Source organism: Malaya genurostris, chromosome 3 (assembly GCF_030247185.1).
Source record: "Malaya genurostris strain Urasoe2022 chromosome 3, Malgen_1.1, whole genome shotgun sequence".
NCBI classification, from domain to species: Eukaryota; Metazoa; Arthropoda; class Insecta; order Diptera; family Culicidae; genus Malaya; species Malaya genurostris.
The window spans coordinates 119,190,036-119,257,603 of record NC_080572.1 but is presented as its reverse complement, the minus strand read 5'-3'; the positions used below and the strand labels follow the sequence as shown (position 1 = coordinate 119,257,603).

Sequence of the window (67,568 nt, the reverse complement as noted above, 5' to 3'; positions counted from 1 at the left end):
AAAATCATTAAAATTTAAAGCTATGTTCGAAGTAAGCCATGTTTCGCATAAAGCAAATACATCACATTTTTGACTATGCAATAAAATTTTAAATGAATCAAGTTTTGGCATGATGCTTCGACAATTCCACTGCAGGACAGTGATTGTATCATTTGCGGCGGGTGATAAATTATCCATCAAAAGATACAAAACCTGAGACAATTGGCCATTGAGCTGATAACTGCTTCAAAAAATTTCTAGCTATTGGAAGGAATGCCATTATGAGGGTCTTTAAGGGTTCAGATATATTGAATGCTGAGAAAATCCATTCAACAATTTCCGAAAACTTCAGTAATCCTGTTGGTGGCTGTGAAATGGAGCCCACAGGATTATTACCTTTTTCTGTGCTAGATCCTGGATTGGTTTGTGAATTTGACAAACCAGGAGGCACAGTCTTTGGTTTTGACTTTTTTTGTTTAACACGGGGATCTTTTTTTGAAGATGAAACTTTAGGTGTCTTTTTTGGTAATTTGGAAGAAGACTTCTTTCTCTTAACTGACCCTTGGGTAGTGATAAACGAATTACCTTCACTATTTTCGTCAGAGTCAGAGTCCTCTGTTTCCTCTAGATTTGAAAACCCGTTTTCGGTTTCCAATGAGGGGACATCAATGACCGTTTTAAGCATTTCTGCATATGTGCGCTTAGACCGTGCTTTTAAAGAAAGCTTAATTTTGTCTTTGTGCACTTTAAATGCAGTGCATACTGAAATATCCTCATGAGGACTTTCCCCACAATAAATACATTTTTCAATTTCCTTGTTGGAATCATTATCTTTATGAGGTCCTTCACACTTAATACATTTTGGTTTATTGCTACAGTAAGTAGCTGTGTGTCCGAATTTTTTGCAGTTCGTACAATTCATTACATTTGGAACAAAAAGCCGAACAGGGAGGCGAATTTTATCGACATAGACATGGGACGGCAACGCAGATCCGGCAAATGTCACTCGAAACGAGTCTGATGGGCGATAAACTTTTTTTCCCTCTTCATAAACTACTGAGTACAGTTGTTTGCACTCCAGTATTTTCACACCCTCAAGCATAGAGTTCTTGAAACGACCAACACCATGCTTGAGTAAATCATCTACCGAAAGACTCGCTTCGGTAACAACACCGTCATTTTCGACATCTTTGGAGGGTATGTAAACTTTATACTCTTTAATGAAATGTTCCGAAGAGACAATATCATTCGCGTGTTTCAAATTATTTACCACAACACGAATTTTATCGTTATTTACTTTTATGATCTCTTTGATTGAAGAGTATCGTGATGTCAAACCTTTAGAAATTTGGTAAATGTTTAATGGCTTTGATATACGTCTAAAAAAGACTATCCAAGGCCCAGAAGAGCTCTCCTGATATTTTTTCGTTCGTGGGGGTATAGGATTCATGCTAGGATTTACGTCCATGGATTCATCCATCACATTAAAATTTTTAATCAAACTTTAAAATAAAAAATGAAACCAACACTACACAGTACTCAATCAAAAGGAAAAGAAAAAACTTCTACCTTGAAATTGTTGTCTATCTCCGTTGCACTGCCGTGTAGATCCTCGTTGCTCTAGATGTTCTTGTTGGATGCTGATTGTTGGATGTGATGCTACTGCTACCTGACATCCAGCACCACTCGATCTCCGATTTACTTTTGTCTTCGCCAGCTGCAACCAGCGCAGGTCACCGGTGTATACCTGCGTGTTGTATGGCAGTGGAAAGACCGAGTTGTCTTGTCTCCTTCTTCCTTGTGCTCCGCACCGATATGCTTCTGCACCGAAGTGCCTTCGCACCGGTGTGCTTTTGCACTCTCCTGCTTCTGTGTGCCTTTGCACTCTTCTTCTTCAATGTGCCTTTGCACTCTCCTGCTCAGCACTTGTGGCTGTATATTGTGGCCTGGGTAGAGCTTGGGAAACGCCCTTTGTTGTTTCCTTCACCAGCTTGGCCCAGCACTAGGGCTCTCTTATGCAGCACGATTTTACGTTTTAACGGCTGCTGCCAACAGGTCTCTACCTGTAGTTCAACCGTTGTCGTATTTAACGCGTGTAAACTAACCAGCGTTATTAAACTGTACGCTTCTATACACCACCTTCTCGGTTGAACGGCTATTACTGAAAGACTGACACAAGAGTAAATGTTCTAACCAATTTTGAGGAATTTGTCTCTTTTTACATGATCACTAAAAATAATGTTTAAATTGGTAAAATTAGAAACTCATGTAAAGCCACTTAACCAAAGCTTATGAAGATTATGATTGTTTTCCTCCATTGAACAATATCTGTATTCATTGTAATTTACTATTCACGCAGAGAAATGGGGAGCTTGTTTAAAATAACAAAACATTCAGTAGATTTTTGAATTGGTATTATTGGTATTATTTGGTTAATTTCAAGGTTATCTATGATTTGGTTAATTTCAAGCTAGAATATGATTGTTTCAAACCAATTTCTCTCTTCAACATCAACAATGATTTCTGTTTTATGTGAACCAAAATGTTGGTCTGGTCAAATAAAAAAATATATTTGTTCGGCTAATTATATTATTGAAAAAAATTGCCTATTTATTGCATATAAACAAAAGTTGATTTGATTTTGTTGGTAATATCTACGTTGATTCAATTCTGCGTTACCTCTATGGTAAGAAAAAGTTTGATTCATTTTATTTATGATCTTAGTTGTATAATAACACAACGAAGATTATTGTTAAATGAACCGTATTAGTTTTATTTCTTATACACCAGAGCAATTTGATATCTCTATCTTTACCGATCTGCCAGGGGATCGAATTTTTGGTTACTATAAAAATTCATATACCAAGACTTGATTGTGGTATGTAAATAATTGTAATTTTATAAATAAAAGTAATTGAAATTCCTAAGCAATGTTTAAATCGAAAAAAAATGTATCAAAAACAATCCTCCAAACTATTGCGAAAGAAATCTTTATACTCTTAAAAACACTGCAAAATATAAAATTTTAACAAACAAAAGCGTATGTAGAAATACTAATTATTAAAGATTTATATCTCATTTAATTCAACTGCCAAGTATATAAATCCAAAGCACTATAAATATTACCGTTATCTAAAGTTAGTTCATTCCAAACTGATTTTTCACGTTGAACTTACTATGAAATTTTTTGTCAAAAAATTGACGGAACACACAAGTAAAATATGTTATTTTTATCTAAATATTTATTAAAACGATATAATCCACTGAGAGCAATCAAATGTCTAGTCAATAGTCTAGTTTAGTGTGAACTTTTTCGTCTGTTTAGAGGTTCATGTTGGACTGTTAAGTGCACCAGCAGTTCAATAACTGAACAACTTGATTGGAAACAATCCAAAACTGTATTGAAATCCTCTCAATCCAAAACTGGCTTGAAATCCTACCGAGTACCAATCTTTTTAGAGCTGAATAGAAGGTATTGGTACTGATTACATCGCAATCTCGAGTGATCTGTAAAATATAGTGGTGGATCGACTAATGAGATGAATACATTGAAACTATTATTCACAATAAAATTTTGTCATTAGCTAAATCGGAATATCAAAAGTTTTTACATCTTTCCAATGTATTTTTTCCAACAGCTCTTCAGGATATAGGTTTGATCAATTTAGCATCTAGCGTATTTATTATTTCAGCAGTTTATTATTTAGGCAAAGCAAAGTCAAGTAAAGCAAAGTCTTGACATTACATTCCTTTTGTGGAATTTGGCCTTTCTGTTTCAACAGACTTCGCAGTCGATTTTTAGTGTACAGAAATCATTGCATGGCTAGTACTATGGATCCTACTGACACTAAAAATCCTTCCAGGTCGGGGCTCGAACATACGACAACTGGCTTATAAGACCAGAGTCCTATGCATTGAACCGCCAACTTGGGAGAATTATTATTATATAGGGTGATTTTTTGAGAGCTTGAGAACTTTTTTAAACAATAAAACGCATAAAATTTGCAAAATCTCATCGGTTCTTTATTTTAAACGTTAGATTGGTACATGACATTTACTTTTTGAAGATAATTTCATTTAAATGTTGACCGCGGCTGCGTCTGTATTACTACTAATCTGTCCATTCGGAAAATCCGCTTTTTTATCGACAAATTTTGTTCAGCGATGAGGCTCATTTCTGGTTGAATGGCTACGTAAATAAGCAAAATTGCCGCATTTGGAGTGAAGAGCAACCAGAAGCCGTTCAAGAACTGCCCATGCATCCCGAAAAATGCACTGTTTGGTGTGGTTTGTACGCTGGTGGAATCATTGGACCGTATTTTTTCAAAGATGCTGTTGGACGCAACGTTACAGTGAATGGCGATCGCTATCGTTCGATGCTAACAAACTTTTTGTTGCCAAAAATGGAAGAACTGAACTTGGTAGACATGTGGTTTCAACAAGATGGCGCTACATGCCACACAGCTCGCGATTCTATGGCCATTTTGAGGGAAAACTTCGGAGAACAATTCATCTCAAGAAATGGACCGGTAAGTTGGCCACCAAGATCATGCGATTTGACGCCTTTAGACTATTTTTTGTGGGGCTACGTCAAGTCTAAAGTCTACAGAAATAAGCCAGTAACTATTCCAGCTTTGGAAGACAACATTTCCGAAGAAATTCGGGCTATTCCGGCCGAAATGCTCGAAAAAGTTGCCCAAAATTGGACTTTCCGAATGGACCACCTAAGACGCAGCCGCGGTCAACATTTAAATGAAATTATCTTCAAAAAGTAAATGTCATGTACCAATCTAACGTTTAAAATAAAGAACCGATGAGATTTTGCAAATTTTATGCGTTTTATTGTTTAAAAAAGTTCTCAAGCTCTTAAAAAATCACCCTTTATTATATTATTTAGGCATTCTTCTTAAATCTCATTCATAACTAATTAAATCAACAAAAGATCATTGTAACTTTAGTAGTAATACTTAGTAATACTTAGTGTAATACTTTTCATTAGTAATACTTAGTGAAAATGTAGTGACGTGATAGTGAAACAGTAGACTAAAAGAGTAGTTGTGTATTTCAATAAAGAACATTCAACACACACTAAAAGAAGCATTTATTATTAAGCACGTCAGTTAAAAAGGCCTTAGCCTAACAGATATATGACGTTCAAATGTCATCTCTCAAAACTCAATGAGTTAAGAAATACAATTGGAATCATTGCATTCACAACCTAAATTTTATACATGTTTTAGCCAACTTGATAGTAATCAATTATTTTCGTAAAATGCCTTTCGGACAAATTTGGTTAACAACAATCCTGTTGATCAAATTAGAGTGCCTATAGTCAGATCAAATGAGACGCTATTATAACGGTAATTGTTAATCGTTTGAAATCTTCATGTCCAGAATACAATGCAAAAACCGAAACCAAATCGTAGAAATGATGAATAGTGTATAAGTGACAATTGTAAATATATTTTCTGTAATCTACATTTCTTCGAGGAATATATAAAATGTTGTAAGCAATTAATAAGTGTTAAAGCTGTATACGGCATTAAATATTAGTTTCTTCAATGTATTGAATAACCGATATTTCTATAAATTTTACTCGAAGGCAGATGATAAAGCGAGGCATAAATTACATAAATTAAACTGAACAGATGCGATTAAAAATGCACTCAGTCTATCGTGATTGTCAGGCATCCTTACAAATACAACTATTTGTATTTGACCCTAGTGTACGACTCAGACGTACCGTCTTATTCCGTCATCGTCACCGGAACTTCAGCCTCCGTCGAAATTAGTTTGATTCTCTCTTTACCGGAACGTTCACACGCTCCGTCCGCCAAGACGTTCCGTAACGGCGACGTTATGTGTGAATGTATCCATAAGAATATATGTAATTACTTTTGACGGTGACGAAAGTTAACGGACCGTCTGAATCGTATTTCAGAGTCTATGTTTTCTTGATTACTGATCGCTCAGAACCAGAGATGCCAGATATTTTCAGAGAAAATCTGTATTACCCTGTATAAAAAATCTGTATTTATCTATATTTACTAATGAAATGAAATTTTTACAATGAAATGATGTTGAACGCTATATCAACAGATGAGATTTTCAATGAGCATATCTTTGTAGTCCACAAAAATATGTAAAGACGAAATTTAATATGAATGTTTTTTCAACCACAATCAAATTTCAATTCCATATATATTTCTAGATTTACAAGTTGACTTCATATGCAACTTCAAGTCAGGTCATACAACTCTCAGGCCGCAGACAGAATAAACACGAAAAGCTGAATCGAGCTGGTGTTCGACATTAGCAGACCGAAAGAGGGGTATGCTTCCCTCTTTTGGTCTGCTAATTCAGCAAGCCAAAGGGGCCCTGTTAGAGTGAAAACGATAAATCTGCTCAGCTTTCCATCTGACAAGGTCCTTTTAATTTACTGTAAGTGCATTACTCGCTGTGGTCAGTACCAAGTTTGGCACAGCACACCAATTTTTACTCCAATTTGTGATTTGTCCGTTGATTAATAAACTTTCATTTCGTCATTGCAATCATAGCGCAGCTTTACACGAGACAATATTATTGTCAATACAAGGAGCTTTGACAATACTTTTGATCGTGTAATGGAAACTTTATTGAATTGACGAAAATATTGTCAAAAAATCAAACCTGCTCATCAATCCGACAATACTTATTCTCCAGAGAGAAACTGTTGAATATGCGCAATGACCTCTTCTCTCAGTATTTTAATATTCATTTGCAATATTTAAAGCGCCAAACGCTTCAATTTTTCGAAAAACTCGGACTCAAGTTATCAAGCCAATTGGATTGATGGTATTGACAATACTTTGGATTGACAATAATATTGTCACGTGTAAGGGCAGCTATATACTTAAAGATAGCTCAGACGAAAACAGTTTAATTTTTCTTTATAACTTCTTGTGAAATCTGTATAAGTCTGCATTAAATTTAGGGAATCTGTATAAATTCTGTAATATGTAGGGTAACAGAGGTATTTTGGCCCACTTTATAAAAATATCCACCAAATTTTGTAATATCTTTAAAAACCCTTTCCGCAATAGGTAATTTAATGTGATTAGCTTCAAATTGATGCAAAATGAGTTACTTAACATCGATAAAATCCGATGAAATCAATAAAGTTTGTTAGGTGGGCCAAAATATATGAAGTGGCCAAAATACCTCTGTTATTCTATTAGATCTGTATGAGGTTGTGAAAATCTGTATAAATGGCATCGCTGCTCAGAACATTGACAAAAAGTAATCGTCAGCATCCCTCGGTCATAGTGAAAAAACATCGCGTGATGTATAACCGTCTGTCAAAACTACTGTCACCCTAAATCCACGGTTGTCAGCTTGCACTGTCAAAATATAAATAGCAAAGTGTTGGTGTTTATTGAAATGGGGGGTCCTTGGGTGGTGGAACATTGCAATATTTTTTCTGCGTTGTAGATGATTAAACATCACAACTACACAGTGCTCACACACGTACACGATCGCAGGCTGGTAACAAAATTTGGTGCTCAACGAGAGGAAGAGTAAAATAGAAAGAAGGCTGCGAAAAGTTTTTTAGCCTTTGGATGTTCGTTTTGAACAAGTTTGGATTATAATTACGATCAGCGTTTGGACGTGAAAAACGGTGGTGACGTTCCAAAATGTCGTATTGGATATAAATTTTCAGTAGAGAAGCTTGCTGTAGCGAGATTTGCTGCTGTGGGTGTGAAAAAATATTGAATGAGCTTCGATAGAAAAAAAGAAGGCCAAATTTTCCTGTTGCAACAAAGTGAAGTCTTCATTCGACGTTGTTTTTTTTCTATCAATCTGGTGCTTAGTGACGAAATCAAGTGGGCTGTATTGAATTGTATCAGAAAAAACGACAGTGTGTGAATAACTTTTTCTTTATCGACTGGTTAAATCACGAATAGCAAGACATTCGAAGTAAATAATTCAAGCAAAACAAGCCAGAACAGAAGGTTGTCAGGAACGAGAAAAAAAATAAAGATGGATTCCGATGATGAAAGTTTCGACGAGCACGACTCCGGAAATGTTTCTAGTGGGGACGATGACTTCGCGATGGATGTGGATATCAACAACCCTCGCGACCGAGGCCAGCAGGAGGAAGACTACCCATACGAGGTATTAACCACGGAGGAAATCGTTCAGCATATGGTGGACTGCATAAAAGATGTTAACACTGTAGTGGAGGTGAGTCATTTAATTTACTGTAAAATTTTGTAGGTTGCTGATTCAGTCAATTTGCCAATGTTAAGTAATTACAGTTCTGACTGACAGCTCTCTTGGTAAAGTCGTTTCGCGTTTTTCCGATACGTTGAAATATTTTTTTACATAATAGACCCGATGAAAACAAAACTCTCGCCAACGATGCAAGCAAATGCGATCGAACATTAAGTTTACCGTGACTGACGTGCAATATCGGTACAATAACAAGATATAAATATGCTAAATTAATTACAAAGGACCGTTCTCTTTATTCCTCTGCTGCATACACCCACAGAAATGGTGTGGCCTTTGTTACAGTTCAGTAATACCTTTTTTCCGCATGTTGATCAACAATATTCAACAAAAATATATTTCTATATTGGGCTGTTCTCTGTGAGTGCGAATCACAAGTTTAATTTCAGATTATAGTTCATTCAAAACTGCCAGAAAACGACAAAGCAGAAATTCTAATGGCTGTTAATTGAAATGTTTTGTTTAGAATTCTTATAAATCGTTCAATTAGGTAAAGGCAAAAAAATAAATGGTAAAATAATTTTAGCTGTAGCATCACGATCGTGCAACGGAATTTAGATATTTTACCTTTTTGAAAAGATAAAGAATTGACATACGATTAGGATGCAGCACAGAAATTTATTTATTCTGAATTTTATTTTTCGATTGCCTTTGTTGATTGTTTCCACAGTTAATCAAACAAACTGAAATGGCACATTTGTCTGATTTTATTACTGTTTCCTAATTTATGTACTCAACTGAAAGACAGATACTACTAAGTCACTAAGGAGTGCAATCGGACACTGACACTGGGTGTTTTCGTGTTAAACGTTCTGATCCAGCTCTACTACTTTCTATTGTGCTTCCGTTTTAGCTGGGTTCCTTCTTTTCATTGACCTTTAGTTAAAATAGTGCACGTTCATGTTGCTGTAGTTGAAGAAACGGCCTTTAATCAATATTAAGCATATCCTATTACTGATTGTCGTTGTCTCTTCACTGTGAATCCTATTCCTGGATCACTGATGGTAACACAGATTTGCCGCTGTAAACCTTCAGCAGTTTTCTGTTTATAGCTTCCAATCGTAGACCTGTTTTCGTTGCCTACTTTTTTTCCGATTGCTTACAATCATACGAGGCATATTCGAAAAGTCATTTTCCGTACCATTGTTCCAGCGTACTTAAGTTCTCTGCCTAGAAATACATCGCCTGCAAGTTGAACTAGTTTTCAACGGTGTTCCTTTCTATTTTCAAAGCGTTGTTTCTAGATGAATCAGCTTTTAGTTGAAAATTACTTAAATATTGAGAACAAAGCGTTGTCCGCCGAGCCGTTTTTTAAAATGTAAGAAAAGGATTAGGTCACTGGTTCGGGATTAAACCACAGGTGGTTGAAATTCTTCCAAATCCTCAATCCTAATTTTTTTTCTTTAGTTTTTGCGGTTTATGTATTGTTATGAAAGAGAATTATTCCGGACAGGCTACTGTAATTGGTGTCCACGTTCTGAAAAAAAAACAACCAGTAGAATACCTTTTTCGTCATGATCACTTCTTCGTCCTTTTATTTAATCGCGACTCTATTGTCTAATCTTCCTTACATTCATTACAGTAGAGCCATAAACGGAAGTCGGATCAAAATCAAATTTCAGCAGTTATTTTTGGGGTCCTAGGTTCTGAGTAAATTGAGTGCGAATAAGTCCATTTTTGCATATATCACCCTGAATTTCTGATATCGGGAATGAAATTATCATTAGCATTAGATACCGCCCGTGTGTTGCTACTCCGTTATTGATCAGAACCAATTAAGCAATTTTATCGCGTTTTGTATTAATATGTGCTTCCTATTAAATACGAAATTTTTTTCGAAACTCGTAAAACTAAACGCCGGCAGTCGGGAGGTTTGCTATCAATTCATACATTTAATTTTTCGTGTTCTGTTTTTTCCTTTAATAGACTGCTGTAATACTGGCTAATATCACTTGATTATCAATCGATCTACAACGCCTTACGCGATACGAAGTACTGTTGATATCTACTCCCTAACTAAAATATTATTAAATGGATCTTCCTCGCAGTCTAAACTAGATTTACATAAAGACTGTTCCAGAAAGTATGGACGCAACAAAAAACCGCTGCCATTTCGCAATGGTTCAGAATCTGTCAATTTTTATGGCTGCGTCCTGTTGTTTACACTCTTCTCTAACCACTTGTGCAGTTGTTTATTCGTTTTCATTAATTTGTTTCGAAATGCGTGGACTTTCAGCAGAACAACGTCGAAAAGTTGTGTACAAATGGTGCACAGAACGCGGACTGTCACTGAGAAAGATAGCAAAAATCAAAGGAGTAAGTGGAAAAGCCGTGCGAAATACAATAAGGAAATTCGGTGAGGATAACACCTTTGAGGATAAACCGAAAACGGGTCGAAAAAAAGGTCCTGCTAACCCTCAGTTGGATAAACGTATACTGAAGGCTTTCGAGCAATAGAAGGAGATTTCAGTTCGGGATGTGGCCAAAAAAGTGGGCACTTCGAAGTCAAATGTTCTTCATGCTAAAGAACGTTTGAATCTTCGAACTTATAAGAAGCAGAAACAACCAAAACGTAGTCCAACACAAGAAGCATCGATCAGGCCGAGGATTCAAAAGCTGTACATACGATTCTTGCTGGAAATTTGAACTGCATAATCATGGACGACGAAACCTACGTGAAACTCGATTACAAATCCTTGCCGGGACCACAATATTATACGGTCCGAGAAGGGCAAGTGTTAAACCAGTCCGAGACATCGATTGAAGTCGAAAAATTTGGTGAGAAAAGCTATGGTGTGGCAAGCAATTTGTAGCTGCGGTAAGATTTCGAATCCCTTCATCACCACTGCTTCAATGAACAGCGAAATATACATCAAGGAATGTTCACAAAAACGACTTCTACCCATGATTCGAAGCCACAAGGATCCTGTTGTCTTCTGACCAGATCTTGCTCCAGATTCTTGCCACTACTCGAAATCAACGGTAGAATGGTATACTACCAAAAATGTCCCTTTCGTCCCAAAAGACATGAATCCACCAAATTGCCCACAACTTTGACCGATTGAGGAATTTCGGGCATTAACGAAGGCACATCTTAGGAAACATGTCTCGGCAGCCGAAACCATTCAACAGTTCGAAAAAGATTGGAAAAAAGTGTCAAAACTTGTCACCAAGAAGTCTGTACGGAATTTAATGAGAAACGTTCGCAAGAAGGTGCGCCAGCTAGTCTACAATGGCTAAGTAGCAAATGTTGAGAATAATATTCGGTTGTTGTAGTCTAATATTATCAGTATATCGAATAAAATTTGAATATCTAACACTTGTGAATTATTTACAGCGAAATCAAAGTGCGTCCATACTTTCTGGGACAGTCTCTACGTCCAAGTACGGTCGTAAAACAATATCTGCAAGGTTATAAACTTCACGGGCGTGTTTTAAAATTAAACGTTAAATCCGAAGAAGAATAGATCAAACATTTCTCGAATAATGGACGGAATTCAGCCTAGCCCGGTTTTTAGTAAGGAGAAATTTAAGAAGATTGTAAATAAAAACCTGTTTTAATCCTCATAGTGGTGTAATGATGCCTTTCTCATATCTCACATATTCTCATATATAAATGTGTGGTATTCTTCAAAATCATTTTTTTTTATTCAAAAGATATTTTATTCAGGCCTATTTGCGTACAAGCTTTACGTGGCCGATTTAGCTGAGTTTTTAAATAAAAGATTTTTTTTTGTATTGGATCTCGTTGTCACCCTTTTTCTAGGGGGAGAGGAGCTTCCATTTTCCTCCTGCGAGGATTGAGGGGCACTTCGTTCGTGGTTCGTCTCGTCATCCATTGCCGCATCGGTGGTATTGTTGTTGATTTCGTTGCTAGTTGCTGTAGATGCGCTTTGTTGTACATTGTTTGCAGTTGCTGGTTGGTTGGATGGTAAGCTGTTAACTGCAGCTGGTGTACTTTGTTCTATAGGGGATACGTTGGATGGTTTCGTTGAAGAAGATGCTTCACTGTTGTTGGTGACTGTCACAGGTGTACTGGGGTTGCTTGGGGTAGATGTGAAGGAAGCACCGTTGTCCTTTGGTATAGTTGTCTCCTTGTCCGGTTTATCGCATGGCTTGCCGTAGTGAACAGCTTTTTGGCAATATTGACATGTGGCCATCTGATTGTGATAGGTAACAAGTGATTTGCACGGTATTCTTGTATCCTGACCGAATGTCACATAAGAAGGTATAGGCCTCCTCAAGCGCATGCGTAACAAACGTACGCCATTTAGAATACCGGGGAAAAAATTGTTCCACTTTTCTTTTTCGATAGAGAGAATCTCTCCGTATTGGGACATGGTTTTGCGAATATAAGGATCGATGACACTTGAGGGAAGATCATGCACACGCACTTCTATAGCACTATCTTCCATACATACTGGAATGTTGTACTTGATGTTTTCATGCTCCACATAGTGCACATTATTATTGTCTTTAGCGAATTGAATTGCATCCAACTCTTTATAGAACTGGATATAAACAACATTATTGGTCTTATTGCATTGAAGTAAATGCACACGTTTAATGTCAAGATGCATTTGCTCCTTAAGCAAACCTTCAAGTTCTCGTATCGAAGGTCGAATTTTGCACTGTCTGAAGTCAACAATAATTGTATTCTTTCGTACCGACGGTAGCTTTTGTTCGTTTGGTTCACTCATTCTCGAGGTCTATTGTTCACTACACAATACTGTACTTGGTTTCTTCTGTCCCCAACGTAAGCGGTTTTGTTTGTCGACTGACTTGGATGAGATGTAAACCCGAACTGATCAAAATCATTTTCTTTGATTCCTAAAAAAACAAAAGGTTTGTCCATAAACTACAGAGTGAAACAGTACTCAGGTCGGTTAGACCATCTCTGAGGAAACGAAAAGAGGTACTTCCGAAACCGGAATCTGGGAACCGGTATAATCGAAGTTGGTTCGAGAAAAGTGACTGGGATCCATTTTTAAGTCTATGGCTACAATCTTCGGTCATTCATGAAAAAACCCCGGAACAAGGAAAGCCAAATTAATGTTTGGCCGTCTACTGACAATGACTATTGATTGGAATAGTTTTGAGGCAAGTTTAGAAATTATTTTACTTTTTATTTCCGGTGCTTCCGGAATCAGAAACCGAGAACAAGCATAGCCGGAATCGGGTGGTTTGGTTGTATATTGCCAATGGCTACTGATTGGAATAGTTTCGAGGGAAGCTAAGAAATTTTTTTACGTGTTTTGTTTCACCGCTTCAAGTGACGGTATCCAATTTTAAACACACTTCATCCTATAACTCCGGAACCAGAAGTCGGATCCGGATGAAATTTGGAAGTTTTGTATGAAACCATAAGACCTTTCATTTGAAAAAGTGCACTTATTTTCTTTTTTTTTTGCACATATCACCCTGTAATTCCGGAACCATAAGTCGGATTCAAAAATTCAGGAACTTTGTGTGGGGTTACAAGACCTTTCATTTAAATCTAAGTTCATGAAAATCGGTTCAGCCATCTCCGAAAAAGTGAGTGCAAAAAATGTTACATACAAACATACACACACATGCAGACATTTTGCGTACTGGCCGAACTTAGTCGAATGGTATATGACACTCAACCCTCCGGGCCTCGGTTCAAAAGTCGGTTTTCATCAGTGGCGTCTCGTTCTCATGTGCACCTCGTGCACTGCACAACTGGTCGAATAGGCTCTGTGAGAACTTGTATGGACACATTCAGGAGAGGCTTCAGTGGCCTATGCTTATGGCAGTTGAAAACAAATTGCTGTCTCAGTTGCAACGTCGAAATGGTTCATATAAGCAGTGCACAACCCGTGAATTTTGTCACGAAACCCCACTAGTTTTCACAGTGATTGCATAACCTTTCTAAATGAGAAAGGTAAAAATATATGACATACGTTAAATATGTCTAAGGAACGATCTCCCCAGTATCCTGTTTCTCCTATTCGCATTGCTGTAAACAACGCGAGATGACACACTAAATTGAAATTTAAAAAAATATAAAAAAAGTTCATACATTCCATATAAATCTTATAACACCGACAATGATATGCAGATGGTGCTTCGATCAGTTGATGTAACTTAATTTTGGCGGTAAATTCGCAATTTTCATCGCATGAACATGTTTTAGTTTCGCGAATCAACAATGTTCAATAAATAACACTTTTAACACTCTTCACTAATCAACTCACACTCGACACAGTTGCACTTTCACTCAATATAACTGTTTCGATCAATTAATTTACTGTATTTTATTTTTTTGAAGGCAACACCCAGGTACCGCAGTCGAAGATCAAGTGATACCAATTCGCTCCAATTTCTGATATCGGGAATGGAATCTGGATAAAACCCGAAAATTTTCTATGGGAGAAAGAGGCCTTTCATTTGGATCTAAGCTTGTGAAAATCGGTCCTATGTTCTCCAAGAAAACTGAATGCCCTTTTGTGTTACACAAACATACATACATACATGCTATAAATGATCAGACCCTGTCAGCTTGGAGCGAAGTCAATCTTCAGTTCAGCAACGCCATCGCACGGCATCACATTCAACATATCATGTCAATTGTATGAGTGCGCAACCCTGCTGTTTTGGCGCTCACGAATTTGACATTTTTCTCCCCTACTTCTATGTATAAGATTCGATGCGGGTTCGTCTGGGGGCGACATGCTCGCAAAAAAGGATGTTGCCAATGATTTGTTCGGGAAATGTGAGAGCTGGATATCTTGTTAATATGATGTCTTTGAAATGATTCATTTTGAACTAGAACAGTCCTGAGCATGCTATAACCCGTGCTTCAAATATCGATGAAAATAGAACAGCAATGTGTACTAGTTTTAAATTTGGCACCAGAAATGTTCGAATAAATATTCCCGAAGCGGCTTGCTAGAGGTAATATGGTAACAGAATTGCTGGAAAACCCGACTTGTGATCGGAGTTCCGGAGACCCCTAGTGTTATATACCATTCGACTCAGCTCGACGAGATCGAAAAATGTCTGTGTGTGCACTATTTGAAAGATATTTTTCTTCGCACAATTTTCTCGGAAATGGCTGATTTGAACAAACTTAAGCTCGTTTGGAAGCTACTATTGGGTTGTGAATCAAGTTCGAAGATCATGTGGCTGTCACTTTCGGGTCCGGAGATATAATGGTATGTGTGACGTATCCGACAAAAGGTTTTTTTGTCCGCACTTTTTTCAGAAAGTAACCAATGGTCAAATTCAAATGTATTAATGTTGATACTTCTGGTTTCGGGAATGTTATCGAATATGCGTTGATTCACGCTCTTTTGAATGACAAGAGGAAGGCATTATCACACCACTAGATGGATTGAGAAGAGGGTTTTTTAAAGTTATTCTTTAGTTGTTTATTATTACTAGTTATTACGATTGTATACTTAAACTTACTATCAATTTGCGGTTCCAGCATCATACAATAATCCTTCCAAATGTTCGTAGATGTCTGCTTTCTATATTTTTTTAAACCGAAAAACGTGAATACAATTTAAAAATTCTGTTTATTTTCTGTTGCAATTAGTAAGGGTATGATCCAGTAATTTTCTTAGTGAACATTAAAAAGGATTATTCGTGAGCGGTTCGGATCACTGCTGGCTCATGTGAATATGATAATTTGCTAATCTTGATAATCGACGAACTGATAAATTTCGCTTCCACCATAAAACAACGTGAGTGATAAATTCAATTATGAAATTGATAATGATAAGCTTTCGGTGGTAGAATACATCAAGAATCGATAGCTGCGAGGATGAATCATTGGACATAAATTGCAGCTGCATTGGGGATATCCAGCTTTCGTTTTAAAAATTTGTGCTAATCGGGTATACTTTACTTAAGAAGTAATGAAGCAGAGCCGCTTTTACAGAGGGACAAAGGGGGCACGAGCCACAGTATCAGAGAGCACTTGACGGGACTCATAGAGCAAAAAAAAAGTCATGCTGTTTGTTAGGGGCACCCATATAAATCTTGCCTCGGGCCCCTTAATACGTAAAAGTGGGGCTGTAAGGAATCACATTTCTTTGCAGTTACTGAGCTCAAGGTTTTGTTTACCATTGATCATGATAGAAATATTTTATAACTAGTAAATTTATACTACTCTACCTACCCGAGAACATCACATAGTAACTCTGCATTAAAACTTTTTGCTATCCCGAGTAGAAGTGATTAGCAAACCAATAAAAAACATAATTATTAAAACCAAACATCTCAATGGTTGAATTTGACATTGTTTAGTTTGAAATATCAAAAATCATAACAAAGTTTGTTATTTCTCACAACAAAATATAAACTTCTGTCAATGTAAGAACAAAATGTTTATAGATAGAATTTTTCAGTAATATATAATATGATAAGAATTTCTCTTATCTGATTCTGGTAGAGTTTATTCAATTGTATTTTATTTGCAAATTGAACTACTGGATCAATCTTACCTAATGAAATAAGAGTACCTCATCAATAACAAAATAAGATACATAGTGGCGTCTTGTGACAAAATTTACTGGTTGTGCACTGCTTGTGTGGTATGGATATCAGATGTAACAGCTCGTTGTAAGTGAAAACTAAATATTGGGGATCGGATATTCGCTTATGTTTTTCAATGCAGTGGAATAACGACATACTTTTGGGTGGAATTTTTTTTATTAAATTTATTCCGCTTCGACGTTGCAACTGAGACAGCAATTTGCTTTCAACTGCCAGGAGCATAAGTCACTGAAGCCTCTCCTAATGATGCCAAACGTGAATGTGAGAACAACAAATCTCAGAACGGAACTGAGTAATTTCTTCTCTTCTTGAATCGGTGCAGTAACAGTTAAGGTAATCACCATGCATATTGTGCTGTGAACAAAATCGCTTATTTTATATTCGACACCCACCGAATTATTTTCGACGATAAATAGAGTTTCTAAAAAATAAATGAATGCAACTGGTTCCTTCAATTTGATCGATTGTGCACGAGGTGCACATGAGGACGAGACGCCACTGAAGATATAACTGAGTATGCATCAAGTATCGCTATAACAACACATTAACATTAAGACAAGATATGATAGAAACATTTGTTATTATTTTGATCTTTGTTGGTTTAGGTTGCCACATCTGTCATTGATATTTTATCAAATTTTCAGCTTGATACCTGTATATTTTTTAAAAGTTACGCTGTATTGAATATATCTGCGATTGTGCGTATCTTCGATTTTGTACAATTTTCAAAATGGAATTGAATTTGCAACAACGAGTTTGCATTAAATTTTGCGTTAAAAACGGTTTCAATGGTGCGACGACATTGCAAGAGTGTTTCGGCAACGATACTCTGTACAAAACAGTCGTTTATCAGTGGCAGAAACGTTTCAGAAGTGGCCGTGAGTCTGTGAATGATGATGAGAGAAGCGGTAGGCCATCGACATCGAAAACCGACGAAAACATCAACAAAATCAAAGAATGGTTTACCGTAGACCGCAAATTGACTGTTAAGAGTATTATTTGGGCAGTATGAGACGTTTACGTGAAGCAATTCTTGCGCACTGAAATGATAGTAATTTGTGGGCAAACAACTCGTGGATCTTGCACCACGATAACGCACCGTCACGCAATGCCATCGTTATCAGTGAACATTTGGCTTAAAACGAACATTTGGCTGAAAACGAAACGAATACAATTCAGTAACCATCGATTTCATTTGATTTGGCTCCCTGCGACTTTTTCCTATTCGGTCAACTCAAGAAACCGCTCCGTGAAACACGTTTCAGAACCCGAGATGAGATTATGGAAAAATCGCAGATGGCTCTGATGGCCATACCGAAAACTGAATATAAAAAATGTTTCGAGGATTGAATCAAGCGCTGGCATAAGTTTGTTGCAGTCGATGCGGAGTAGTTTGAATGGGACAATATAAATTTTGATGAATAATCTTGTATTTTTAGTTTTCTGAATAAATTCCGGGAACTTTGTTATCATGGTAGTAAATCAGAACGCTTCATGATTTTCTGCACAATACCGACTGACATTTTGGACCTTTTAGCGACATCGCGAATTGACATGTTTTGACGTTTCTTGACCTGTTGCACCACTTTCCTGATAGTCTATTCGACCCTCTTTCATTCCTTGCATCTTCCGGGCACTCGTTTGGACGTCTCTGGATTTTAATTGTAAGCGTACAAATTTGATCACGGACAATTTCTACTTTCGCCGACATAATTGGAACATGATTTTATACTCATACAGTTTAAAAGTTCAAGAAGATTAACGGTGCGCCTTTTTTTATCAAATACACCCTTTATAACCAAATAATATGTTTCCAATATCATATGAATATTTAGATGTTTTTGATATGTATCCTTTGGTTCTTAAATATCCACTTTTCTTATCAACGCAACTCACCAGAAATTCTAATATTGTATATTATTGCCTTACAGATACCAGCAACAACAACCCGGATTCTGCTGAATCATTTCAAATGGGATAAAGAAAAGCTAATGGAACGATTCTACGACAATGATGATGATCAGGAAAAACTATTCAAGGATGCACACGTGATCAATCCATTTCGGAAAACGAGTAGCACAGCCAGTAAGCCAAAGGTAATAAGCTTCAGTTTGAACAGACTCTTCATTGATTGGCAGTTGATCTAATTCTGTTTTTTTCCTTAATTTGTAGATCAAAAAGTCTGGAACGGAGGATTGTGAGATTTGTTATTCGTCTTTTCCTCCCAGTGTGAGTATTGCAAAAGTTTTTTTTGACTCCTTCTGTAGTATCGCTATTTATTGCACCGTAAAAGTTTATTTTTAGCGTCCTTGAAAACTTAGAGTACACGTTTTGATTGTTAGTTGGCCGACGTTGAAGACAGCTATAGAATTGTATGATGCAAGCAAACTAGTTCACTTCCATTTGGCATTCAAAATAATACAGTTATATTTTGGACATTTTTTAGTTTCGTTATGTTACAGATAGCAAACAGTTTTACCAAGTAATAGTGAAGGTTACCATATTTAAATTCATCTTAGTTCCTTGAACTATACATTATTATTATTAATGTATTATTTTGAAGTGTAAGTCGAACATTTGCATTCGCAAAAAATCTTGCGCCATGAAATGATAGTAATTTTGAAAACCCAGAATACATATGCTAATAGAAATGTGGGGATTGTAGTAACCAACAAAGGACAATATTTCTAATAAAATACACAATTTCAATTTTTCTGACAAGATTCACAAAACTTCTAAAGTTGTCAGTTTTTGAGTCGAACTCTCGCCGTTTGTGGAAAGTTTTGTTTTATTTTCTGTTTTGTATCCTAAATAAGAGCCACTGAAACTCATCAAAGTTCTCGAATGACTAACGCTCTTAGAGATTTTGACGTCGAAAATCGACATGGTGGTGGTAGGGAAAGACCCAATTGATATATTATAGCTCGACGAAAATGCGTTCCAAACGTAAGAGAAAGTAGCAGAATTATTAACTTGATTTCGTCCAAAAACTCAAAGAATGATGCCGTTCGACAGCTGTTTACTTGTGAGCTGCGATGAAAAGGGACATGCCTTTACGTGGACAGCAAAACCGAATCATTCAGAAATTTTCACAGAATAATCTAAACTAAAAAGACTGGTAAGTAATGTCAGAGACATAACCGGATGAACCATTCATTGATTGTTCATTGATATTAAAGAACTTGAGTTTTGAACCTGGATTTCCGGAACAAAATGTTGAAGCCGACTGAACTAGAACTGAATTTTGAATCTGAATTATCAATTTTGATGTTAGATTCAGGAACTGAGTTCTGAAGCTGAATTCTAAAACTTCATTCTGGATTCCTGAACTGATTACTGAATTCTGACCTTGGATTCTGGACGAGGAGCTGGATTTAAGATCCGGATTGTGGAAATCCTAATCTGAAATCCAGAACTGAATGCTAGAACTGGATTCTGGTCTAAACTGAAGGAGTCAACTATGTAGGCTAGAATGATAGAAGTATCAATTTGTTAGCTTTTTCACTTACGAAATATTTAGGAAAAATGCAATTCGAATTATTTGTGGTTACCTCATGCTATTGAAAATTCTGTTGAGAGAAAACTATGTTAAATGGAACAAAAGATAAGCTCTTGGAAGGCATTCCATAGTAAAGTAAAACGTATTTACGTCAAAAATCCGAGCGAAATTTTTCTAATTAGAATCTATCAGACTGTAATCCTTCACTAAACTATTTTTTTTCACTTCCGATTAGCATATTTCAATAGATAAGTAGTTCAAAAAATTCTCCAGATAACATTTAGAGCCCTTTGAAGGGTTGATTGCAATGCAAACGACCAGCAGCTGGATGACGCAATCGCTCTTGTTTGAAGTGAAACTCACACTGCGAACGATGCACAAAAAAACCGTAAGGCAGCAGAACTGAATGCTATTCTGTATGTGTAAATAAAACTTTCAGAAAACTTTAGTTCTGAATAATTTGTGATTATGTCAAACAACTGAAAATGTTATCATAAATTGATGATCATATTTCAGATGGCATGTAGCGAAAATGATGTTGATACGTTAGATACAACAAGAGATATTCTCGATCAAAAACTTATCATTCTCTCAGCAGGTAGATTTTGAAAAGGCGCCCCATTGTAAAGTAAGTCGTATTCACGACAAAAAAGATTGTCAGTTGGGTTTTTTGATATTCGTCATCGTTTCTTAGAAAATCAGATTTAATGCGTGAAAATAGCCCTCTAAAACACCCTAAAACACACTGGCCTCAGACTTTAAGACCTTTCTTTTGAATCTAACTTAGTCCAGCTATCAGTGAGTACCCATGTTTTTTATTTATTCATCGCATATCACTCTAATATTTCGGAACCGGAAATAGGATCTGAGAAAATTGAGTGCACATAATGGTTACATACACATATATACACACATTCAGAATTTGGGTGGTTTCAATGAACTGATTAGAATGCTAGATGACACTCGACCCTCTGGACTTCGGTTCAAAAATCGGTTTTTACAGTGATCACATAACCTTACATAACATTTATATTTGAGAAAGGCAAAACATGAAGTCAAATTCACCATCATAGGAAATCGATACCAGACCGACCACGGAATACTTTGAAATGTTATCCTATCCGCCGTACTCTTCAGACGTTGCTTATTCAGATTGCCACTTGTTCCGATCGTTGACATATAATCTATCCAACGAGCTCTTCTGTTCATACAAAAAAAAAAGTCAAAAATTAGATTAATACTCGAAAGGTTAATTGACGGAAGTTCCGTTGATTGCTATTCTCATATAGAAAGGTTATACAATCATTATGAACTTGATGTCCCATACAAAGTCCTTAAATTTTATCCGGATCCGACCTCCGGCTCCGGAATTACAAGGTGGTTAACGCTAAACGAAATCAAAATATGTGCACTAACGTTTTCCGGAGATGGGTGAAACGATTTCCAAACAAAAAATCTGAGTTTGATTAAGATTCAACATCTGGATTACAGTGTGACAAATGCAAAAATTAAATTTCAAGAGTGAGCATGTTACAATTGGTTAGAAAAATCTTCGAATTTGCAAATCTTATAAGTTGATTGCCAAACAAACTCATTTCGGTCATATCGGTTCCGAAAGTACCGGAAAAGTGAATGTAACTTATTTCGATTTTTCGAAGACGGTTCTACTGATTTTTACAAATTTTGACTTAAATAAAAAATCGTAAGATTCCATTCAAGTTTCGGAATTATAAAGTGAAAAATAATTAAAATTTTAAACCATCATTTGAGTCACTTTGTAAAGAACGTATGAATTCTTCAATATTGTTCTTAAAACTGTTTCAAAATGTAAGGATTGTTAGCTGATAGTCTAACGAAACAGTTTTGGCTATACTAATTTCCGGTTCTATAAGTACCGAATGTAACTGGCAAATCTTCCAAAACGGTACTAACCTCGATTTCTCAAGGACAGTTAAAACGATGTTCACCAGGATCCGACTTCCCGTCCGGAAATTATAGGGTAAAGCGTGTCTGTCATTTAACGTGGCGATGCAAAACACTAATAAAAACTGTTTCAATATGTAGGTTTTGTGAGTTAATAGTCAAGCTCAAGTTTTACCACTGGCCAGAAAAATTCTTGTTTTTGTCAAGAGTCAATGGAAAGTATTTTGGAGGGGCTGGGGTCCACTAGGAGATTGATAGTACCTATAAGCTCTCTCCGGACAGTACCAGCCTAGATGCCGTGTGGAATCCGGCGGAAAAAAATGAACCAAGAATAGATCCACTGGGTTCCTGCTTTCATGTCGTAAAAAACGACAATTGCAGGAGTTTCTTTTTCCTTTCAGTTATCAGATATTTTCTATGTTTCACTTCTGATTACTCTATTCTACTAAATTATCTCTTCATTCAACCTATCAATTTCCGTCTAGCTTCGGAAAAAAGTTTTATTTGGAATGTTTTCTTCTTCCATGTTATTGATTGTCTTTCAGGATTATAAGTTGAATGATAAAAATCAACTATTGCGCAAATCCGTTGATATTACAAAGTTAATAACAGAGATAACATACATCGTTATATTGAATACATAGTAAAAAAATACTTGATATTAATATTTCAAACAATAAATTAATATTTTTCTCGGTAGCCGGCTGCCCAGATCAACCAATATAACCAATTAATAATTTTAATAAATAATTAAAATAATAAAGCGAAAATAATAAAGAATCAAGACGCGCGTGAAATCTGTTGACCTTTATTTGGTGATTTAAAATGATTTTATAACAACTGTTTAGAATATGTCAATGCAATGAAACAACTATTTTGTCTAATTCACTCGTTTATTTTGTATCACGTAATTTCATTTATAAAAAATAGGGAAGTTTTTATTCTTTGGTATTGCAAATTTTCCTTCAGTTTCCTCGAATAAGAGCTGTGAATCAAAACTTCCCGGGACTTCAATATAGGATATTGTTGAAACGTTAATTCGGGAAGTCAATGAGTTTAGTGGTGCATCCGAGCATCTTGAAACCGGAGCATACTGAGTCGCGCGCGAATAATACCAATACTGAATTTTACTAACAAATATCCTTCTCCCGTGATACTTGTGGAGTGCGCAGTAGTATATACGGCCTCTAGTAACAACAAGTGTTGGACTAACATCCCTTCCCATTCCTTAGACGATCTACGTTCGTGCCTGGCCGGCGCCGGTACTGAACCATGAATTCTGGAATTACCAGAAGATGTACATTGAAGGATGATTTACCAGTCACAGGTCGGATCATCTAGAAACTCCCTTACAATTTCAGATAATCACGATCAGTAACGGAGTAGCAACCAGGGGTGGTCGCTCAAGCTCAAGTTCAAGAGTCAATGAGAAGTATTTTGGAGAACCTGACAGTAATATTTATATGAGTGATATAAAAAGAGTTTGTTACCCCACCAGGTGGATTAAAGCTGGTTTTCATAGCACCAATTCGTAAGCAAAATTGTGTACTCCAACTGTTTTACGTTTACGCCTGCTCTTTACAAACATAGATATCACACATCGTATTGCCAAATAATTCGGATGAAGAATGATGGAATTCACAATAAGTTAATGAATTTATTTATAAAAAATAGTCACAGTTCTATATAGGACTAAAATGATAATTCTTAATCACTCCAAATAAAAAATTCAAGTATTCAATTGCGTGAAATATTAGAGTCAAAAAGATAAACTCTGACGATACTCGATTGAACAGAGCTGTTTTCACTGTACACGCAGAGAAAAAAATAGTAAACATAACAAAATTTGGGTTTCACACGACAAATATTTTTTATTGAAATAGTGACAAAAGAAAATCTGGTTGTTTCAATCAATATTTTGATAAAAATATTAAATATTTTACTTTGTGCATTCAATTTCTTGACAAACAATTTCACAGTAAATCCATTTTGAAAAATTAGTTTTAAATGAACGAACTCTAGTTAAAAGTAATAATTGTAGCGCTTTAAATTTACAATCTTTTTAGTTGGAATAAATGAACTTGAATTCAACTAACGCGTATGTATGTTATAATCATAATACATTTTGTTTGTTTTAAGAAAAAATGATTTCTTTCAAACTAATTTTGCAAGGTAATCTTTGGTACTACTTTATTTCAATTCATATTCATTTTTAATTTCCTAAAAACCAAACCAAACGTAAACAAATTTTATCCGCTGTAGAAGAAAATGCTCTGGTTTATGCGCGCGAGAAAAAATCCAAATAGCAGGATTAAGTCAACATGGTTTTTGCCGATAACATCAACTCAACTTTGGTTGACATGTACTAAATAATAAGTTTATTTCCACAATAAAGTCAGCCAGCACAAATATTTTTTCATTTAACGTGAACAAAGTTTTGATTTAAATAAAACATAGAACAGGACAAATTAATTCAAAACAATCATATTCAAGCTAGAAATCATCATAAATCAAATTTAAAAATCTACTAACAGTTGCGGAGAGTACGAGATCGGACGTTGAAATTAATGTCATGTAGCAAAGCGGAGTATTCAATCTTTTTGTTGAAAGCATCAGTTATTAGCAGTGTTGGGAAAATAATCGAAATTTCGAAAGCCACGATGAAAATGCAAATGAAATGTCTTGAAATTCTTTAAAAAGTCCCCGGAAAGTTAATCCAGATCCAACTTCCGGTTCCAATATTATAGTGCGATTAGTAAAAATTGTCAATTTCATGAGTATTTTTTCACAAGCGATGGTGAAACGAGGTACACATTTTTATAAAATTTACTGGCAAATCCAGGATCAAGAGTAAACCAAGTTAACTGTCATAGATCTATGTATTCATATATGCAGTGCAACCCGTGGCTTGCACGATTGAGTTTCAAACAATCTTTTTTAACAATAATTTATTCTCAAATAAATGTTAAGCCTGACTTTTTGGATGAAATATATATCAGTTTTGATCAATTTTTCACCAACGTTTGATGGAAAATTGCTTACATTTTATGAATGTAGATTTAAATTCCCTAATAAAAATCTGCTTCAATGCATTTGTATTGGATTGCGCTACACAAAATGAACAAAACTAAATATTTTCTGTTACAAAAACAGTTTTCCGGAAAAATAAATAGTTTTACGACAACATTCCATATCCATTGCCTTTTGCGTGTTAAATTAAAGGTTCCTATTTTGCGGGTTTACTTATAAAAAGTACGTAAATCTTTATAACGCAATAATTCCTGCAGAAGAAAATCCTTATAGGAATGTGTTTGTTGCTAATCAAATGTGTTAGTGGAAGTAAGCAGTTTTCAGAAAATAGGAAGAGTTTTAGACTAAGATTTTCGCTTGTTTTGAATTGCAATTCTAAGCAGAACAAGCTTCACAAATCATGGTTCAAATTAAAGCTCTCAGTGTCTTAGTGTCTTACTGTGCAATTTCATCCAGATCCGATTTCCGGTTCCGAAATTATAAGGTAATGAGTATCAAAACTTTCAAACTGTCATACAAAATGATGCAAAATCGGTACGCATCGGTACATGCTGGTACGGAAGTAGAAACCTATCTCTCACGAGACTGATTCCGGTATTTGTGAGGATCCTGTAGATTCTGTAGATCCGAAAGTAAAGAATTTGTTGCCTTCTGATCATCTGCCGTTTTACATCCAGCGAAACTATTCAAGCCAAAAGCGCTTGATCTCCCAAGTTCCCGATGACTGAATGACTGCAGGAGCTTAAATAAAGCAGTCGTGAATAGAGCCTGATACATAACTTTTGGAGTGTCATAGGAACTCAACCCGAATACATCCATTCTATCTATCTTTTTCGTTAGTTTCGGTAAGATTACAAGATGGCTGAAATTTTTACTCGAGGGTCTGAAGATCAAATGCAGGAGACGATTTTTATGAGACTTTTTTTTTGTTTATTTCGACTTGGCTTTAACCTCTCTTACGAGACTGATTCTTTCAGTACTTCTTCGAATAACAAAGAATGCTTTAGTGGCTTTGCTGTTCAGGAAGGTAAACCTTCCATAATACACTTATTCCAGTACTTCAATAGAAGAAGTTCCAAATTTGATCTGGTTCGTTAGTTATCTGGAAAGCATCTAAGCTTTTCCCTTCAATATGCGGAATATCTATAGCAGATTAAAAATTTTAAAATCCCAGCAATTTCTCCAGGCGGGTTTTTTTTATAGATAACTACCGGTTTTATAGATAACTACCGGTATGCAGAATATGTTCTCTACATTTAGAGTGTCTTTTTAGGACGTTTTTAAGTGATTCATTCGGTGGTTTGTCATTGTGGATGTCAGGGCTGCAATAGTTTTTTTTGTGCCATAAAGTTAATCGCATAGCTCATTACGCTAGAGAACGTCTATACAGCAGCGTTGTTATAATCATTGTCCAAAATTTAGTCCAAGTTAATTTGCATCGGGAAATAAGTCATGTTAATGGAGTCAAGTTTACTAAAATTATAACTGATCATGTCCGTGGCTCAAGTAGAACGCTTTCAAAGGAACGTGTCACTTGAGCTAGTTAGTTTTGATTCAGTCATATTAGTGTAGTCAATTTGACTAAAATTATATTAGGTTAAATTTTCAATAGTTGTTACATAATTTTTAAAAAGTCGGCGAAGGTAAAAAAGATGTGTAAAGATATGTTAGTTTTAGAGGAACAAACTGCATGATGTTAAGATATATATATATATGACATGACAACATCGGGTCATTCCAGTAGTTCGTGATTGCTAACCGATTCGCATACTTGTTCTTCTTCGAATAACAAAGAATGCTTTAGTGGCTTTGCTGTTCAGGAAGGTAAACCTTCCATAATACACTTATTCCAGTACTTCAATAGAAGAAGTTCCAAATTTGATCTGGTTCGTTAGTTATCTGGAAAGCATCTAAGCTTTTCCCTTCAATATGCGGAATATCTATAGCAGATTAAAAATTTTAAAATCCCAGCAATTTCTCCAGGCGGGTTTTTTTTATAGATAACTACCGGTTTTATAGATAACTACCGGTATGCAGAATATGTTCTCTACATTTAGAGTGTCTTTTTAGGACGTTTTCAAGTGATTCATTCGGTGGTTTGTCATTGTGGATGTCAGGGCTGCAATAGTTTTTTTTGTGCCATAAAGTTAATCGCATAGCTCATTACGCTAGAGAACGTCTATACAGCAGCGTTGTTATAATCATTGTCCAAAATTTAGTCCAAGTTAATTTGCATCGGGAAATAAGTCATGTTAATGGAGTCAAGTTTACTAAAATTATAACTGATCATGTCCGTGGCTCAAGTAGAACGCTTTCAAAGGAACGTGTCACTTGAGCTAGTTAGTTTTGATTCAGTCATATTAGTGTAGTCAATTTGACTAAAATTATATTAGGTTAAATTTTCAATAGTTGTTACATAATTTTTAAAAAGTCGGCGAAGGTAAAAAAGATGTGTAAAGATATGTTAGTTTTAGAGGAACAAACTGCATGATGTTAAGATATATATATATATATATATGACATGACAACATCGGGTCATTCCAGTAGTTCGTGATTGCTAACCGATTCGCATACTTGTTGTTCTTTCTATACGCAGATGATGACTGGGTTGGAATGCGGTCACCGTTTCTGTACACAATGCTGGCAAGAGTACCTGACCACTAAGATCGTTGAAGAAGGACTGGGCCAGTCGATTGCATGTGCGGCTCATGGGTGCGATATCCTAGTGGACGACGTGACCGTGATGCGGTTGGTACAGGATTCGCGCGTCAAACTCAAATACCAACATCTAATTACGAATAGCTTTGTCGAGGTTAGTATGATAAACCAGCTCGAAAAAAAAAACAAATGATCAAGCTCAGTAAAACCTTTTCAGTGTAATCGTCTCCTGCGCTGGTGTCCCTCAGTGGATTGCAATTATGCAATCAAAGTACAGTACGTCGATCCTCGCCCGGTCGTGTGCAAGTGTAATCACGTGTTCTGTTTCGAATGTGGCGAGAATTGGCACGATCCAGTTCAGTGCCGTTTACTGAAAAAGTGGATCAAAAAATGTGACGACGATTCTGAGACGTCCAACTGGATTGCGGCAAACACCAAGGAGTGTCCGAAGTGTAATGTTACGATCGAGAAGGACGGTGGCTGTAATCACATGGTGAGTTGTTTCTGGTGCGATCATTGTTCAATATATTGTCACTGTGATCTTTGTATAGGTCTGTAAAAATCAAAATTGCAAGTACGATTTCTGCTGGGTTTGCTTAGGATCGTGGGAACCTCATGGTTCGTCTTGGTACAATTGCAATCGCTACGATGAGGATGAAGCTCGCGCTGCTCGTGATGCTCAGGAAAAGTTTAGATCGTCATTGGCAAGGTAATTTGTGGTTAATACGTGCTCCGAATTGTTCACAACTAATCAAATTTTTGTAACAGATACTTGCATTACTACAACCGTTATATGAACCACATGCAATCACTGAAGTTTGAACATAAATTGTACGCTTCGGTTAAGGCCAAAATGGAAGAAATGCAGCAGCATAATATGTCCTGGATCGAGGTAGTAACATTATACTGACTACAAGAACAAATATGATTTTCTATTGACAAAATTTTGTTTGTTTTTAGGTTCAATTCCTAAAGAAGGCTGTGGACATTCTATGTCAGTGCCGCCAAACGCTCATGTGCACCTATGTGTTTGCTTACTACCTGCGTAAAAATAACCAATCGCTTATCTTCGAGGATAATCAAAAAGATCTTGAGACCGCCACGGAGAAGCTTTCCGAGTTCTTAGAACGTGATATTACGTCGGAGAATCTGGCCGACATCAAACAGAAAGTACAAGACAAATATCGGTGAGTTGAAAACGTCGGTATCAGTAATTCTCGCGTTCTGAACTCTGAAGTTCAAATATTGGAAACACATTCTCAAAATTATACAGAATTATTTCGACTTTTTTATTGATTTTGTTTTGCTCATCAATTCTATTCAAACTACAATTAAATACAGCTTTCTATTTGGGAAGCTAATACGACAAAAAGGCGGTGTTCTGATTATCCACAGTTATTGTGCCGAAATCTGTTGCTTACTGGACAGTCGTATGACGAAGCGGAATGAATCCGAAAGTAGTCTTTGGGCTTTTTCAAGAAACAAACAAAACAATTATGATTTCATCGTTTCTGTTCCTCTCCATTTACGAGTGAAATATTAACTCACATGTGTTATATCTGGCATTCACTGCATCACTCGTTGATCGCGAATGTTCATTTTCCAATATCGGTGTCTTCTAGTTGTTGTATGATAAGTGCTGGAGCTGAATTGGTAATAATTAAAGTAGCACAAATCAATCTCTAGCATAAACTCACAGCAACACTTCTACAAGAAGATAAAGCTTCTATAGCTTTGGTAAAAGAACCATAATTTCAGAAGGGAAATTACTTCGTTGGAAAGTTAATAAACTCTGTTTTCGTTGCCTTTTACAAAAATGGTGTGACTAAACCACGTGAAATGCCTCGAGAATGCATACTTGCAAATAGTGCTCCCGACATATCTCCCATATCTGAGTTTATATCGGGTTATTTGTGCTGTCATGGTCAGTCTGATGATTGGTTGCATAGACAGGAACTATGTCTATTGTTCGGCATTTTTGTCGCATAACCAACCTTTGCCAAGAGATAACATCAAAAAGGTTGTGTCATACTGCTGCCTTATACTCGGCAGTAGCGTAAATGCTCACCATTTCATTTTGGGCAGCATAGATATTAATTCGAGATGCTCTGATCTGATGTAGCTTGTGAGCAATACAAACCTCTCTCAAACCTGCACATAGTCAATGTAGGTAATCGCCTAATTTATGTAACTCTCTGCTCCGACAGAATTTCGCATGACAATCTACTTGCATCATATGAAGAGCCTTGTTCAATTCGGATTGTGCGAGCTACTAGATGAACTCTTTGGTAGAATGCTGAACTTGCTAGATTAAAGTAGAAAAGCTTGGAAGCACAGGCGCAGAGATGGGTCGAAGGCGTTCGTGTCGGCTCGAAGGGTTTACAAGAATGTCTTCGGTCCTGTGAGCGAACTGGTTGGAAAAGCCTTTGCAGAAATCGAAATCGAAGGACTTTCGTGTCTGGTTCTCAATAACTTGTTGGATGAAAGTGATGTATTTAACCGACAGCTGTTCCTGAGACTTTTTAGGGTAGTTACGATTTTTAACCACTTGCTCGAAGAATGGGTCAAATGGGCAGTTTTTAGTTTGGCTCCGTACAAGTCCTCTGGAATTGATAGATTTTTACCAGTGTTACTCCAGAAAGAGTATAAACATTTCGATAATCATATATTGATGACCGATATTAGCATAAACACACTATCTTTAATTTAATGTAGTAAGCTCAGTGATTTTTTGAGACATGGTGTTATCATGTTGCATTATCATAAAATAAAAGGTGCTTTTCGCTCATCGTAGCATCCCGCAAGAAAATCCCTTTTTATATCGTCATTTGAATTGCTTAGCTATTAATAATAAACGACAGCAATCATTACCGCTGTGGAATCTCTTCCTCCTAATTCTAAAAACATATCATCCAGCGCAGTGCTCTAGCCAGTGCCTTTTCTTAGCAGCTTCTTTGGCAATTGGTCATTGTCAGCGGCTTTTTTGTTCCCCAGCTTACCGATCTCCTCTCTTAACTTCGATAGATTAGACGCTGAGAATCTCTCGTTGGCGTTGGAGTTTTCACCAAGTTTTCTGTGTCGTTCACTGTGTCTTGTGTTTCGCCATTCGTAGTACTGGCCACTAAATGAGCAGTTCACATTCCAATTGAATTTCCTTGTGTCATTTACGCAGTTCAGCTGTTCTATCGCTTAACGATCTCGATCTTCCTGGTTGCACGTATTTCCTCCGGGAAACCGAGTTCTGCCAAACTCCGTCGAACCAGTCATTTCCTCTAGTCGATTACAGCCATCTTCATGATAGCAAACTGTTCTGTCCGATCCCGGGATCCTGTACAATGCCTCCCAGCCTACTTTCCGATGATAGGTTTCATATCTCATCGTGGACAACTATCGTAGGTTCGTTCCAGCTGTGCGTAAAATGCTTCCTTCTCCTTATCTCGTGCGCGCAATGTATGTTGATGATGCTGTAATTGAAGAAACGGCCTTTAATCTTCACAGTCTATCGCTGATTGGTTTCCATCCAACCAACTCGGGTAATAGGTAACCGCTCGATGTCCCCTTCTGCATATTATCTGTCTGGTCCTGTAGTGCTACGACAACGAATCGGCGAGATGGTAACTCGTCGTACTGTATTCGATCGCACCCTGGGAGGCCAGTTCTCATTCGCAGTTCCGTGTGCCGAGGTTCCAATCATAGTCGCCAGGATCGTTGCCAATAGTTTCTAATCGTAATTCTCGCTATATTGTTCATAACATACATGGGTGGTTCGTTAGGCCTGTCCCAAGACCCTGTCTCGTCGGAAGGCCATAGTGGGGGTTTCTTTGTTATCAGAAAACGTTTTCAGTTCCACGTATGGTAGAGTTATCGCACCCTCTCATTTTGTTACTACCGCGAAAGGTTCATATAAATATCGATATCAAGAACGACAAAGTAAAGCAAAGTTCAATTTCATTTGAAGCTTACAATTCAATATGACATAAATATTCAAACTTTTTTCAACAATCCTAAAAAAAACGTAGTAAATGGCGTTATTAAAGAAGAGATGGTCAAGCTCGGCATTTTAATTATTAATTGATTTTTCAGGATGGCAAGTGACCGGGAAAACCGGGAAAAAGTCGGGAATTTCGTTTCACCGGGAAAAAGTCGGGAATTTTAGTGCAAATCCGGGAAAAAAATTACTAGCCCTAATCGTAGTAAATCATGATTTTCCCGATTAAATAAATGAAAAGTTTGAGGCAATATTCCATTTTGTGTATAAGTAAGAAGTTCAGTAGAAGTTTTGAAACATCGTATTGTCCCACACAGGTTTTATGGTACACAATGCACTGGAGATGGGGCCAACATCCCATGTTTCGTTCAACAATTGTAAGGGTTTAGCAGCAATTTTTAATGGATCAGAAAGCATTTCTTAGTTGTTATCAACAACAGCACACCAGAGATGGCATTTCACCAGAGTGATACACGCTGGAGTTAGATTCTTGTCCACACCGAGGATGTAAAAAACGAAGCACCGCACAAAGAGGAAAGCGCACTTCTTCTCAGTGTCGAATAGACAGCATTTGAGTGTGTGCTTGTGGTTAAAGCAGCTGGCGCGAGTGAAACACATTCTTTTCGCAGGAATCGCTCACACGCGCTTTCGTCTAAATACACCCAAGTGACCACTGGCGCGTGATGGTGAGCGAACACTTCTGTGAACTTCAATTAATAGAGAGTAGATCTGGCCTTGCTATGAAAAATTTGCAATGAAAACCGAAAATTTTACGATGAATTGTTTTATTTTGCCGATTTTGCGTGTCCACGCTTCTTCTACGCAAACCATACAGCAGAGTGCTCACCGGCGTGTACAGCTCTGTGAAAGTATCTGCATCCACCTCAGAGAATTTATTAGCTAATGCTCTAGCACTTTGGTGCGATTCAGTGGAAGAGGTAAAAGGAAATAAACAAACGCACTCATGATGCGTGCACACTTTATACAACAGTGGTGTATAAATGTGAAAGAGAAGAGCTCTCGTTGAAGTTGTCAGTGCGAGGGGAGAAATTTTGCTTGCTCTTCGTCACACAGAGGAGATAGACATCTCTGCAGCACACCGAACTGATGCTTTTGCTGGATTTCTGTTAAATTTCAGAATAAGTTTGCATAATATGATTGCACAAGAAATATCAGGTAACATGTTTAATAAAATTATGAAAAATTCTTGAGCCTTCATGTTTTTTAGTGGGCTAATGCAAAGTCTTGGCATTAAATTCCTTTTATGGAATTTGGCCTTTCTGTTTCAACAGACTTCGCAGCCGATTCTTAGTGTACAGAATCATTGCATGGCTAGTACTATGGATCCTACTGACACTAAGAATCCTTCCAGGTCGGGGCTCGAACATACGACAACTGGCTTGTAAGACCAGCGTCCTATGCATTGAACCGCCAACCCGGGACAGGCTAAGTGGGCTAATGATTATCCTAATTTCATCATAATTTGTCTCAGTAATGTCATCTTGAGACAATACTTGTGTAGTAATCTTTTTATTGATTTCAATAAGATTTGCAATGAGTATTTGATTTCCTTCTTTGAGAGTTGAAATTGGTTTTTGAAAGTTTATGAAAAACCTTAGAAAGGTTTAGAAGATGGTTTGATTTGTTCAATGAATGTTTAATGTTTAATTTATATTAAACATCATTACTTATGCATTTCATAGTAGGATTCACACGAATGCGGGTGTCGATGTCGACAAAGAATCAAACTTAGATCATCTCAGTCATTAGAGGCATAGATTGTTGTTGTTTTCCAAGAGCGACAAGAGGCTACCTAGAAAACACTAACAATAATCGAATTTGGGGTAAAAGCTGCACTTAAGAAAGTTATTGAAAAGAGCATGAAGCCTAAATAAAATGAGTTTATTTTTAGACAAAATTGCAAGAATGTTATTGCTGTTTTCCTTCGTGAAATTAAAGACTTATCACTTTTATCATATCCGCTGGCCAGCTATGTTTCTTGTTTTAATCCTACTGTTACCTCGAATTAATTTGAAATAATCAAAAAGATTGAGTTTTTATCTTGAAAAGCTAGTATGTACATACGAATAACATTAGTAGCAAAGTAACAGACAAAAAGACAAAGTACTGTTGGTTCTAAAGATGAATATTTGGACAAATTGTGGATAAGGTTTTTTAACGTCGTTCCAAGGATTATTTAAATCATAAATCTTCTATTAAGCAAATCCTCATACTTAAACAAAAACGTTTTGAAAGTCTTGTGGCTCATTGTTTCGTTGATAATGCCGGAAATCGCCGAGCTCAAAAAAAAAACACGTCTACACCAGCCGCTACAAGACAGAATGTAAACAATGAATACAGCTGAAAATTTCACCATACATTAGGGACATATGTACCAACAAAATAAAAAAAAATTGACCACCGGACTCTCCAGACGCGCGCAATTAAAAAATTCCGGGAACTTTTTGAACAGACCTCGTATATGAGAGAGCCAAGAACGACTTCTTCCCATTGTTATGTGCACTTGGCATAATGAATATTTCCTATTTCTAAATCGAGATACCCAAAAAATACTTTATTTCTCAACTCTCAATGTTCTTTTGGATATGGGATTTCTAGAAATATTCAAAAAATACTGAACATAGGCGATTTGAGTCTGTTCTAAAAACCGGGAATTTTTTGTCTGGCGCACCTGGAAAACCGGGAAATTGAAATCGGCAATTCACTTGCCACCCTGATTTTTCAAAACTTTAAACTCAGAGAGATGACTGGTTCTGCCGTACTAGAATGTAAACATGATTTCCAGCATAGATTCGTGTCCGGATTTATTTACTGATATGGTTATCGGCAGTGTCCCGGGATTCTTCAAAGAGTGTTCGTTCACCACATGTCATACGAAGGGGTAGGTTTTTTAAGGATTTGGCGAAACTTGGTCAGTTGTTGCGCAGTTATTTTTCGTGGAGTGACGGCAGAGATTCTGTGTGATTTATAGGTGACATTTAAGGCGCGTTACTCCGGTATTTGTTGCAGTCCAGTTTTACATTATTTTTGTTGATGAGACATACGACACCATCCATCTACTCGTCGGGTATTTGTTCTCAACAAAATGAAGCTTAATAGCTAACTTCCTTCCTCCATTTTTGACGAGTTCTTTAATGCCATTCTACGCATGATTGTCCTATATTCTATGGAATTCCCTATATATGGTAGAATTATGCGGAGAACGACAGTTTAGGTAATCGATCTTTTATCTTTTTGTTTATTTATTTGGAAGCAGTTTTTCACTTCAATCTTGCATGCGTGTTTTGCCCTTCTCATTAAGAAAGGTTATGCAATCACTTGAAAAACGGACTAGTAAAAATTGGCCAAGTGTCATATACCATTTTTTTTTTTAAATACGTTTATTATGTCTCAATCGGAATTCAAGGTAAAATTATTATATCGGGATACTAAAATTAAAACTTAATGCATTTATATCTACTGCGCCGTTGCATTCTTCAATAAAGTTGATGTAGCTTAACAAGGTTTTTAAGATTTGCGTTCGCGTAGTTTTCGCGATCCACTCTAATGATGGTCGTAGCAGTTCACCACTCTGGAATGTGTGCCGGCTACCAACTAATGCCGAAAGTTTTTGCTGTAGAAGATCGTAAGCTTCCCTTACTCTCAAGCAGTCAAAGAATTTGTGTTCGATGGTTTCAGTCTGTCCTGTACAATGCAAACATTGCTCACCGTCGGTTCGTCGCATGACGTTCATTAGACGTCTGTGTGGAATTTTTTGGTTGACCCACATGTACAATGCACTGCGCTGAGTTGATAGAAGCTCTCGGGCATTGATGTTTTTCCATATCCGAGGCCAGTCGTATCCAGGATTTATTGTTTCGACCCTTGGTCTGTCTGTACGCATAACGTAAAAACTGTGAATTAGATTGGTGGATGGGTATTGACGGATTTGGAAAGGGAGGTGGGGGTAATTTTATAGTATTGTTTTAAGGCATGGAAGGTCAGAGACGGAATTTGCGCGGGGGGAAGTTGCTTGGTGAAGAAGGGAAGAATAGTACGGAAGGATATCAATCTCTTGCAGATGACGGTTGATCAGCAATGCCTTGCATTTCAAAGCCGGTAAATGCAGTTTGAGTCCGCCATCTTTTTTACTTCGTGCCAATTGCTGCATCGGCACAGTAGCACATTCACCACGGAAGAGGTAGGTTCTCATAGTGGCCGTAAGTTTCGCAACGTGAGCAGATGTCGGGTACAAATTCGCTGCCACGTACCACATTTTAGATGAAATGAACGTGTTTAGAAGGATTACTTTCTGATGTAGCGCTAAGCAGCGTATCGAGTGCAGCCAAACCTGACGTGCAAAAGTTGTCACAATTGCGTCCCAGTTGAGCTCCACCATTTGTCGCACTGAGTTTGTGAAGACGATGCCCAGTATTTTTATTGTGGGTTCAGTGCATATCCAGTCCACAACCAGAGGACCGTTGTGGTCACACAAACATCGATGGCAGTTGTCTTCTCTTCATTCAAGCGAGCCCCCGCCACTTGTTCAAACTGCCTAAAAAGCAAACGCATCTCATCCAGTCGGTCCGCACTGGTTACAATGGTACTGATGTCGTCCGCATAAGCAACAATCAGGTCTGTCCCACACACACGCTCCAGCTGTCGCAATAGAGGGTGCAAATAAATCACAAATAGATGCATTGAAAGAGGGTCTCCTTGGCGGACTGATCGCTGAATAGGAAAGGGTGCTGAGAGGTGTCCGTTTATCAATAAACGCGACGAAGAGGCTTCTGATATGCGAGAAAGCAAGTGTATAAGCCCCGCGTTGAAGCCTAAAGAATGCATGGTTTTGTATAGAAAACCTTGATCCACCCGATCAAAGGCATGATCAAGATCGAAAGACACCAGTTTGCCTTTTATTTTGTTTGCTTTTAGCAGAGCTATCCGATCTTTTATAGCCAACGTAGCTTGAAAGATGTTTGTAGAATTAGCACATTTTTGCGACTTCGTTAAAATGTTATGAGAGTGCATAACATTTTCTATTCTCAGTTTTAGAATCCGTGCGAGAATTTTGTAATCAAAATTGACCAAACTAATTGGCCTGTACGATCGAGCGGTGTCGCCCGCACCTAGTTTTTTAACCAAAACAATTACTCCATCAACGAACTGCGTAGGAAAATTAGATCTGATCGCTTCATTCATTATCAGATTAAGCTCTCGGTGGATTACATCGAAACTGCGCAAATAAAATTCCTTAGGCAGTCCGTCAGACCCGGGTGATTTTTTGAAGCACTGCTACGGATAACAGATAGTATTTCGCTTGTGGTGATTTCATTCATACAAGACTCATTAATGGGATCCTGCTCGGGTATAACTCGCTGGCACTGAAAGACACCCCCTTCTACTTCCTCCACATACTCACGTGCGTATAGATCGGTGAAGTATTGCACCATATGATCCTGGATGGCACCGGAGTCTTCGATGACTTCGTCTCGTTCATTCTTCAGGCGATCGATAGTGGTTCTTTTCCGCACTCGCTCACCCAGCTGGTAGGTAGAAAGGGGTTCGTTTGCTACGAATGTCTCGTTGATCCGAATAAACATCTCCGAAAATCGTCGCTGGTGAGAGAGCATCTCTGCTTTTATTCGGTTGATCGTGGTAAGCATGCCCGGATTGTTTTGATATCCGTCATACGCTTGTCGTAGTAAGCCGAACAGACGCTGTTGCTCCCGATAGAAACCATCGAAGGCGAGTTTTGACTTCCAGCGATAGAAAGATTTTATTTTGGGTTTTGCGCACATCAACCACCAGTCCATCCAAGTACGGTAGTAACGGCGCTGACGAGTCCAATATTGCCACCGAATTTGAAACTCGTCAATATTCTCGGAAGTCAAGAGATGTGGGCGAAGCGACCAAAATCCGGTACCGTGAGGTCTATCGGTGAAAGGAAGGCAAATTCTTGCGGTGACAGCTTTGTGATCGGAGAAGCAGCAGACGTGAGTGGCTGTGGCTCTCAGATGATTTCGCAAGCCAGCGCTTACATACAGGCGATCGAGCCTAGACGAAGAGTTGTGCGTGATGTAGGTGTACTCGATGTCACGTGGTCGAAGCTGGATCCACACGTCATGCAGATGTAGTTGTTGGACGGCTGATTGTAACGATCGGCTAGCGTTCGTTCCTGTAGCATCGCATATTCTCAACACGCAGTTAAAATCGCCACCGAAGATGGTGTGTTCTGTCCGATGACGGAGGTAGTAAGCGACAGTTGTGTTGAAGAAACGCTCGCGTTGCGCTCGAAAAGCAGTACCGGATGGAGCGTATATATTACACAGTGTAACATTATTTACACGCAGTGCGATCAATCTCCCGTCCAGGCTCTTTTCTACATGAGAGAATTTCATGTGTTCTTTGAGAGCAATAGCAGTACCTCTCCTCGCATGGTCCACATTGCAAACCACGTTGTAGCCGGGTAATGTTAGTGTTTCGTTTTCAACTTCTTGTAAGAAGACAATATCGAGATCCATCGATCGGACGAAAGTGCGGAGAGCGCTCAGTTTTGTTTCGTTGGTTATCGTGTTTATATTGACGGTTCCAATGTTAACGCTGACGAAGTCCATCAACATTTCATTTCACTATCCGATAGGTCGTGTGCAGACTCGCCTTTGCTGGGCTTCAATTTTTTGTTCGGCTGTCTGTTCGAACGGCGTGGACCGTTCGATGTCTGCGAGCTGTCCGTTTCGTTGCCATCGTTTTTCCGTTGTGCACTGAGAGTTGCCGGTATCCAAGGCTGGGGGGCAGCTTGTGCTGCAGTGATTCTCTGCTGGATGGAAGCAGGTGTAACTGGGGGAGCCATTGTGATGTTCTGCTGTGTCTCGGCTATCTTCGGGTCGAGGATCAAAATGCTTGGTTGGAGTCCCGCGGGTTCGGGCGAGGATTGTGCATGTGTGTCCGCTGGCTGCTGCCGCGGTGGTTTTTTCATCGGTGCTGTCTTCTTCGGCTGGGCCGACATTTTCGTGACGTTCGCGTATGAGAGATCCGCAGTGAGCTTCTGCACTAGTAGTTTCTTGTTTTGCACACACGGGATGCCAATGTGTACAAATTCGTGGCAATGTAAGCAAGTGTGCCGCTGCCCCTTGTAACCTACCGCTGTATCTTCCCCCTGGATGGTTACGAGTGAGGGGATATTCTTTTTCACAACCATCCGAGCGATACGCACACCAGTCTTTACTCCTTCGAAAACACCGTATCGATTATCCCAATAGAGGTCACGAACTTTTAGCACCTCGCCGTAGTCAGCGAGAAAAGACGCGATTTGAGTGTTAGTGACGTCTTCGGGAAGATCGAATATTTGTACATCAACCGCCCCGTCCTCCATCGTTATTCGTAACTTGTAGGACTTCCCGTCGACGTTGAACTCGTGGTGGTTGTCGTGTTGCTCAACAATCTTCTCGGCTAGCTCGAGGTTACTGACCTTCACGAAGGTGCACCCAAGCCGTCTGCTTGGCTGAAGTTGAAGAACATTTTCGCGGGTTAAACCAAGCTCCTTTCCGACGAATTTATGGATCACTTCGTGCGAAAAGTGTTTCGGAAAACTCGAGTAAACGTAGTGAATAAATTGTGCGACTCCTGAGAAAACATCGACTGTTTGGCTCGGGAGTTGAACGCTAACTGTTTCGACTCAGTTCATCGAGCTGTGTGTGTGTATGTGTCAAATAATCTCACTATGTTTTCTCGGAGATGGCTGAACCGATTTTTGACAAACTCAGATTCATATGAAAGGTCTCATGGTCCCATACGGAATTTCTGAATTTCATCCGGATCCGACTTCCGGTATCGGAGTTATAGGGTAAAGTGTGTTGGATATTGTACACCGTCACTTAAACCGGCGAAACAAAAAACGTAAAAAAAATTCTAAACTAATCTAAAAACTTTTATCAGTAGACGGTCAAACAAACCGATTTTGGTTTTTCTTTTAAGAATTGAAGAAAACTATTTCAAAGAATACCGCAGTACTATATATGATAGTATGATTGATATGAGAAAGGCATCATTACATCACTAGGTGGATTAAAGCAGGTTTTTAGTATACAGTATCAATGTCAATTAGAGTATGATAACCGAAACCATGTTTCGATGATTGTTAATAAACAAAACTCATGATATAATAATTCTAATCATCTGACACTGTTCTCTTTCTCAGATACTGCGAAAAGCGTCGGAAGGTGTTACTGGATCACGTGCACGAGGGCTACGAAAAAGATTGGTGGGATTACACCGATTGATAGAATATTTTCGGCGAGGACGTTGGGAACTTCTCTCCCGGAAGTCTCCAAACATGTTGAGTACATATTGGCACACACTCAAAATCGAATGAGTGGTGGTAAGTCATAGCAAAACAAAAACGCAAACAAAATAATAGAAACAAAAAAAATATTGGCGACTCGAACATTATTGCACAGTTTATCGACAGAAATAGCAAAACATGTAACAAATCTGAAAAGTTGAATCCGTATAAGGTGTGCTTTTACTTTCGCTGTAAGCATCCGATTTTCAGATAACTTAGAAAAGAAAGCGAAAGACGAAATATGTGTAATGCTAATGATTAAGAAGTAATGTTGTTATTTATCTGTTCTTTCTCGTTCATTTTATTCTTGCGCATCCGATTCGCTCACTTAAAGAAAGAACGGAGGAAAGTATTTGAGTGCATGTTCAAAGGCAAAATCTGTTTTGAAAGTGTACATACATTACCGATATTTATCGTTTAGATGAACACACTGCAAAAGTTCTATGTATAAAGCGTTTAAAATTTTAGTTTTGCGTGAGAGATAAAAAAGTGTTTGAATTACACGAAGTCTACTGATCCATGAGCGAAGATTTGCGATCCACGAATTTATGACAATGTTCTCGTAATAGTCATCAATATCGTTTCCTCGCTCTTAACGATTCTACAAGTGAAATGCGGCAGTTTTGAACGACGACAGTCAAAAAATATGTGATGTTTTTCTTCATAAGTAAATACTTCAATGAATCAGTGATCTTCGTAATGTCCAGATTGTTATCGACAGCTTGAATTGTAAATCGATGGCGAAACACATAATCCTAGCATTCTAATTGTCCCTTTTTATCGGTTTGTAACTTTACTAAGCCACACCAACCTATTTTTTGGGTTGCCTAACCTAAGTTAACTCAGGTTTATTGAATTTTTCATAATTAAATTTGTTTCCATTTAGCGTGTAGTGACAAATTCGAATCAGTAAACCAGCCGTTATGCATAGTAAAAATTCTTCATTACAATCAACAGGCTTGACCAGTTTTTTATGTGAGTACTATTTTTCGTAGACCCTATTTCTTTGCAACGTGTTCGTAATTTATTTGCTTGTACCATACAAACAGTAATAGTGTTTGCGGCCGTAAAAGTATACACTCTTAAATTGAAGTAATCTAAAACGATTTACTTTTACGCACCCAATCGAACCTTATCATCTTTTTAAGCCATCTAATTTTAATCAATAACAAAGAACACGGCTTGGCAAAATGTCTCAGAAATAGTGAACATTTGGATATTACAAGAATAATAGTTTTTATCTAGACTTTCGTCAAACTAGTCTTTTCCGTAACAAAACAAAAAAATATTTTTTTATCACAGAAGATTACTTTTTTCTAAGAGTGCACTCATCTTTTCATTCGCAAGCTTTTTAGAATGCTTAGAACAGATTTAAGCAGAAAATAAAAATCATTAAAGTTTTTGAAAAAGTGATATAAAATTTTAACGAATCGAAAAAAAAGAATATATATAAAAAGTGATGTGAAAGAGGTATATAATAAAAAAAATAATGGAGAAAGTAACCAATTATATTCGGATGATAAAATGAATATGTTAGCACTTGTCATTTTCTCATTTGTTGATTACAGAGATAAATGAATTACTACAAACATGATAAAATGCAATGTAAAGCCCAATCGGATCAAAAAGCAGAATAAATAAGAGCTAAAATTGAAATACTTTCCTAGCTGGTTTGCATTTTAATTCTCAATCCGAAAATATCCCTCTATGTCCAATTTCTTGCTTATCATTATAGCACCTTTAACTGTTAGACAATGTGAGATAAAATACACTGAGGGGGATACGTACCGCGCAAAAAAACAGGTTCGAAACTGACGCGATTTTTAGTTCAACAACGTTGAAACTAGGTTCAAAACTAGCTTCAAACAAACGATTTGACAGCAGCTAGAGTGGAAATTGAGTTAGGTTTGGCATCAAGCGAAAACGACATTAGAAATGCATGAAAAGTCGAGATCTGGTATAATCTATTTTTTTTTTAAAGTATCTGAGAATTGACTTAAAAAAACGTTCGAGATAACACCAGATCGCGACGTTTCACTTCTAAGACTAAACAAGAAAACTTCTGAAATCCGCCTAACTTCGGAAATCCGCTTGAAAAAATCGCGTAACTTCGGAAATCCGCGTAAAAAGACATCAGTGTAATCCCCTGGGATAACCCTTGAAGAGATGTTCGCATTAGGTGGATACAGTATCATTTTCTATATCTTTTAAGAATAAATCGTTTTGCCTTTCTCATATAAGGAGTGTATCGATAAGTAGTTAGCAACATTCAAACAGTTATTACTCTTAAATGGCTTAATTTTTTGCAGCGTGTTTTGCGGTGACATGTTTGTTTACATGTCAATAACAGCTGCACAATCGATTGGTTTCGGTACGGTTTATCGTTTCAATGATGAGTCGAATTGATCCGGAAACGCGAAACAAAATTCTGCACACTTGGTGCTCAGAAAGTGGTGTCACGTACAACGAAATTGCAAAACGGGTGAAAGTGCACCACACCAGTGTCAAAAATATTATCGAGAAGTTCGGTAAGACCCTTTCCATGAGGGATTTGCCCCGATCCGGTAGGAAAACGGGTCCCAACCAGCCCGGCAGGGACACAAAAGTGGTTGAGTACATCAGGAAAAACCCATCGGCGTCGACGCGGGATTTGGCCCAGCAGTTCAACACCAGCATCGGGATGATTCAACGGATCAAAGTTCGGAACTCCCTGAAAACGTACAAGAAACAGAAAGTGCGAAAAAGTCCCTGGTACAGCAAGTTCAGGCCAAAACAAGAGCGCGAAAACTGAATAATCGGATTCTACAGAATAAAGACGGATGCATCCTGATCGACGATGAAACCTACGCCAAGAAAGACTCTCGAGCGCTGCCCGGACCGCAATATTATACGAAATCGGTTTACCAGGACCTGGACGACGCTGACACTACGGTGGCGATGGAAAAATTTGGGCAGAAGGTGTTGGTCTGGCAAGCAATTTGTATCTGTGGTTTGCGGTTGACGATTTTCTTCACCAAGGGCACAATTAACGCCAGGAGTACGAGCAAGAATGTTTGAAGAAGAGGATGCTGCCACTGTACAGAAAGCATAAGGCTCCTCCTCTCTTCTGGCCGGATTTGGCTTCAGCCCACTACGCCAACTCCGTTCTACAGTGGTTGTCAAAAAATAATGTACAATTCGTGGAAAAGGACATCAATTCACCGAACTGCCCGGATCTTCGGCCAATTGAAAGGTATTAGGCAATTGTCAAGCGGCACTTTCGGAAGAAAGGTACAGTGTCTCAAAACATGCAGGAGTTAAAAAAAACTGGACAGTTGCCACCAGGAAAGTCACAAAAGTAACTGTGCAGAATTTAATGAAGAATGTCAAGTCTAAAGTGCGAGCGTTTCACAGAAACTAGGATTTTCTTCAATATAATCAGTGAAGTGCATAAAAATGTAATTTTTCTACAATATATCGAAAACTGATGTCAAAATATGTTTTTTTCGCTTTTTTATTCAATAATCAATGTTGCTAACTACTTTTCGATGCACTCCTTAGAAAGGTTATGCAATCACTGTGACTTTTTAACCGAGGCCCGATTTTCACAAACATAGATTCAAATGAAAGGTCTCTTGGTCCCATAGGACGCTATTGAATTTTACCCGGATCCGACTTTCAGTTCGGGAGTTTTGGGGTAAAATGTGCAAAATGAACTAAAAACATGCAAGCGATTTTCTCAGAGACCGCTCATCCAATTTTTATAAACTTAGATTCAAATGAAAGGTCTCACGGTGCCATATGGATTCATAAATTTCATCCGGATCCGAATTCCAGTTCCGGAGTTATAGGGTAAAGTGTGGTAAATATTGTACACCGTCACTTAAACCGGTGAAACAAAATACGCAAACAAATATCTAAACTAGTCTCAAAACTACACAAATCGATAGCCATTATTAGTAGGCAGCTAAACAAACCGATTCTGGCTATCCTGTTTATCATCTCACTCACTTTTCCTAGAGAACTGCAGAACCGATATTTCCAATTTTAGGGTCAAATGAAAGGTTAGGTTTCATCCTATCAAAAATTACTGCACATTTTTAGATACAACAAAAATTTAAACCGTCGTTTTGAGTACGATGGCAAAATTGCATAAAAACTTCAAAATTTGAATAAAAACTAGTAGGGTTTGTACGTCATGTTGGTTGGTGGCCGTACCAACTGATTTAGATTATACCGGTTTTCGGGTTCCGGTGCTGGAAGTGCATATAATAGTGAAACCACTTCGTTTTCTTAATGATTACCTACGCGAACAAAGCACTGTTTCATTCTGTAGGTTATACTAGTTAATGCACAAACAATCCCTTGGTTTCTTTAAATAATCGAGGAGAAACATTTTGAAAAGAATACCACCGTATTATATATATGAGAAAGGCATCATTACACCACTAAGTGGATTAAAACAGGTTTTTAGATCGATCTGGTTGTAGTCTCTGATTTTACATTTTAATTTTTGTTTTTATTTTATTGTATGTTCTGAGCAATGAAAAACCCACTAGATTTCTTACAGGATACTCGATATTCACTTAAACTAATTAGTTCTTAGTTAGTTATTTAGTTAGTTAGTTAGTTAATAATCTAGATAGAATGCGGAGAAAACGATGAATTCGAAGACAACGACGGTGAATATTAAGCTTGGAGCTCAGAACAATTGAATCGAGGTTGGAGCTGATCTGCGATATCTCTGCAAAAGGGTACCAACTGCTAAAAATTTGGATTCCAGAAGACAAGGATAAAAGCAAACAGTTGGAAATCGAGAAAAATTTCATGCATTTTAACCGATAGCAGATGATGATGTAATGCAATTCTGACATGACTGGTATATGGGGGTAAGCAGAGGAACATAGCTGGTTGCTTCTGAGGCCTGTCATTCGTAAAAAATCAGCAGAAAAACGTTACCAAAGTACGTGCGCAAATCATTTCAAGATATGTTAATAGGGAACCCAGTCCCAGCTGCTAAATACTCGAATAGCAATAGTAGTGTTAAAGTTAAGCTAAGCTGAACTGAAGTAGGCCAACCGTAGTTGCACTTCGTTATTAACCGAGTGAGTGAAAATGAGCAATGAACCAAGAAAATTAGGTTAATCACTGTGAATACCCACCTACCCAAAAGTTTGGGAATAACTGCAAAGAAAAACTGTTTTATCAAGGCAGCCGGCTACCGAGAAAAATTATATTGAATTTTCTTGTAATAGTTTGAAGAGTGACACGAAACCTAACTAAAAATCTATTATCGGTTATCAGGAGTGATATAATGAATTATCTCTTTATTCTTTATTTATTCAACGTAATGCAAACGCTGGGAAGCTTATTCATCTACATTATAAACATTGCAATTTTAATGGTTTTTCGTGAGAGATATTTTTTATCATTAAAATCATAGTCTTGAAAGACGAGAAATAAAACGAAAAATGATAAAGTTTTTTGCCAGATCGAATTATTCTTCGAAACTTAAAGAAATAGATAAAGAATTCTCTCGACAAACCGAAAATAAATATTTTGTTCACATAATTGTATTTTAGAATTTGAAAGATTGGAAATAATTGAAAACCAAAATTTGATGAAAAGAAACTATTGCAGTTGTGACCTTTTACAATATGGACGCGGGAATTTGGGAATGCAGAAGATTGCGTGTCTAGAAGCAACATGCATCGAACTAACAAACCTCCTCTCCCCAAGTAGATCTGCATTCAGAACTGGCCAGCATCGATATTGATCAGCATATTGAAATCAATACAGTTTGCACAATGCAAAGCAACGTGTGATTTCCACGCAGGTTGCTTCAGTAAAACATATTGTAAACTCTATTGGTCCTGATCAATGATGGATCGATCTCTAATGATTGCTCCGCGGACCTGTCAGTCAGTAAGATAGTGTATTAAGCGTCTCGCTATAAATGTTCAAACCCACCGGATGGTTTGCTTGGAGAAAGACCACTTCTCAATTATTTGGCACTTTGAATGCCAATAATTGAATAGCAACATTTGTTTCCGGATAATTCATTTGCATTTAAAGTTTTTTTTGTGTCCGGCTAAAGATGTTTTAAAACGATATCCAAGTTATTTTTTATTAAGTTTGACATTCGAAAGTACTTGAACGGAATTCCTATACTTGTTGCCAGTTATTCCATTGCAGCATACAGTGTTTTGGAATCCATATGTCCTCTACGATGGTTACATCAGGCTCGTTACTACTCGTTCAATTGGTTCGGCGCTCCACTAGACGCCAGAGCAATTTCATCCAAAGACTTTTCGTGGAGAAAATATTGATGCAGGATGTATTGATTCGTAGTTTCCGAATGTTTTATTAATTGCCATTTACTGTCCAAATGCGTTTGCGATTCAATGCATTGAGCACTGGTCTTTACAAGCCAGTTGTCATATGTTCGAGCCCCGATCTGGAATGGTTATTAACGTCATTAGGATCGTAGCACCAGCCATGCAATGGTTCTGTATGCTATGAATGGGTGCGAAGTCTGTTGAAACAGAAGGTCCAATTACACAAAAGGAATGTAATACTTTGCTTTGTCTTAAGGCGAGAAAAGTCCTATGAAAAATGGTCGTTTATACCGTTCACTCTTTTACTTTTGTCTTTCTCATATAGAAATGCACTGTGAAAACCGACTCTTGAACCGAGGCCCGGAGGGCCGAGTGTTATGAGCAAGGATGGCTTTTATCGTATCAAAGAACGTTCACTGGCAACTCTTCACACGATTGAATCAGTGCCATCAAAGAGAAACGGAAATCATCGCAACAACAAAAACCCGGCATGGCTCATTTAACATAGAATCGACAGTGTGAGAGTGAATTTCTCTCGATGACATCTCTGAGAATCAAAGGTTAGCACGCTGCTGTGGGGATCCTCTCTGAAACAACAAACAGAAAAAAGGGGTCCTCTCTGAAGCAACAAAAGTAATAAAAACGGTTATGTGCCCTAGCACAAAATTTGTTTAACCCCTAAATGACCAAACCTGCATCGGCCAGAAATAGTCGAAACACGTTTTCGTTCGGCACGTCAGAAAAGACATTACACTCCGTTGCAAAACAAAAAGTGTTCTGTAAGTAGCAGAAACTTTACGTCTCCTTAGCGGTTCAAATTGAACTGCCGAGTTTAGAACTAAGCATTTCAATTTGAACTGCTCTGCACTGATGAGTCAAAGACGAAACATAAAAAGTAATAAAAACGGTTATGTGCCCTAGCACAAAATTTGTCTAACCCCTAAATGAACAAACAGTCCCTTATTCTCGTTTCGCGATCCGATTCTATACAGGCAGTTTATAATTGCGATAGAATCATTTTACTATTGCCGCTTATTCTAACTATGTGCATATAACCTTTGCATAATTTGTGTCTATGAATGCTCTACACAAGGGTTTTGAAATATTGCAACCTAGTATGAGAATGATCAAGTTCAATCATCGATTCGATTTTCTGCGATAATTGTCAACTTGCGATTCTCTCTTGGGAAATTCCACACAGCAACGATCATTATCAGACAGTAAATTTTTTTTAAGGGAGTGAAATACTCAGAGTATGAAGTGAAGCAAAGTAATGTAGCAAAATTCTCTCACGGTTTAGGCATTGAGAGACTCGAGTTCTTGTAGCATCTTCTACCGGATTGAAAATGTATACAATATAGATAGCAATATAGCAGCTTCTGTCAAATTTTCGGCAATCACCAACACTGGCCATGAGTGTTACTTCGCGTAACCGATTTCAACAAACTTTGATTCAAATGAATGGTCTTATGGTCCCACACAAAACTTCTGAATTTCAATTGGATCCGACTCCCGGTTCCGGAATTATAGAGTAAAGTTTGTAAAAATGGGTTTACCATCACATAGAGGGGCATAAAATGCGAAAAAAAAATCTAAACTAACCTCAAAACTACTCCATTCGATACTCATTGTCAGTAGATAGTAAAACAAACTGCATTTGGCTATCCTAGTTCCCAGTTTCCGATTCCAGAGACACTAGAAATATCGGTCATATTTCTCTAATGAATCTCACTTACTTTCCTCAGTGATGGTTTGACCAATTTTCACAAACTTTGGTTTTAATGGAAGGTCCTGTGGTCTTGTACGGAATTCCAGAATTTCATCCGGATCCCAAAATTTTGTTTCGGAATTATAGGGTAAAGTATGTTAAAAACTTTATAACTTCACGCGGGCGAAACAGAAAACTTGAAAAAATTCTAAATCGGCCAAAAACTACTCCAATTGGTAGTTATTTATTTAAAAGATATTATTTTTCAGGTTTCTTTGCGTACAAGCTTTACGTGGCCGATTGAGCCGATTTTTTAAATAATTTTTTTTTAGTTGGATCTCGTAGTCACCCTTTTTCTAGGGGGAGAGGAGCTTCCATTTCCCTCCTGCGAGGATTGAGGGGCACTTCGTTCGTGGTTCGTTTAGTCGTCCATTGCCGCATCGATGGTATTGTTGTCGATTTCCGTCTTCTTTTCGTTGCTAGTTGCTGTAGATGCACCTTGTTGTACATTGGTTGCAGTCGCTGGTTGGTTGGAGGGTAAGTTGTGAACTGCAGCTGGTGTAATTTGTTCTATAGAGGATGATGATGGATTCGTTGAAGGGGATGCTTCATTGTTGTTGGTGGTTGACACAGGTGTACTGGGGTTGCTTGGGGTTGGTGTGAAGGAATCACCGTTGTCATTTGGTGTAGTTGTCTCCTTGTCCAGTTTATCACATGGCTTACCGTAGTGAACAGCGTTTTGGCAATATTGACATGTGGCCATCTGATTGTCATAGGTAACAAGTGATTTGCACGGAATTCTTGTATCTTGACCGAAAGTCACATAAGAATGTATAGGCCTCTTCAAGCGCATGCGTAACAAACGTACGCCATTTAGGCTGTGAACCATTTCGCGGTTAATTTTAACTTTTGGTTAAAATCTGACACTCGAGCGGTTAATTCGATGTTGTCAAAAATAACCCTGCTCGAGAGCATGGTTATTTTTGACAGATCGATAGTTATTTTCCGACACTGAAAAAAATCTTGCAATGAAAATTCTAATATTAATTCTTCAGTTAAAATTATTTCCAGTGGAAAATAAACCCGAATAGCTATCCGTCCGTCAAATTTTGAAATGGGCCACAGTTTTAGTTAAATTTAACTACTCGACACGAAATAACCACTCAAGTGTCAGATTTTAACCAATAGTTAAAATTAACCGCGAAATGGTTCACAGCCTTAGAATACCGGGGAAAAATTCTTCCACTTTTCTTTTTCGATAGAGAGAATCTCTCCGTATTGGGACATAGTTTTGCGAATATATGAATCGGTGACGCTTGAGGGAAGATCTTTCAAGAATCGAAGAATTCTATTATGAAGAACACCTCAGTATTATATATGCTAGTATGTTTCATATAAGAAAGGCATCATTACACCACTAGGTGGATTAAAACAGGTTTTTTCACATTTCTGAGTTCAACCGTCAACTCAATGTTGAAATCAAAACATCTATGATAACGAGCTTTTAATGAAATGTTTATTTTCTATTCAAAACTTCATCACTAAGAATTGCTTAAAATCTCGACAATAACTCGCATGTATGAGCACCGATAATTTCGGTAATTTCTTTCCAAAAGCGACGAAGCTCTCGGTAATTTACAGACTTCTTGAAACCGAAGACCTCGGTAAATGCTAATTACCTATCAGATGAAAATTGCCGAAAATTTTTGTTGTTTTAGAGTTTGCCGAGATGATTACCGAGCACTCGGCTGTTCAAATTTCGTTTTGTCGAAATTCGGTGTGTTTATTATCAAAAACATAAAATCGTTGTTGAGAAAAACTAACATTTCAGAAACATTTAGGAATAGCAGCGTTGCATTTTTTTTTTCGTTCATCGTTCATCATCATTACTTTAGCTCATATCAAACAGAGAGTGTCCGTTTGATTGTATCACTGACCATGCAATAGTCACATACACTTACGAAGTCTGTGGAAAAAGAAGATCTAGTTTAGTATCGGAACGTACCTAGTACCCTCACTTTGCTTTGCTATTAATCAGATAGCATTTTCGTCGTTAATGATAGAGATTGGTCCAAAAACATTACGTTTCAGCTATAAGTAAACATAAGTAACTGTTTTGTGATTCTTATCAAGCTCAAATTTTCTGCGGTAACTAATAATCAATTAATCAGCTAATCCTCCGGTATTAACATGCTTGGACGTGTTAAATCGACAATCGACACATCTTATGATGGTTTTGAATTATAATGAATAATTAAGCATCGGGCCGTTAGTTAAATAACAGTTTGAGCTAAGTGTCGTGAATCGCTAACCGCTAGTGGAAAGATAATACTACTTTAAATGATCGGGTAATTACTACCGATCATGCTACTATCGTTAATAATACCTACTATTTAACTGCTAGCTTAACGCGCTTGCCGGTATAATGTACTGTCAGGTTTTATTCAAATCAGAGTAAATTACATAATTTCGACAAATAAGTATTCTAGATATTTATTTTCGGTTTCATATTTTGTTCAAATTATACTGAATCGTTAATTTGATACTCTGGTGTGTTTTCATATTGGATAAAGAATGTGATGAAGGGTTTGATGTGGTACTAGAATCTATTGTAGCAGAAAATTGTTTCTTGAAAAAGTGCACTATTACACCTCCATAAGACAAGAGACTTGGGACGTTAACGAAAAAAAGTGTTGGCCCAGGACCGTTATTTACTCAGATTTAAGAGAGTTGGTGCGGGTTTTGTAATATTCTATAATAATACATAAATGGAAAAAAAATTCAACTACTATTTAAGAATAGTACCAGTCAAACAATAACGCATTCCTTTTGATTTCTGATGCAACATTTAAAAAAGTCTTAACGTCACTTTAAATCATAATCTAATAAATAACATTCATTCCATTTCATTCAAATAGTGAAATCTAAAGACAATTCTCCATCTCGCAGATATTGATGTCATGAAGAGAATAAGTTCAATAACACAAAAAAACATAATTAATAGAATGCTATTACATTGAAATTCTATTACTGACCTGGGTAGACTACGTTCAGGGCAAAATTTTTATCCATAACTCGTCGTCTCCCAAAGTAATAAAGGGGATTTAAACTGAAGATACTACTGCAAACATTATCTTTATTGAATTCTGTCATCTTTATAGAAATTCATATTCCTAAGCTATTTGATTTTTATTGTAAATTACAAAGTTTTTATTTGCAGAGTCAGACGACACCTATACGACTTAAAGCCTGTTCGCACTATTCCGGGACGACCGGAACCGGACTATTCGGGACTATCCGGGACGTTTTTTTCCTCATCGGCGATGACGCTCGTCCCGGAATAGTGTGAATAGCGTTTCATTACAGCTATCTTACCTATAATCATCCAAGTGAAATCTCTTTTACTGCTTTTTTACCATAAAAATATATATGCTCAATACTACATATTCCACAAATTAATTTATTCGACGAATTTGCTATAGATGGTTCGCAGAAATTCTCTCTTGTAAACATTAAAGACGCGCTGATCATCAGACTGCATAGCCCAGATCTTGTGGCATACTTCAAATGTTTTTGGATCATCGGTTATAAATATTTTCCTGGGGCTGCGTGAATGGCATCGACTAACCCATCACGCTATACACGTCCCCCATCGGTCATAAGTTTTTACGAAATATTCCAATACAAGGTGTTTCGATCAATAATTGGTTTACTTTACGCAATTTTTTCATCATGCTTTGAACAAAGCTACACATACCTCATTTTAAATAAAGCTTGCTTCAGACAGAATTGGTACAAAGACAATTGCCTGTATTTCAGTTTTTTTTCTATTGAATTCAATTTCTTTTTTACAAATGTAGCGTTATCTTCATACTTTTATGAAAAAATACGGATAAAATTATTCGTTACGGTTTCTTCTCGATTTTCTCCTGTAACACGGCTCATTAGGCGGCGCACACCTTCTTCGTCCATCGTTTTAGCTATCTTATTCCACCAGGTCGTCATCTGATTGATGTCTTTGACAACCTTTCCCTATGCCTTGAGTCTCCTCTTCATGATTGCCAAATATTTCTCAATAGAGCGGAACTGGGGCAGTTGGGTGGGTTAAGGTTTTTCGGAACAAACTGGACCCCTTTCTCTGCTTACCATTGTTGAATGACTTTGCTATAATGACAGCTTGCCAAATCTGACCAAAACATAACTGGATGGTCGTGGGATCGAATGAACGGCAAATTTCGTTTTTAGAGACACTCTTTTTGGTATAGTTCCGATGCCATTGTCTTATTTGTAACGAAAACTTTCGTTTTTTTTGCCACAGCTGCAAATGCCCTGCTAAATCATAAATTTTCTTGCAAATTTGTCGGCAGAAACAAATTTAAATTTGGCTGGAACATCCCCCCGAGCCGTTGCCAAGTAAAATTTTTGACCTGGGATCAGAAGACACCCGTCGAACTTGGTCAGCTCCTGGTCATATAGTTTCCGAGTACGAATTTTGACCACACTATTCTGTTTTATGGTACGATTTGGCTGTTTGCTAGCTCGATACGACTTGATTTCTTACCGGAGTCGAGTTCTACTCACGGTACTATGAGCAGCACCGAATTTTATGGCCAAATCACGGTCCGACAGATAAAGATTCCTCCTAATCGTCTTCAAAATCTTACCACACAGTTTCCGATCGACAGTTACACTCCGACGATTGGCTTGAGGCTTCCGAATCGTCGTCAATGTTTTCCTATACCGATAACGCGCCATACGGTATTTCTGGGCAATTTCAGCTGTTTAGCTAGCCTAGATGCAGACCACAATAGATTTTCCAAATAACTGTGCACAATTTTTTCCCTTCTTTCGGCTTCCATGTTGATTGTTTACAAAGTACAGTCGATTTGCGGAATGTCAAAAATCATACGTGAAGCTGACACGTGGGCGCCAAGAACTTCCAAATCCGTCCATCAGGAGCGCCACCATATGAGCAAAAGTTTGTTCCAATTCCAAATGAAACAAGCTTTTTGTGTGTTTATGTAGCATTATGTCCTCGGGTTGTTTTTGACTTCAATTATGAAAACGGCACCAAAGCAAGAAGAGCAACGCATCAAAATTTTACTCGTGCATCTCAGAAAACCGAACTATTCACACACCAAGTTGGCGAAATTGTTGATGCAATTCGAGGAAAATGGCTAAGGAAGGAATCAAACGAAATGCCCGACAATTCGCAATCGCTGGAAGGAAACCGAAGTGAATATTTTTCCTTTATTCGGTATGATTTGGACTTTAAAAACTAGCTTATTTCACCTAGCAGTGAAAAGGTACCTTTTTTAATAAATCGGCATATGATGAATGAAATGTAATTGAAATTTTCGACATGAAACCTTAAAATTATTTCTTTCGTTCCAAACGTGTGACAATCGATTAGGAATTCCATGAGATGTAGAAGTTCTTCTACAAATTCTTTTTCAAAGACATTCATTGCGGAAACGGAATTCGGAAGTCGGTGTAGCCGAAGTCAGTTAAATTCGCCTAATGGATTGTTAACAATTTCATTAGATTCGAAATTTTTGAAACTCAGTGTAACTCTCTTAGAGAAATCGTAGTGCGTTCCAAATAACATTTTTGGGTACCTTCCGGAATCGAAAAGGAATACCGGTAAAACTGAAATAAGTTTATTTGGTCGTCGACTCTCAAAATCTGTGAACCCGATAAACTCTATAATTTCTATAATTTTATATGCTATTTTTACACTAATCGCTCTGTATCTCCTAATCCGAAAGACGGAAAAAGCAGTTTTCATGGGACCTTAAGATCTTTTATTTAAATGTTTGATGGATAAAATTGGTTCAGCCATCTACGAACAAAATTAGTGAAATTATTTCAATTTCATTACATATATCTCGAAGTTCCGGAACCAGAATTCGGATAAAAATGAAATTCAGAAACTTTATATTGAAGCATAGGACTGTTCATATGAGTTTAGGTTTGTATAAATCAGTTAAGCCATCTCCGAGATTGTAATTATTGCCTTTCTCATATAGAAAGGTTATGCAATCACTGTAAAAAAACCGACTTTTGAACCAATGCCCGGAGGGCCGAGTGTCATATACCATTCGACTCAGTTCGCCGAGTACGCAAAATGTCTGTGTGTGTATGTTTGTGTGTGTATGTGTATCAATATGAATATGAAATTGAATTTGAAAATACTGTCATCTTTCATCGAACATATGACATGTGCGAACGATTATGTTGCCAAAAACGAACCGTGCTAAATGAATGAAAAAGGGCGCTGTACATAGTCTGTTAGGTGCTAAGAAACAATTGCATAAAACAGTATTAAAAATCGTGTTTCACTTTGCTCCGAACCATCGCTTTATTGTCAAACGCATAAAACTCCTACTACTGGAATAAGGCGAAAAGTCGCTTACACAAAAATATCGATATATCCGTTGAAATTGGACGGATTTTAACAATCTATGGCTTGTTGGATAGCTATTACCGTGCGGAGTCTAAGTATAGAAACATATTTTGTTTCCAAGGTCAATGACGACAAATATTGTCGAAAAACTGAAAATTTTGACATAAAACTTCGTATAACTCAAAAAGTAAACATCCGATCTCAAAACCAACAAAACCAAGTTGACAACACACATACAGACACACACATACGGACATTTGTTCAGTTCGTTGAGATGAATCGATTGATATATGACGTTCGGCCCTTCGGGCCTCAAATTTTTTTTCTAAAGTTTGAGCGAATTCTATAGAGGTGAAGAGGTGTCAGAGTACCAAACATCTCCAGTCTTCCGCTGGTTACTGCCAATAACCTAAATTATTGTAAATGTACTTGTATAAACCAACAAAAACATTGTTCTAGAAATACTGTAATATCCTACACAGTTTATAATATAGGTAGGTAATTCAAAAGGATATAACTGCATTATAATACACTACAAATGCTATCAATAATATAAAGAATATCTGGGAACTTTCAACGAATAGTTTTTTTTCTTATAAAACAATACACAGAAATTACAAAAATACAGAAAGGAATAATGGAATCAATAGTAACATAGACTAGACATGGGACGAATCGAAAGTTTGATTAAAAACCGCCATTGTTGCAAAACTAAATTGGATTGCACTGAATTTCAATTAATATAATAGTATCTTTCAATTAACGTTTAGTTTTGCGATTAAATTATATTGAAACGTACAAAATTGTAAAGTAACTTTATGTTCAATTGTCTGCTCCGTATATGTGTATGAATTTAGATGCAAATCCACAAATTATGTTTATCTGTGAACTGTTGGAGAAAGTCGCAGCAATTATTTAAAAAAAAACACAGTATAATGATAGCCTTATAGTTTTCTATTTAGTGCTTTAGCCAATCTTGTCCTGAGTATGGAGGATTTCATTTGAAAATAATGTTCACCGAATTTGGAATCCAATTTTGAATTCTTCATTTTGCTCATTAGATTTGAATTTGAATTTGAAATAAGCTCGAAGAGTGCAAACGAGTAATTGGTCCATTCAACTTCAAATTAAAATTTGTTTGTCGCTCTGTTGCTTTTACGACCCGCAATGATAAATTGCTCTGAACCTGTCATATTATTCAAATTATTTAGCTATTTGCATCAATTCTCATAAATGAAGCAATCTAAAACGCATTAGAAGAATCACAACTATCTTGCTTCCTGGTGTAACTGAAACCGTTTTTGATCGTTTCGTAATTATGTATGACATTTAGTCATATTAGTCTTCTAGATCATTTGTGGGATTAGGGTAAGGATGGAAAAATATACTTTTCTATCAAGAATTTAGTTTGTTATCTAAGGTTCTATTTTTCTTAAACAATAACTTGTTATTATTAAAAAATTTCAAAGCAAGTATCTATGTCGCAATTCATTTGCACTGTATAGATTATAAGTATTTTATCAAAATAACCGGAAATTGTTTTTGATCGACCGCATCCCAAACGAACGAATTAGTTAGTAAGTAAATGACTATGTTGAAGCTCTTACTTACTTCTCAACGACTACGTAATAAGTTCAACTCTTTCCCCTTCTTAACAACGTTGATGGTTAGAAAACCGAAAAACTTCTAGCGATTGGGAGAACGCAGGTTTGAATCATGCTCGAGAAAATATCTTTTTGTCAATGTTTTCTATACATTTTCCGATTTTTTAATATAAATGTTGTTAAAAAAAAGTTATTTATAAGTGCATTGAAGAAAATTAATCTACAATGAATGAATTTATATATCCACTGCCGAAGTTTTCGTTTTCCTCATGCCAGAACGATTTGGTGCAGAAACCACATCGCACTCCAATTCTGTTTCTGTCTATTCTTCATCCCATTTTCCCACATTCTGAATCTTTCCTATGACACGTAGACAATCAGAAATGGGTTAACGATTAACGTTTAACATCGCCGAAATTTGTTTTTGTTTTGGATATTGTCTCCGTTCAAAGAACCGTGCCATTCGGCATCTTCAATTTTTTTGGGATGTTCTGTATGTTCATTGTCTTTCACACTGAAATCCCCACTTTGTAATCGTTTGAACCAACGTTCACAAGTCGCTACCAATAGAGCGTGCTCCTCATAAGTTTCAATGATAATTTTCTTCAAACAAAGTAATAAATCAACACATCCCGCGAATGCTCTTTACTTGGCTAGACTTTCGACTTGTTCACTTCACTAAATGTATATGACATTAACTTGCTTTCTACAGCAAAACACTGACGCTATAGTTTGGACGGTGAAATAATTCCTGTTTGCAGTGACATCTTTTGACAAAATTCCGCATTATTAACTGATAGACCTGGTAATTCTGATCTGTTTTGCTAATCGGGAATATATGGCTTGATGAGAAAGGGTTCAGAGATTCTCTTCTCATAGGAAACAATGACACATAAATTAAAAAAAAAATTGTATCCAAGATTCTTTACGTTTCGTTTCCGACTCGTCAGGTCAGAGCAGTTCAAATTGAACTGCTTAGTGCAAACACTAAGTCGAGTCGAAGACAAAACGTAAAGAATAGTGAAATCGGTTATGTGCCCAAAGCAAAAAAACGGCTTTTAGCCAAACCCCTAACTAACCAAGATTTGTCATTTTTTCACTGCTATACGGAGACTCTAAACATTTCCATTAAATGTTTCATTACTGATTTGAATAGATATGCCTTATTTCTCCGAGGATAGTATCAAAACCATTTCATACTTGTTAGTTGGATTGGTCGCTTTCATTTCGGATGCCAAGCATTAAGTAGAGAAAGCATCTTTGTCGGCAGCACTTAAAACACATCGTTCAAATTCTCATCAGCACATTTGAATTCTAGTCAGAACACTTTTCTGGTTGATTCATTCTTCACCACAAGTAGAAGTTTGGATACATGTGTATGATCTAAATACACTCATGAAAACGAATGAATGATACTCGAAGCACCATTCGATTGCACTACTACCGGTGTGCGCGAAGAAGGGAAATGAATCAAGTGTACATATTATAAAAAAGTACAATAGCATAACGACCGCGAAATATAATGCTGACTTTTTGAAGGATGTCTATTATCATTGTGTCCAAACAGCCCATATAGTCATACACACTAGTAGGGGAAGTGTACCAAAGATGAGTCAATCGTTCAAATGGACATTTGTGAGATTTTAGTATTAATAGTGGATTATTTAACCAGATGGGAAAAGCAAGGATTTTCATTCTTCAGAACAAATAATTTACAAATTTGTGATATAAACTAGAATAATAGAATTTTATTTGAAAAAAGTTCAATTTACTGTGGAAGTTGGGGAAGAGATATATGTTTACAATGCTTCCCATATTTTTATGACGGGCATCATAAACATCAGACAGATCAATGTATGTGTATGTGTATGTGCATCATGTTATCTTCAGGTTTCGTCTTCGACTCATCCGTGCATAATAGTTCAAATTGCATTGCTATTCAAACTTAGCAGTTCAACGTGAAACGCTATGCAGACGCAAAGTTTATTCTCTGTTAGTCCTCATTAGTTTATCAGGTCATAACAGGTTTATACCAATACTGTATCTCCTCTTGATTCTCGTCAGAAATTTTTATTGTTTGAACTATTAACTAGACGAAATTTCCCTTTTTGCAGTAAAAAAGTTTCTCCTTTTCTGCAGAAAAAGATCACTTTTTTTGCAGCAGAATGGTTTCGTTTTCCATATTTTTTCAGCTCGGCTCACATGCACTCTGTACGCGGTCTAATACATTTTTTATTCCGTTTTACATTGCTTGAGCACCACTTTTGACAGATACTCCGAAAAATCTGTTGTCTTTTGAGAAAAACAAAGTCAAGGTTCTACATTCCGAAACATGACCTCAACAGCCGCAGCAAGCCAATCCATAGTTATACAAAACAATTGCATGGCTAGTACTACGATCCTACCGACACCAAGAATACTTCTTGGTTCGAACATACGACAACTGATTTACGAGACCTGTTTCGTATACTCTGAAACACAGACGCGGACCACCATAGGATAATGAACAATAGTAAGTTTGCAAAATTCCGCTTTTGCAAGATTTACGAAATTCTGACATCTAATCTCTGATCTGCCTGATCTAAGTCTGACATCAAATCAGGAATTTAAAATACTTGTGGAAAAGTCTACTTCAATTAAAATTTGTCCAACTCAGTGATTACCAAACTTGTCCCCACAGCCCACTAGTGGACATTATCTTATTTTCAGTGGGCAGTAAACTCAAAATTAACAGGTGGGCAATGAGTCGCATGGGCTTCGATACTTAACAAATCTTTTTGGTAAGGCCCTGAGTAAAATGTACTCATGACAAATTTATATAGACATGTGAGTAATATATCATTGCGAAAAACAATTCCCTTCCAATCTATCAGTTTTAAAAATAATGTAATTAGTGCATCATTCAATTCTTGTGAGATTTGTGAGAAAGAAAACGAAAGTAAGAAGATGAACATTTAAGTGCGGTTACAACCAAGAATTTGTCAAATAAGAATGATGCTTTCAATGCTTCATTAGAAATTAATATCATGTCTATATTCCAAATTCAATACATACAAAATACAGAAAAAAATCAGGTCGAGTCCAAAATCTTGTTCAGAATCCTTAGGTCAGATCCAGAATTCAGATTCATGCTCGGAATTCAGAAACATAATCCTGCTTCCCGGTTCAGAATTTAGGTTCAGATTTAATTTTTCTGTCAGGAATTCAGACCCAGAATCTAGGCCTGGGATCAGAACTTATGTCCAAAACACACGAAAAACTATGTATTTTTGTCAGGAGTTTAGGTCTATAATCCAGGTTCAAAATGCAGGTCTGAAATTCGAACCCCGATTTACGCTCAAGAAGCCAGGTCTGTAGAACATCTAAGTCCAGAATTCAAATCCATAGTTCAGGTGAATAGTCAAGGTTAAGGATCTAGTTTCAGGCTCAAAAACTCAGTCAGGAGCTGATCCGGGGTCAGAATTTTGGCCCAGTCCAAGTCCAGGTTGAAAATTTAATTCCAGAATCCTGATGCAGAATGAAGGTTCAGGTAAAAAATCTCTGTCAATAATTTTAAACCAGAATCTGAGTCCAGTTTCAGAATTCAGATTTCAGATCCAGACTAAGAATTCCGGTTCAGAATCGAAGTCCCGATTTTAGGTTCAGAATTCAGATTCTGCACTCAGAGCACAAATTCGTGATCAGAGGTTAGGTCAAGTTACTCAAATCAGGTCCAGATCTTGGCTTAGAATCCATGTACAGAATCTAGGTTCAGATTCAGAATCCAAATAAAGAATTTTGTATTAGTTTCAGAATACAGAATCAGGATTCAAGGTCAGAATGTAGGTACAGAACGCAGATCCAGAAACCAGGTCCTTAGTCATGCTTAAAAATTTTGGCCCAGAATCCAAGTCCTGAGTTATGTTTCTGAATCCAGCTTCAGGTTCAGAATCCAAATTCAGGACCAAATTCCAGGCTCACGATTGTGGTGCATTCTCAGTATCTCTGTTAATTTTTTTTTGTAAAAATCTTGTTTGGAATCCTGAATCCAGCTGCAGAATCCTGCTCCAGATTTAGACCCGAAACGTTCATCGAGAGTTCAAGCCGAGAAATCAGGTTTAGGTCTAGAATCCAAATCCATGTTCAGTGTCCAAGTGTTGATTTCTGCCTCAGGCTCTGGAACTCTGTCAGAATTCTGGTTCAAAAACCATGTCCAGATTTAGTATTCGGATCCAGAAACATTGTCGGATATGCTGGTCTAGGTTTAGAATCTCTTTCAATAATTTAGGTTCAAGTTTAGAAGTTTAGAGGAATCCTAGACAACTCAGGGCCAGAATCCAATTCAGGCTCACAGTTCAAAGTTTAGTTTCGGAAACTCTGTCAGAAGGTCAGAAAACAGAATTCTGGCGCAGAATCCAGGTCCAGAATCTAGGTTATGGTCTCTGTCAGGAGTTCAGATTCACAATCTATCTCCAGGTCTAGAATCCAGATCCATGTTTCGAATATAAGTACTGAATTCTACTTCAAACTCAGAATCCATATTCGGAAATAGAATCTCTTTCAAGCAACCAAGTTCAGATTCAGTATTCTGATTTAGAAACCTTGTTCGACAGTTCAATATTCTAATCCAGTGTTCAGAACCAGAATCCAGATCTAGATATCGCTTAGTTATTACTGGGTGAGAGGACTTGGGAGTTTTTGTAACAATCATAGAATCAAATACTAACAAATTTAATAAACACAGTCATGCACATCTTCATCACCAAAGCTTATTTTCTCGTCGTAATTTCTCCTGTCGTCGCTTTAGAGAAGCAAATGAACTGTTTGACCTCAAATAAACTATTTGATTTAAAATGTTTTCGTTTTTGTCTCTCACACAAGAAGTAAAACCAGAACTACACTCCAAAAAATTTTGAATTTTACAGGTGACCTAATCCCTCATACGATGTAATTCAATAAGACCTAATTTGTCAAATGACGGAAAATTTTATTTGTAATGACTTAATGTTAGATTAGCTTGAATTTTACTGGTTTCGACTGTAACTTGCGTTCTGCTAGCAGGTTCGACTGAATAAATTGAGATGCATCTTTTACCAGCATGCAGATGCATGCTTCTGTGGCTCAGTCGATTAACAGACGTACATGCGATTCAATGATTCTCGGTTCAAGTCGCGGTGGTTGCTATCAGTATTATTTTTTTTTATTTCAATGAATATCATGTCATGGAGTTTTAGCCACAATATTAAATGTTCTTCGACGTAAATTTGCGTGAACTGCGACGCTCCATTTATGTGCATCTAATAAGATGTAAAATCACAGGGTTTTTTTTAAGTGTGTAGAAATGATTCGAAAAGTTACTTTTGAGCGAGCTCTTAAAAAAGTCATAGTGTTTTCCACATACCCCGATCAACATATCGTATCTAAACTATGTCTCTTTTTGATACTTGTTAGAAACGAAATCAGCCTTATATTAGCATTTACTACGAAATTAGTTTTTTGTTATAAACTTTTCACGGATTGATGATCGGGACGCCACAAGAAAACACGCCTAATGCAGAACTTTTCTCCATTACCCAACGAAAAGACGGTCTGAAATGATGACTGACTGATCAAATGAAAATAATGAAATCCAAAAACTGGCGTCATAAGCTTTCAGAGACAGTTATAAATCCATCCGCAAGCTTCACCAATCCGGGGAAATCGTTCTGCCAACTGCATTACTGTGGCTGTTATGATACACAACGCAGAAGACTTCCGGCTAGAAAAGAACTTGGTATTTGATCTGACTGAGCCCGGTCGGTTTAGTTTACATTTAAGTTGATCCCGTGTGATCCAACTTCGCACTCGAAAACTTCATTCCTCTACCAGTCGATTTCACTTAATTTCTCCGGTTGAGCAAAGATATGTGAGGTTTTGTTGTTGTTTTGCACGGATACAAATCCATTGCCGGTACCATGAATAGCAAATCATGAAAATCATGAAACATTACTTTTCATAAGATCATGTCTCTTACTGATGATTTTGTAAGCATATTCCACAAAAATTTTTATGGTTTTAATCATTTTGCGTATAATATTATAAATAATAGGTTTCATGATTTTCATTATCCCTTAATAATGGTACCGGCAATGGATTTTTATCCATGTGCTTACCCAATGTTTGAATTATAGGGTCTCGAATTAACAATTAATTTCTACCGCATTGGGATTGGGAAGCAAATTATTTTTGTATCATTTATATCTATTTTATATTTATATCTCGAGTTAACTGCAAAATCAACAGAGTTTTAATAAATTTATTTCTACTTGGTGGGCAGTAGAACGAATAATATATTTAAAATGAGCATTCGATGAAAAAATTAGGGGAACCACTAGTCTAAGCTATCCATTCCCTATGGGAAAAGCAACTATACCATGACCAGTGCGTTACGCATTTTTCCGCGTATCTATGCCAATGTTACATGATACTTACACTGTATTTTTGTTGTAAACGTTCAATTATCTAATTATCGAAGGGAGTTTGGGTATTTTAACAGAGTGCGGCACGCATAAAAACCCTAGGAAACCACGCATGGCTTGAACGGTCCAACAATAGCATCTGCAATATAGTAGGCCTCAATCAGACAACAATTACATAAACATGATATGATATTTGATGATATTCACGATCTGGTTGTCTGTTTCGTATATTCAATCGTGTTTGCATTATGTTATGTTATACCTCTTCATTTAGCCCCGGCTTAAACTTTTAAAATGTTTGCAATCTTTCTGGATGGAATAATTGGCAAGCTATGGAAGCAATACCGCATTAATTATTTTAAAATACCACGTTTCGATCTGAACGTCGACATTCCATTACTTAAAATGATCAAAACAAATGAGTAAAACAGTATGAGAAAGAAGTCGGTCTTTAGTTTTACTTATGCTGTGTTTCAAATATTCACCATATGAAGGTTTTGATATTGTTTACATTCCAATCACTGCACCACTGTTAGAGTTAGGTGTTGACACTGTAGCCAGAGAACAACTTTCTATTGAATTACAATTAATTGTAAGCAATGTGAAAAAACAAAATAATGAATTTTACTAACAATCAACGAAAACCTGAATTCGACCGTAGAATTGTGAAATAACTAAGTTCCTATCTCAGTTGAGTAAAATGATGTACTGCATTTGATTGACTAAATACAAATGGTCAACTAATGCTCTACGTTAGCTACTGAATAAAAAGGTGACTTGTTAATCCATAATCGCGGAATTGTTTACAAATTTCATTATACGAGAGTTTTTTTAAACACTATGACGAATTAGGGGTTATTGAATCACTTTCAAGTAACCATTCAGAACTAGTTGGCTCAAGTGGCACGTTCACCTAGTTTTTTAGATTTGTGCCTTGTCTGGCTTGTACCTTTAACCGGCGCTTCATACATTTAACCTTCGGAATATGCTTTTTACGAAATTTTCTGCATAGTATTTTGGAAGACGTTGACATTTTCTGAATTTGTCTAGAAGGTAAACTCAAATTATTTGGCTTGCATTTGTGAAGTCGCATATTTATTAGTGTACACACACGTTCTATTGAATCTGATGACTGCGTTGACCAATCTGAAGTGATATTCCCTTTTCGCACTTCACATTGGCTCACATTTGACTCCTTTCAACATGTTTTGCACTCATCATAGGCTTTGGCGACGTGTTCCGATATTTCACGTTATTTACAAACAAATGTTTACGGATTGTTTCGTATTACATCTCATATTCATTTGCTTTTAATTTTACAGCTCATTCAAGACGAAATACTTTGAATTTTATTTTAGTCTAGTTTCAGGGCCGTCCAGAGAAAATTCTGAGCAGCAATACTACTGGCCCCTATTCATGAGAAGTAACTCAAAATATTGTGGGCATAAGAATATCTTATTGAATCTTATTATCCTAAAAAATAAATTTTTTAAATCTTCGAATTTCCGGACCCCCTGAAAAAGTCCGGGATGGGTGGATTCAACCTCATTTTCCCTAATAATCACTCAGAATTTTTCTGTTCGGCGAAGTTCTGACGAATTTGGCGGATTAGCGTCCTTTGGTACAAAAATGAAATCGTTGGCTTCGTACCACTCCATCACCGCTTTCGCGTAATGGCACGATGCCAGATCATCCAGAACAGAGTGAAACTTTCATGGGATCGGTGCTTCTGGAAGTGTTCTTCTTTATTTTTATGACCAATGATGATGCCGATCGTTATGTACGACGTGCTGAATTTTCCGCACCCTGTCACACAAAATACTTCTTGGCCAATTATCAGACCTTCTTGTTCCGGAAGTTCTCCGGAACCGTTGGTCGGTTGAAAAACTCTAGGCATGGAATCTGTTTGATGTTCGCTTTCATAAACGTCTCGTCGTTTATTACAATGCATTTTAGCTGCACCAATCCCTCTCGGTACAGCTTCCTGGCGCGAAATAGGTTATTGTATTGTGCTTATGGTTAGATTAGACCCTTTCGTTACCTTGAATATATGAAATCCGACTCGCTTAATTGCCTGTTGGATAAACTAGAAGGACGAAATTGGAATTTTGGCCTCGCTCCGAATTGTGCTTAAAGTAATCCCTCATCTTCCCTGCGTTCACGGGGTTGCATTTCTCTACGTTTGTTCCGCTACCAGAACGCCGCAGGGTCATCTGGGTCTGCTTGCACGATTGTATCACACGGAACACAGTCAGATTGTCAATTCTCAATTGTTTAACGATCCACCTGTGATGCTGCACAGGATTTTCTACAACCGCGCACAATTTTCATTGTCGAATCACTTCTTGCTTGGAAGCCATGTCGATAACCACTGGATAGATTGTAACGATAGATTCTAACTCTGTCTTGCAGAATTTTCATTCTTCGCTGATACATGCATTTTCATTTTCTGTTACTCGTTAGTAGTGATGTGTATAAAATTGAGTTAAAGACAGCTGTATTTGTTAAAACAAACCCCCATAGTAATGGATGTAAAATAACCTTTTTTAAGATGAAAATGTAAAATTTTGTGATTAATACAGTGTTTTTGCGGGGAGTTCTTCATTATTTCAATATCAGTCATCGTATGTTTGTGGAAGTATATGGTGATCACACTCTAGCTGAGCAAAGGTGTCGAAAGTGGATTATATAAAAATAGCAATTAAAAACGAAGAACGGCACGGAACGTCACCAAAGTTTGAAGATGACATCGCAAAAGCAAGAAAAACATACAAAATTACTCGGAGCTACTCAGCCACTCGTTTGACAAGGTTTCAATGCAAAACAAATGTTATCCGAAAGGTAGGTAATTGGGTGCCGTATTATTATCCATTACGATAATCCAAAACGTCGGACAATGTATGTATATTTCCGCCATGCATCATCATCGACGACCGTTCAGAATATTCATCACCTGAAGGTTGTGCTCTGTGTATGCTGGAACCAGCTGGATGCGATGACAATTGTTGCGTTGGAGTCGAGCATTGCAAGAATAACGGGCACAATGCATCATTAGAAACGATAAAATAATTTATCAACATGGAAATGACCGCCCACATGTTTCACAGTCGGTAAAAACATACCTAGAAACGCTCGAATGGAAAGTCCTACTCGACCCTCCGTAGCCCAGACATTACCCCTTCCGATTACTATTTGTTCCGTTTGATCTGATAATCCGTGTTTTGCCAGGAAAATTGGAAAAAGAAGTTGAAATTTAATTAATTTTTCATCATGCAATAAAAAGTCATACCCCAAATAAAGTGTTATAATTCATCATTACAGTCTTCAGCAGAAACAAAAAAAAAACAAATACACATAAAATGTAATGATAATTTGCTAACATGTAATAATTTTTAATTTCCGTATAAACTTTCATTACTTCAGTTTAGAATATAAAAGATAATTTTTGTATAAAAATACTCGAAACAAAAAACTGAATTAGTATGAAAGTACACTAAGGTCTCTTTTTACACGGTTTTTTTTTCGCACGGTTTTTTTACACGGATTCCGGAAAAAACACGGTTTTTATTTGCACGGTTTTCGCAATTAACACGGTTTCTGATGAGAGTTTAAAAATAATAACAGTTACATTTTCACAGTTATGTGCACCTTGCATAAATTTGGGGGTTAAAAAATAATCTTCTTTCCCCTTCAAATAATCAAAAGTTATATTTCATACAAAACAAAACAAACAAATAATCAAATCTGCGGTTTTTGGAATTATTACGTCAAATTTTCCACGCGTTTTTTTTTGCACGGTTTCCGCAATTAACACGGTTTTCTTTTACAAGGTTTTTTAACACGGTACGTAACCCCCGAGTAAAAAGAGTCCTTAGAGTATAGGATCACGCTAATACAAGTAATTCGTAATTCTGAGTTTATGGTATTCAATTTTGCTAATATGTGAAAGATATCAGAAGTAAACTGCTCCTCGAAATGAGTGTCGTTTATCGTTGTAGTTCAGTGCTCTATTAAATATTACATTAATTCATATTCAGAAATGAAAACAAAATTGAAAATACGTTGCGGAAAAAAGTGATTAACTTGCGCTCACTATTCCATTAATAACATTTTAATTTTGCTCCATCGAGACAATTGATTAGGCTATTTGATATCTTGATGAGATTCAAATTTGTGTTTAAGAAATAAAGAAGCCGAATAAATTAACTCAACACACAATCTGAGAACGCCAGTATTCCTGTTGTGTTTGAATCCATTTGACGCAAACATTGCACTGAGATGATGGTATCGAAACACATTTTTTTGTGTTTACGAAATATTAAAGTGATATATTGTATTCTTAGTACAAGTTAAAACATTAAAACAAGAACATTTCCCTATGTGTGAGTGCTGTTGACATTTTGTCGAAAGAACAGAACGAAGAGAAATAATAACAAGTGACGAAACAAAACTGTTTTTAAAGGAAGCTTTGTTTTTCTTTTAAATCTGTCATAGGGTAACGGCTTCGGTAATCATCTCATATACGAAAACCATTAGTCAGAGTGAGATCTGCTGTCTTGTTCGATAGATTGACCTTAAGGGTAAGATACAAGTAGATGCAACCGCTTCGAGTTTTCGCGTTGCTATAACAGCAGCATTGAACAATTTTCGGACTATCTACTCTGAAATATTGCTTCTTAGAACCGAAGATATTTTATCCGATTTGATTTGTTTGTTAATTGAAAGGCAAATAATCGGCAAAATAATAAGGCGACTCTACTAATGAGATGACTAATGGTGCAATAGTCCTATGAATTTTACGTGCTAGGGTTCTGTCTTGTCACCCTTGATTTCGTGAGGAGACTAAAAACACTTAAGGCTTGATGGTCATCTTTACTA

At 37.1% G+C, this 67,568-nt stretch overlaps 1 protein-coding gene across 1 annotated transcript; it reads left to right on the top strand.

Moving 5' to 3' along the window:
* Positions 1-7,445: 7,445 nt before the first annotated feature.
* Positions 7,446-41,874, top strand: LOC131435081 (E3 ubiquitin-protein ligase ariadne-1). Its single transcript, XM_058602590.1, has 9 exons — positions 7,446-8,202; positions 18,708-18,872; positions 18,949-19,005; positions 27,825-28,040; positions 28,104-28,379; positions 28,438-28,595; positions 28,655-28,778; positions 28,847-29,073; positions 40,075-41,874. Exons 1-9 carry the CDS (start codon positions 7,999-8,001, stop codon positions 40,154-40,156), a joined length of 1,509 nt encoding a protein of 502 aa, XP_058458573.1. The 5' UTR covers positions 7,446-7,998; the 3' UTR covers positions 40,157-41,874.
* The last annotated feature ends 25,694 nt before the right edge of the window (positions 41,875-67,568 follow it).

Excerpts from the sequence above, each read along its gene's own strand:
- LOC131435081 (XM_058602590.1), top strand. The coding sequence starts at position 7,999 with ATGGATTCCGATGATGAAAGTTTCGACGAGCACGACTCCGGAAATGTT. Across the intron at positions 8,203-18,707 it reads ATGTTAACACTGTAGTGGAG|ATACCAGCAACAACAACCCG; the intron begins GTGAGTCATTTA and ends ATTGCCTTACAG. Across the intron at positions 28,380-28,437 it reads ACGGTGGCTGTAATCACATG|GTCTGTAAAAATCAAAATTG; the intron begins GTGAGTTGTTTC and ends ATCTTTGTATAG.